The following is a 56234-nucleotide window of genomic DNA, read 5'->3' on the forward strand; positions in this document are numbered from 1 at the left end:
AATAATATTTTATACAATATTTAAAAGTTTTAACATTCTGAATAAAAAAAAAAAAAACAACACTTTATTAACTATTAAAGGTCAAACATCAATATTACATTTTATGCTAATTACTAATATTTTTATAAACACAAACCACAATGGGTGACATCTAGACCAGTTCAAACCAGTGTTTGAAATTACTCTTGTGGAGACATGAAACATTCATTCAAGTCTCAACATGAAAGAAACTTACTCTTGTGGAGACATGAAACACACAAGTCTCAACATGACTCAGTAAGTCACACTGCAAGCTATTGTCAGTATGTGAGGATCTGTGGTTCAGTTAACATTGGTGCTGTGTACTACATATTTTTGTGAATTGTCTATTTTAAATGAATGAATTAATTTATTTATTATAAATATGTAATTAATTGTGAAGTGTTTATTTTTATCATGGAAGAAATTGCTGGACCAAGTCAAGTGAGACCAAATTTAATTTGTACAGTAGGTAAACTTTCAGACTCTTCTTGTGAAAACTTTACTCTGACAAAAGATAAAAGTGTACATTTAATTTTTCAAAAGCTTTCAAGTGAAGAAGTAGAAACATTGAGTTGGCGGACAAATAATCAGTATCGTGAAAATGACACAATTTGTTCTCATCATTTTTGTTATTTTTTGAAATATTTTGAAAAAAGCCAAAAATCATGTTGTGACCCTTTTCAAAAACATGCTGTACCTTTGACAAAGAAAAAAGATTTAAGAGTAATTACCTTAGAAAAGGCGAAAGATGTTAGAGAACATAAAGACATAAATTTTAGTCCCAGGAAAGCTTTTGTGCAGTAATTGTAGAAAGTTATTGAATGTAGAAAACAAAGGTTTAAATAATGATGAAACTGCATTTCATGAGAGTGATGAAGATATTGGCAAAGATCTTACGACTGCCAAAAGAGTAGTGGAAAAAGAAGTTCTAAATGAGTCTCTGTTAGGTTTAGATGTGACACCTCTGAAACTCCAGTCCTTATCTACTCATTCAAAAAAAAAATATGCCAGGAAAAAGTTAAAGCAGGCAAAATTACAAGTCAAGAAGAAACTATCTTTTGTCCTACAAGTAAATGATGATTCTTTAAATGAGTCTTCGAGTGATGGCGAAGAAAAATTTCATGATGAGGAAAAGAAAAAATCTGAAGATCTTGATTATTTAATGGATGCTATTAAGCAAAAGCTGAGGACCAATATAACCAGAAGGGAAAAAATACAATTACTAACAATTGCTCCTAAGTCATGGTCCCGCAGAAAAGTAGCTGAAAAACTGAATGTTTCAGAATACTTAGTACGAAAAGCTAGGGCTGTTTGTAATGAAAAGGGCATTTTGGCGATGCCAGAACCAAAAGAAGGTAGAAAACTACCTGAAGAGACAATTGAAGCAGTAAAACAGTTCTATGAAGATGATGAATTTTCTTATATATTTCCAGGAGCGAAAGACAGAGTTAATGTACAAAAAAATACCTACATGCAAAAAAGACTACTTTTATGTAATTTAGAAGAACTGTTTATTGCATTCAAAGAAAAACATCCAAATTTAAAAAATAGGATTTTCAAAATTTTTGCTCTCTGAGGCCAAAATGGTGTGTACTGGCTGGTTCTCCAGGCACGCATTGCGTTTGTGTATGCCTATACCATCAAAATGTCGAGCTTTTGGCTAATGCCATAAAATCAGCATGATAAAGAAGCCATACATATTATGATGGAAAAATTAGTCTGCAACAGACAGTCCAGAAATTGTATGCTGAAAACGTTGTGATGAATGTCCAAAAACAAACGAGCCATTAAGACAATACTTGGAGGATATTTTAGAAGATTTTGATGATGAGGAAGAAATCAAATTCTCACAGTGGATAAGTGATGGTCACATGAAGCTGCAGACAATGCTTCTTCCACGCCAAGAGTTTATTGGCTTTGTAATTGATAAAATTGAATCACTCATTCCACATTCTTTCATAACTTAATCACAAAACACCTATATGAGGGAAAGGAAGGAGAATTTACAATATGATGTAGCCTTAGTCCTAATGGACTTCGCTGAAAATTACAATTTTGTCCTACAAAATGAAGTGCAATCCTATCATTGGAGTCATTTAAGTTGTTCAATTCATCCTGTTGTTGTTTACTCAAGAAGCGAGGGTGAAACAACAAAAGAATCCTCTTTGTGTTTTATTTCCGATGATTTGAAACATGATGTACCATTCGTCTATTCCGTTCAAGAAAAAAACCGTTGAGTACATTAAGTCCAACTTTCCTAACGTAACCAAAATTGAATACCTAACAGATGGTTGCAGTGCCCAATATAAAAATTACAAGTCAATGGTAAATTTGTGTTACCATAAAGAAGATTTTGGGCTAGAAGCAAGTTGGTCATTCCATGCAACAAGTCACGGAAAAACTGTTTGTGATGGGATCGGAGGAACAGTTAAGAGGACTGTAACAAAGAAAAACTTACAAAGTGCCAGAGATTCAGACCAAATCATAAATGCTGAAGAAATGTACTCATTTTGTGCAAATCAGTTCTCGAAAATTAGTTTTTTCTTTTTGAAAGAGAACGATATTGAAAACAAAAGAAAGTCTCTTGAAACCCGTTTTGAATATTGTGAAACTATTAAGGGAACAAGAAGTTTTCACTTCTTTCAGCCAGCAACTAGTGAAGTAATTACAGAGAAGCGACTAAGCTCAGACACTGATGTCTGTTTAAAACAAAACATATTCAAGAACACTTTGCCAACTCTAGAGCCTAATATTCATTCTTTTGTAGCATGTGTCTATGAAAATAATTGGTGGATAGAAGTCCACTGTTTCAATGAAGTTGAAGAGTTGATGTAAAATTTACTCATTATAAGTGAAACTTTTTTTGTTTTAAAACTTAACTGTGACTTATTCTGCAACAACATTTGATTTAACATATTTAATTTAATGTAAACAACCTCTCTTCAAAACAATTTTTCATAGGTATTTTTAATTATTTGGCTATATTAGAATAGAGTGAAAATTTTTATTTGTTTACTTTGAGTGTAATAAAAATGGTAATACACAAAACCCCACTCATATTATAATACCATTTGAAAGATAATTTTATCCTCTTTCCAGTGATATATACTTTTATAGGGGTAGGTGGAGAGAGATTTTTGCTACAAAACTTTTTGTAACTTGATGTTCCGATTTTCAGAAAAATCAAATTATTTGTGTTTCGGAATTATTTTTATGGTGATAGTAGATAACAAATCTCATTTTAATAGTATATTATGATTCTGCATTAAGTTTTGAACATATGAGTAAAATTTGAAGCCTGTAGCTTAAAAATTGTCCATTCCACATAGAAATACGAGAATACGTGTACGCTCACTTGGCAGCAAAATGGGTCTCGGGAACTGAATTAGCTAATAAATTTAAAAATTCATATGTCTGGAAACCATTTGTCAGAACCAACTGAAATTTTTGGATTTTATCCTATCTAAATGCCTACATTATGTGTACAAAATTTCATTAAAATCTGTGACGGGTGGGTGTCGACCCCTGGATGACTTGGTGTGGAATGGCCCCTACATTGTGCAATTGGGAACGTTTGGAACAGAAATTCTTCATGCACAAAACGTTTGACATAATATTGTTTTTATAGTATGCAAACAGGTGTATTTTGACTTAAAATAAAATTTAGATAAAAATAATATACATATGATCATATAAAATCAATTAATATAATGAATCACCAAGTAATGTACATACACTAGACTATTAAAATTGTAAATTATACTTTAAAAACTCAGGAAAGACTCCCTTATCAAAAGAAGTATTTAATAAACATGTTAGGGGAGCAGTTATGGTTCTTGAAATAGCCTTAAGAAGGTTAGGTGAGATTTCGCCCCATCCAGCAGGTTTTAAACATTTTAAAGTCAGAAATTGTCAATTGTTATCAGATCGCTGATGACTCCAGACCTCTTATCTACGGACATCCTGTCTTATCTGATTGCAAGATTCAACTTGTCTAGCTGAGGTTATTACCCGCTGTTCTGGTTTTCTTTTATTTGTGCCGTATATTATTTCAAAATGTCAGAAAAGTGAAAAAAGTTGTGATATCAACTTCGTTGCTTCTGATGTTGCAAATAGTGTTTTGTGATTGTCTACCCATAGGGAACTCATAATAAAAAAATTAGGCAAATTAAAAATGTTGAGCAACAAATTTTATTTTTATTGGGTGATTTGAAATGGATTGACCCTGGATTGATCTGAGTTTGTAGCTTCATAGTTTATTTCTGATATTACATTAGGCTTAGTTTGTCCTCCTATCTCTTGCTTGACAATATCCAAAGCTTTTTTACTTTTCTATTTGAGTTTTTTATAACTTTGCTGTTGTACACAATTTTTGCAACTGCTACATATTTCTTAATACTTTTTTATTTATAGACATAGTCATGAAGAAGGGGATCAATAGAAATTTTACTCAATTTGTACAGCTTTTTTTCATCTCTCTCTATCAAAAGTTTTAGACCATTAGTGAAAACCGTAGCTTCTTGTTTTGATTTGCTTTTCTTTTTTAGTGCGCTTTTGGGAAAGCTGTTTCAAAATTAATTTCTATTATGTCTATACATTTTTTGTACTTACTAACTATATTATTCTTTTGTTCATTTGAGAGACAGAGATCCCAATTTACTGACATTATTAGAGGTGCAAAGCAATGTATATTATGTTTAAAGTCATTTTGAACCCAAGAGTTAGTCAATTTTTAAGATTTAGCTTATGATCTGGTTTTAATTGTAGCAATTGTGCAGTGTGATCAGAGAGCCCCAGTCTCAATCACCAGAGAAATACACAGACTAGAATCATAGTTCACTAAAGCGGCCTACACACGTTCAAAATCGGGCTTGTCAATTCGATGTGAACAAGCCGAACTGACAAGCCGAATTGACTGTGTGTATGCAAAAGTTTGTTCAAACGATGTGAGCTCAAGCCAGAAATTTGAACCGATGGCATGATGGAAATTCATCATATTCGGCTTGACACATCGGCTTGACGGCAAGCCGAACTGATCGTGTGTATGGGAGCGTCAGTTCAGTTCCTCAAATCAACTGTCTGCGCATGCGCACCAGTGACAGGCGTCTGTTTAGCAACTGTCCCGCGTGTGTTTGCTGCTGTGTCCGTAGTCAGTGGAAATTTATAGCCCTTTTCCAAGTGACAGCAGACTTTGAAAAAAGTAGTTTTTTTTATTTACATTACACTGTGTTGTCAATGCAATGAGATCTTGGAGTAAGGATTTCCTTCTTCAGTTCATAGAGTTGTTTAGGGGAAAAGAATGTTTCTTCGTTCATCCGCAAAATAATTATGCCAATCTTTGGGGTGAAAACCGAAGTTCTTTTAAAAGGTTAACATGGGAGAGTTACTGGGCTTGTTTTCAAAGCCAGTCTTTAGTCCACTGATCCCGCTTGAGTTGACGCTTTCTTCTTTTCACAATTACACACAAGCCACTGCACCATATATTAGGAATAACTCATCGACCGAAAACATTATTTAACTTGCAATTTCCGAAAACACAAGCACAACAAAATTTTGGAGTTAATTAACCAGATCGAACTGACAAGCCAAACTGAACGTGTGTATGTGATTGCTGCGTCAGTTAGAATTGACAAGCCGAACTGACAAACCGAACTGACAAGCCGAATTGAACGTGTGTAGCGGCCTTAATGTTATCTAAGCAAGTAGCTGAATGATGCGTAACTTTAGTAGGTGAATGTATTAAAAGTTTCCAAATTATGTGAGTTAAACATGTTAACGAATTCGTATTGTAGTAAGTTAGTTTTCAACATTTTATGTGTGTTTAATGTCACCAACAACAAGCTTAGATCAAGAAGTTTTGAGTTTTAAATTATTCAAAAGTACTTGAAACCATTCGAAAAAAGTACCTATAAGTTGTTACAGGTACTTATAACGTATTATAAGTTGTTCTATAAACACATATTATGACAATGGGAGGCATTCCAGATATACTAAACTGTACTCCATAGCACTGAAAAGAGAGATTTGAAACAATTTTTATCATCTGGTCGATAGTTTACAGCATAATAACTATCAGCTAATATGCACACTCCTCTTCTACCTAGATTTGTCCGAACATAACTTGAAATATGACTGTAACCTAAAAGTGTTTCTAAAAAAAATGGGTTATTTGGATTCAGCCAGTGTTCTGAAAAACAAAATATATGGGGTTTGGTTATAATACAATCTAAGACAATATTAAGTTCACCCATTTTCAGTTTTCTAGGCATATGTTGTATATTAAGAGTTCATGAACCATTCATTATACAAGGTACCATTATTATGTTTTGTGTTTAACCATAACAGTCAAGATTTCTAAAATTAATCTGTATAGAACTGTTAACAGGTTCTAGGTTACTTTTTTTAAAGCAGCGTTTGGCCTAAGAAATTTGACTTATATACTTAACTTGGACTAAGAAACTAAATGACTTTTTTACTTCTCAGAAATAGTGTTCTGACTGTCAGTTGGATCAAAATTGAATAAGTTGTTTACATATAATTGGCTTTTTTATGTGTCTTTGTCATGATTGTGACTATGTACAACTAACTGAATCCCAAGAAATAGTTGAATTCCAATTATCAGGCATCTTAAAAAAAACAATAAAGTAATCTGCAGTCCTAAATTATTTGACAAAAATGTATTTGTTCTTAAATGTTTGTTTATATATTGTAAGATTTTGAGATAGCGGCTGTATAACTTAAATCATGAGAAGTTTATGAAAACTGCAGAAATACAAGAATACAAGGTAGCCTATATAAAAACGTTAAATGATTACAAAATTAACTTATAAATATAATTCCAATATAATTGAAACCAAGCAAACTCCATAATTTTAGAAACTTTTTTATATCTTAACCTTTTTACTGCCGACGTCCGACATATCGGACATCGGCATTTTTGCCGAAAACGCCAACGTCCGATATTTCGGACGTCTGTTTTTTTTTATTGTTACTGGCTACTGTTATGTTCAAATGCCGAAATATTCGGTATTTTGGTTGTTTAGGAGGAAAGGATAATGAAAGAAGCCATTTGAAGAACTTTGGATTTCTATTTTCGTCGTCTTTGACTAGAATTGACGAACTACCTAGACAGCTGTCAAAACCAGATGATCGGGTTAGATTACTGAAATCTTCGTTCATTGTTGTTGTTTACAATGTTAGGGTCGGTCGGGGTAAAATGGGTATACTGGGGTGAAACGGGTATAAACATTATTTTATATTATAAAACTTGAGTTATTGATGTTTTGGATCAGAAAAAAATACCATAAATGTATAACATCATCTTATATGATATTATACTGAAAGTGAGTTGGCTAAACTGCTGGTAGCTTCTTAAAATGAAAAAAACATATGTTCACTCAGGAGTCAGTGTAACCAAGACAACCTAACTGATGACATTGTTAAAAGTTAACCTAATCAAATAGAAGTTTCAAATTCAGGTATGTATACATTACACATATATACTTTAAACTTTTAACTTGTTTAATGTTTTTAAAGTTTAATAGGTTTTATGCTATTCATAATTTGTTAACATGGGGTAAAATAGGTATAATATTTTAAAAACTGAAAACTAACCTCACTTTTTTTGTTTTAGATCATGCCACGCACATACATAAAGAAAAAAACCCAAAAATATGATGAAGATTCTTTGAAGGAAGCAGTAAAGGAAGTTGACAATGGAAGCTCAGTATATGCTGCAGCAAGAAAATATAACCATTCCTTATGAAACCCTTCGGCGGTGGAGTGAAAATCCTCCTAAAACTCCTGGTTCTGGAAAGGCAACAGTGCTATCAAAAGAAGAGGAGAACTATATTGTGGAGGCTTTATTGTATGCAGCAAAATGTGGTTATCCACTAGATAGAAAAGACTTGCAATATATGGTGTGTAGCTATGTAAAATCAGTGGGTAGAAAGACGCCATTCAAGGACGATATGCCAGGGTAATGACTTTTTAAGAGGGTTTGAAAAAGGTGGGCACATGAACTATCAAAACGGAAACCCGAAATATTAACAAAAGCAAGGGCTGAAGGACTGTCTCAGTTTGTGGTAGATGAGTTTTTTTAAAATTTATGAGCAAGTTCTTGTGGAAAATGGGTTAGAAAATCACCCAGAACGTATTTCAACTTGGACGAAACTGGCCTAGGCACAGATCCCACTAAGGGTAAGGTCTTTGTCCCTAAAAGTGCAAAAGTGTCCTATTCAAGATCAGGAGGAGCTGGCAGACTTGCAATACAGTGTTCTTTTTTGTAGCCAGTGCATCCGGTGAACGCTACCCACCTTGTGTTGTTTTTAAAGGACAGGGAGATTTGCAAAGTACTTGGGTTCAAGGAGGACCGCCAGGTGCACTCTATGGAGTCACACAGTCTGGCTGGATGCAAGATATTCATTTTTGAGAAAATGGCTCATTAATTTTTGCAAATCAGACAAAAAATCTTGAAAAAACCAGTTCTTGTCTTGTTTGACGGACATGGAAGTCACTTGACCTATAACGTAACCCGAGTGGCAAGAGACAATGACATTATTCTTCTGTGTTTGCCCCCAAATACATCCCATGCACTTCAGCCATTGGATGTTGGGGTATTTGCTCCTATGAAAAGTGCGTTGGAGAGAAAATTTGAAGAACTGGTATCGTGAATCGCGGCTTAAAAATGTTGACAAGGCTGTTTTTTCCAAGTCTTCTAAGTAAAACTGGTATCGACTTCATTCAAATCTGAGCACATTATTGGTGGTTTTTAAGGGCTCTGGGATCTATCCTGTGAATAAGTCTGTTTTAGAAAAAAGGATTGTTTCAGTACAACCAACTAGGCCAATGGACTTACAAAGTGGAGCACAACCTAAGCAAAACTCCATCGAAACACCCAAAGACATCGCAGAGGCACCCATTGGCCGACCAGAACCCACTGGATTAAAGTTAGCTAATCCTGTACAAGATTTACCCCGGCCCATCAAGTTCTGTAGCAGGGCCTACCTGAAATTTCTCCTTCACCAATGAAGAAACTGAGAGAAGCAATTTTAAGTACATTGTCACCTGAACAGTCATCAAGTGTAAAAGATGCATTGAAAAATTCTAAGACAAAAAGGCGACGAGTTCAAGGAAGTTGTGGTGAAGTAATGACAACAAATGAAGTAATGGACAGACTGAAAGAAGAAGAAGATGCCAGAAAAGAGAAAATAAAAAGTAAAAACTAATAGGCCTAAACCCATTACAGCCTTAGGAAAAACAATAAAACAAGAGCCTGGATTGGTCCAAGCAAAGCCGCAAAAAAAAACCTAGAGCTACTAAACGCTTATTTGATACGGCAGAAAGTGACGAATGAAAGCAGCCTACCTAAAAACGTAAAACCTACTGAACCCACTGTAGGATCATGGGTAGGTATAAAAACTACCAAAGTGAATGTGGCACGGTTGTGAAGGAGTACAGGGGACAAATTACTGCAACAAGATCTTCCGCAACAAGGAGCGATATTCCGTAAAGTTTTTGACAAAATGCAAAGGTGAAGGAGAGCGTTACATTTTTCCTGATAAAAGAAGAGACATTGAGTGGGTTGATTTAGGACAAATTTCTAATGTTTTTTCTGTACCAGATTATAATGGAAGATTTTTCAAGTTTGTGTGAAGTGCCCCTCTCAACGAACTGTTTCTATGTTTTAATTTTTTAAATAAATTACTTTGTCTAACTGATATTTTTAGTAATAATAAATTTTTTGTGACCAAAATATTTCATTAGTTATTTTTACTGTGCCTACTTTACACAAAATACTGGGGTAAAATAAGTACAGCACTTGTAATTATTGTGTTTTACTATGAAAACATTACTATACCCGTTTTTCCCCCAAACCATGGGGTAAAATAGGTATACTATAAAAAAAATAATTACTTTTTATACTAAATAGTTTTATTAACTTTTATTACATATTAAACTATTCTAAGAGGTCACAATGATAAGCTGGAACCTGTAATTATTTTGTAATTATTTCAAGAAACTTTTTAAAAGGCCTTAAAGTTAAAAAGAGCATGTTTTTTGTACCCATTTTACCCCGACCCCGACCCTATCGAAAGTTTTTTGAAGTGTTACTTTTGTTGATCAAGGATAAAATGAGTAAAAGAGTTACATCTAACTCTCCTGTGAGTGAGGGAACAATAATTAACAGTCTAATCGATGGTGGTGTACAAGTGCAAGACGAACTGAGTGACAATTTCCTTCAGAATTTGTCAGATTCAGATGCCGAGAACGATTCTGATATTAGTGTTAGGGCTATTGATGACAATCAAAGTGATGTGGATGACACTGATGACGATCCTGACTTTATCTTACCATCAGATAATGAGGAGTTATTAGATAGTGAGGGGGATGTGGCACAGATAAGTTTACCTTCAACTTCCACTTATATATATATATATATATATATATATATATATATATAATTATATAACAAATAATTTGGGTTATAATGATTTGATAACTGTAAATATTAAATTCATATTTTAATTTAAAACATATAATTGTTATTGAGGACTATAGGTACTTTGATATCGATTGATAGTCTAGAATTTGAGATGCGAATATTAGGTATCAATGATTACATTCTTCGATATAAAAAACCGGGTCCGCTTATTGTACCCTACCCGATAATGATGTTCCAAAGTTGTTGTGCTATAAGTGACAATTTCAATATAAAAAACCAAGTCTGCTTAACGAACTCTACCCCATGGAAGTTAAAACTCCTGCACACAAACACAATTGACCATAGTTACTCCAGAACTGGAGCTTTTCATTGGTCTAACTTTGAAGTTTCCACAAAAATTAATAAAAGCACACGTAATTTTACAAAGTTACTGAATTTCGCAGATGCAACTGGTTAGCTGCCAAAAATTGTGACTTACTAATTATTGTAGTTTTTTTTATACTATTCGTAGACAAATAAAAAAGGACAGGTATGTTTTAAGTATGAAAATTAAAGTTCAGAATCTCTTCTTTACATTGATATATGCTATGTTTGGATTAAATGTAGTTTTAAAAGGAGAACGGTACTTGACTGTTGGAAAACCAAGGGCTGTCACCTAACAAACATAAAAAAATAGTCGAGAATCTGATGAATGCCACTTTTAGGGATAAGATTTGGTCTAACCTGATTTGGATATTTAAATCTTAAATAGACCACTGAAATTGTAAAAGGTTTAGATTGTTGGATTCTTTTATAATGGTTACTTTATGTACGCCTAGTTACAAAATATTCTTATGGTTGGCTTTAACTTTTTTACCCATTTTGAAGGAAATATTCTCGGGAACGTTGAGGACGAATCTATAGGCTACCTAGTCCTAGTAATACAGACGATATGCATGATTCCATGTATATTATAATTTAGAAGATTTACTTACCCTTAGCTAAACTTGAACTAGAAGTATATAATTTTCTAAACGAATTTTGCACAACTGAACGCGCACAGATTAAAGCCATTATTGTAAGAATTAATGAAAACTTATAAAATGTCCGACAGAGGTCACCAAGCCCAAGAATATCACCAACCAATAGACACAGAAAGAGAAGTTAACTCGGTGAAGCTATCACAGATTATAATAAACAGCTGTTATTTATCCTTTAATATCTAATTACTCCTCTATGTGATTATTTTGCATGTGTATACGAAGGACTCCTCCATTATGTGTAATGTAAAATCATCCCACGGATCCAGAAGGTTAAAATATGATAATACATGATTACCTCTAAATAATATACCGAATATTAACATATAATGGATGTCTGTGGTGGAGCAGGGGTGAATCTAGAGGCCAGTGGGCTGCTTGTCCCGGCGTCGGTTGGTAGGAGGCGTCAACCTAACCTATCGGAGTTTAAAAAATAAAGGTTGGGAAATATGTAATAAAGAAATATTGTAATACATTGACGAAACTCATTTAATTACAATTTACTGTAAACAACTATTAACAGTTTTTGGTGAAACGAACAATCTTTATATTTCTAAAAAAATTATGGTTGCCTGTAAAGTCGGTTTTACGGGCGAAGATTTTACGTGACAACGTCTTTTTCTCGGTAGAATATTTATTGATATGAATATTATTAAATTGCACAATAGGAACAAGGAATTGAATGAAAATAAGAATTGCACAAATTTTAACTATAGAAATACATTTTGTTTACTAAAATAGTACATAATTTGAAATTAATTAAAATTTGTTATTGTAAATGGTAAAGTTGAATAAAACATTTACTAAAATTGGAATTTTGAAATTCTTGCTAAACACAGTTAAATTCTAACTCCGCGCGTGGTGATTGGTCGGTTTAGTTCGTTTGTTTGGTCGCACTGTTATGACAGGTTAGAGGTTATAATTTGTTATTTTAAATGTTTGACTAGCAATACGCGCTGTTTCTTCTCAATCGACTGAATTACGATTGATTGCAGAGTGATTTAAACTAATAATTTACTTAACACTATCAACATTTGTCAATAGTATGACATAACCTATAAACTCAGTTTCTCAACTTTTGTGTCAATCTAACAATTAATCAATCAATCATAGTTTACGATAATGAAATATCAGTGTACAATTATTTACCTTATTTGTTGTAGTTGTTGTAAATGACGAATCTAAGCACTCCACATTTTCACGAATAAACATAGTTATCTGCTTTATCCCGTGCGGCGGACCCACAGTTATCTGCTTTATCCCGTGCGGATCCCGTGCGGCGGACCCACTGGACGGGCATCGTAACGTTACCGGGCGTTACACTTTTTCATGAGGGACTCCGAGCCGCAACCTAATTTAAGACGTTGTCACGTCAATAATTACATGTTCTTTGGGCATCGCCAAAGGTCAAAGCTTTACGCCATGCTGCCACTACTTAAAAATAAGGGGGGAAGGACGAGAAAGACGTTCTAAGGCATGCATAAAATTGTATCGTATGGAACGGGTCTGGTTCGATTACTCCAGCGATCGTTGAGCCAACGACCCAATTAACTTCTGTTGTAACATTAAAAGAGCATTTGGAGATACATAACTCTATTCGGAATTTTCTGAAATGAATTCTGACATAGTCTGGCGCATTAACTCTAGAATAAGAGAGGGAAAAAACGGGCATAAATGTTTTGTCATTGTTGGGGTTATTATTCACTTGGCTAGACGATGTTGATAAGATTAGATTTTTAAACAAACCTGCTCACAATGTCAAATTTACTACAGTTAACATTTAAAACTATGTGGTGTCTAGATTACCTCTACCCTTAGCTAAGCCACGCCTCATACTCAATGTATACGGTCTGTGATTTGGGCAAGTCATCATGTTGGACATTGCTGTTCACTTCATAATGTTCAGAGACGCTTTCTTCGTATGATGGGTGTTAGGAGTGGTCTTAATTACTCTGATGACGACGTCCATGAAAATTTTAATCAGTATAGTATCACCTCCCCCCTTCCAGAATAATTGCCTTAGATCTGATTTTCCTATTCAAGGTTGTCAATGGCTTACTTGACTGCTCCAAGCTCTTTCAGCTGATCGGCATCCACATTCCACAGAGAACTCGCCTGATACAGACTTTTACCAGACATCACCATCATGCTGCGAATGCCTACCACAGCACATTCTCTCGTCTTATGCGCTTGGGAAATGCCTCTGAGCTAGAGTTCTTTGGACTTTCCTACTAGACCTTTAGGGCGCAAGCCTTCTCGTTTGCATTTGTGTCTGATCAATTTACTTTCTAGGTCGTTTTATTATTGCTTATTGTGTTGTAAACCTTATCTTCTATATTTTGTTATTGTTATTTGATTAGATTACCTTTAATAATAGTCTATCCATGTCTATTAATCATGAGCTTACTTGTTGCTTTATGTTTATGTACGTTGACGTTGTTTTATTTTTACTGTTATGTTTGCTATTGCTATTATTGTTAATACTGTTATTGTTATTATTTATATGATTTTCCTCGTATAACCACTATTTATTAAATAATTGTTTTAATTTATTGTTTGTATATTGATTTGGCTTATTGTTGCATATGTTGGTTGGCGTGCTTGTAACACGTTATTGTTTTGTTCCTTTTTGACAATCTTGTATTGTTTTTCTACAATTTATATTACCATCTTATTATCCAGATCTGTAAAATGATATATTACCATTAATAAATACATAAATATACGAGAATTCAATTCACCTCGTACGGATATCGTGAGGATCAGCTATTACATTTAGTTGATTACGTTGAGAGTACGCCATTAAAATCAAACAAGCGTCTTTAACAATATCAGAAAAATTGTTGTACTTATATCATATTCAGGATACGCTGAATAACTGTTCTTGCATCCTGAGACCATACAAACCCCAAAGAAACTGATTTAACAATCTCTCATCAAGAGTGTCTTTAAACTTACATTCTGCCGTACTTAATATCAGAGTGTTCACAAAATGAGGAACAGTCTGTTCATGACCCTTAGTAATGTAGCAAAATTTTAGTTTTTCTGACTTATATGGTGGGCCAAGGCTTGTAGAACACATCTAAAAACAAAACAATTTTTTCAAATCCACTTTGCTATACATGAGTAGTAAGACTAAAGATATCAACAGTAACCTTGTAATGTTCAGAACTAATCCATGTATACAGTAAAATCTTTTGTGTTTTAATATTATCTTGCAATTATTTACATGTAATTTTCCGTTGAAACTGTTGATAGTAGTTTTTCTATGACTTCTATAGGAGACAAATGTCTTCAAACTGAACTTTGTTAAGTCTATTTTATATTATTAACTAATATTTGTTGTAAACCTTCATCCCGCAATGCCTTATGTAATGTTTTAAAAAATTAACAAATGTAGTGAAAAAGTAGGATTTGCATTTTGTGAACTCAAACAGACAATATCTACAATAAACACCAACACACAAAACGTAAAATTGATATTGTTAGTTTATATTACAGAAATATTTAAATTAAAAATTAAATGCAGAATGTTACCATTCGATATTTTTGCGTCCTTTATACCGATAGTTGGAGGCTTTATTTCCGAAAGTCTTTTCCATCTTCCTACTAGGTATAATTTTCTTCTTCTTACATCTTATGGAACACGCTGGTGCTCCTTCCTTCTGTTAACTGCTGGACAAGGTAAAGCATTTTAATTACGCATGTATTAAATTATTAAATTTAATGCTATATATTGGTTCATTGGCAAAGTAGACTATCTTTGCGTTACTTTTATTTCAAAGAAATGTTTATATCAATGTTTACAACTTGGATGCAAACGGATAACTATGTGTTCCTTGCTTGTGTTACAATAAATAACCTGATAAATATGCCAAGTTTTCTAGAATTAGGGTAACAAAATAGAGAGTAACAAATTATTGCACTTTTATTGCTAATTTCCTAATTTTAAGATATATAGAATAATATGGAATTAGTCTCATATTTAGATTTAATTTACAACGACTTTTGAGGCCTAGGTTATGTAGTCTAAGATGGTGTATACTTCTGAATAGGCTAGTTAACAATCTTATTTAGGGCTAAGTTTGACAGAACATTCTGGACTCTAGTCCAGTGGGTTGTAAATGTTTACAAAACATCAATTAAATTTCATATTCCTGAAAAACATGAAATTTAAAAATCTATATTTTATTTATTGATTCAGATAATGCCGTACTTTAATATGATATGTAACTTTGCTCATTTATATAAAGTAAAAACAGGTTTTTTAAGAAAGTTATTTTAAGTATAACCAAAGTTTAAAACGAGATAAAAATTTGTGTTGCAAAAATGCTACAAGCTCTTGCGACTTCTTAACTACAATGTTTGTCTTATAGCACTTAACCCTAGAACTGGCGGTCATTTCATCCTGTAGTGTCGGGGTGTTTTGGAGCTTCGCACAAGGTTTAAAAAAAAATTAGGCCTATTAAAAATATAAAATAAAAGCAATATAAATAAAACTATTTATTTTTGTGTTCAGGATTAAACGTACAATTACACTATATTGTAAAATTAACCATACAAAATTTTTGGTACTTTGGGATTATACCGACCACACCAGTATGAAGAACACAAAAATAGAAATTTATAGAAACAAACATGATAGAACGAAAAAACAACTCTTCAATTACAAAATTACAAACTTACAAGCATTTTCCAGGTATTGTGATCGGTATTGTTGTCGCTGTTATCTTATCTTTCTCGAGAATCCTGATTACGGCAGGCCGCGCGGCATCACGTGATTTGCACGGTACATCATTGCCTTTCCATTACAATTCAATTTATATTTCTGATTAGCCCCTCTAGAATTTGATATTTTACTGATAGGTACTATCTCGAGGGATGTTTTTCTTTCGTCGACATCAGCGCGGGTGCTGCCGAAGCCCGCGCTGATGGCCGGAGGCACTCGCAATTTGGGTGGCGGAATGTGATCAAGAATAAAAAACAAGTTTTGAGTGTTTTTTTTAATAAAAAGTTTAGTTTGGTAAATGTTTGTTTTTGTTGAATTTTTGTGTTTGGAGAAATGTAGAGGTAAAACACGGAAGTACAACAAAGCGATGCACCAGCTGAACGGGCGGCGAGACTCTGCAATCACGTTATCTACTAGACGCTCGACTTTGACCTCTGTCTGAGGATGGGGAGGTGTTTGCGATAAGACAATTCCTGTTTTTATATTGACGAAATATTGTTCTACGCTAATCTAGTAATCAGTAGAAACGAAATGTGAAATAACGATTCATGTCTGGGTGTGGTCGGTATAATCCCAAAGTACCAAATTTTTTAATAAACACTTTTTTTAATCAAATATAAAATTTACGAAAAAATATTTCTTAAATTTGGGGGGGACAATACCTAGCAAATGAAATTATAGTGAGATACATTTAAAAGTGAGATAGCCATTCTGTGTCAAATTTTATCTAGTTTCAGAAAAACATAAACATTATAAAACAAGTTTTGCTAATACATTTATCTGTGAATACATGTTATATTGCATATTTTCTTACTTAGAATAAAATAGAATGTACAGTACTAATGAAATAATTTCCATAAATTATTTTTTGAAAAGTAAAAAAAAGTTACATTTTGCCATTATTCAAAACTTTTGCGAACAATTTTCATTCAGCAAAAGGTAAATATTAAGATCAGCGACTACCGCTCCGATCGCCGTAATTTGTTGCATACTAACTTAGGTTAACGTAATTTCACCGAAAAAAATAGTCTCGATTGTCGCTAACATATTAAAACCTGTTTTTCGGCAGTACAATGTTGGCAATACAAAACACATCAATAACAAGATTTTCGATTATTAAACTAAAAACAATGGCCGACCATGGTCGTTTTGATGAGTTGACAGTAGTCACGTAACAAACAGGAAAGTTTCCGATTGGTTGGGCGGATCATGTGACCTATAGGACGGCTTTGATTGACTGCCAGACGTCAACAAACAAACCCACATGGACAAGAAATAATTAGTGAAGTTGAATTAGTTGTTATCGAGTTGAGACGAGTGCCTCCGGCCATCAGCACGGGCTTCATTTGGTGCTGCCCTGCGCTGATGTCAAGGAAAGAAAACCATCCCTCGAGATAGTACCTATCAGTAAAATATCAAATTCTAGAGGGGCTGATCAGAAATATAAATTGAATTGTAATTGAAAGGCACTGCTGAAAAACGGATTTTTATATTTTAGCGACAATCGGGACTAGTTTTTTTCGGTGAAATTACGTTAACCTGTGTTAGTATGCAAAAAATTATGGCGATCAGAGCTGTAGTTGCTGATCTTAAGATTTACCTAGCAAAATATAAAATGGTTTCTAAAGCTTGTACTATATCAAAATTTATAAATTTATTGTTTATAAGTAATAGAAAAATTATGTAGTTTTAGAAAACTATAAATATAACTAAATATATAGAAAAAATATAGAATAACCCAAACAGTTATTATATATAACCAAAGAAATTACAGGAAATATATATTTTATTGTGAAAACTATCTATTTACCAAAACTAAATAGTTACTTTAGAGCTAAAAGAGTGGTATAAATAACGTTTAGTAAGTGAAAACAATAACAAACTATGTGAAATGAATTTTAGCCAAGTTATTTTTCCATAGCCTACACAGAGCCAATAATTTCTCAAACATATTTCAGTAAATAGAAATTGATTTATTCTAAAATATATATTTTTACACTACTACGACATCCAACAACACACTACACATTAAATACAACACTCAAACACACATAAAACTATTAAAATTTACAAATATCCACAGCTCAGCACGAAAGTGATACTGAACGGCAGCGGCAACATGGCGGTCACAATAAACTGCGTCGCGTTTTCTTTTACGTTCAAAATAACAAGCTTGCTACGTCATTACCATAATACAAAGAGGAATAAAACTTATCTGTCCCCTAGCATTTTTCTTCCTGAATCCAATGGTGCATGAATTAAAAGGATACGTTGCCGGAGTATATTGTAAAAAGTAATTATACAAGGGAATGTTTGACTGACAAAATTACAGAAGCGGCAATGACCGACAACATTTTGTCGATTAACAGTTGGAGGGTTAATAGTATTGGTATTCAGTGAAGATTACAATAATACTTATAGGAAAACAGTATGCAGTTCTATTATATTTTAGCATCCAGAACCAATGTTTACATATATATATATATATATATATATATATATATATATATATATATTTAGAACCTCAATAATAAACGATTTTTGTGGAGAGGTTTTATTAAAAGCAGTATATTTAGAAAATAAAATTTTTAATTTATTTTTAAAATGTACAAAAAGTAAAGTCTTCTCAGTTTAGAATACAAAATGAAAATAAAATGGCATGGTTATATTTTTATAAACCAAGTTACTTTTAACATCATTTTATCTTTACAAAAAAACCTAATTAGGCTCTACCAACATCATTGAATCTGTAACCTTCCATGTGTTGTAAATGCTTATGCTTAATCTTCATTTAAATGGATCTTTCTATTAGGAACTTCAATAGATATCATTAACATTTTGCTTAAATTGGTTATGCTTAGCATTTCACGAATGTCTGATATTTCAAAATAAAATCTGACTTATAACATAACCTCAAATCGCCATTATTAGTTAGTCGTCAACACAAGATGTTTAGAAGTGTACAATGTGCGTTTTTGTTCGTAAATGTCAGCCATGGCATATTGTAGTATCAGTATTGGAACCGCTGTTATATAGCAACAAGCATATGCGTTCATTGCTCTTCTGATAGCCTAGTACTCTCGCCAAAAAAAGTACAGATAACCTTGTTTAAACGTTGACCACAAGGTAACTAATCGAGCAAAAGTCACAGGAATTAAATAAAAATGTTGCTTGTTTATTTTTGTATCTAACTGTTTACAAACATTAAATTTAAGTTTTATGTCGGTAAGAACGAAAAATGGTACCTGTTTTGGCGCTTTTCAACCAGTGTACAATTTTGAACATTCATAAGTAGTAGGAAAACTTGTAATCGTATTAAGACCAAAGTTTTATACAAGATATGTACAATAGTACCAACTTAGATGTTATAATTTTTGAATGATATGGATATAAAGTTATTGTTGAACTGGTTGTTTACAAACGATTTCAACTTTTACTCTCAGCCGGGTTCAGTTATTTTTGTTTCAAAAGCAATATATTTATGCAAACTCAAATTAAAACTGTTGTTTTTAACCACTTTAACTTAATTAAACAGATTTTGTTCATTTGCCACGGCTGACGTCTGCTCGGAAGATGCGAACCATTAAACCGTCAAGGGCTATGTTGCAATAATTGTGTACGGACCACTCATGCCCTAAGTGCAAGACGTAGCTGAAGTAAATTATATATTGTTGTGGACTATTTACCATCAGCTTTTTCAAATGAGCTTTTTAGTAGTAAAACACCGAAACCAGTACTTTCTTTCATTGCTACAAACAGAAAACTTTGTTATTGTTTGTCAATAATTTGCTTTATACGTCTGGACGCAGAAATAAACAAGCTTAAGTATTTTTTTTACTTTCATACTCGGGTATTTATTCTTTTTGATCAGAGAGTAGGCAGGCATTTCCGAACCAAATAGTTTGTCGACCAGCTGTGCGGCACAGTAATAATCTAATATTTTACATCTATTTGAAATTAAATGTGACGACAAAATATATGATCTTAGTATCATTGAAACACAATATATGTATCCCTGTAAACTGATTTTAAAAATTATATATACTGTTTGTGGTTAATTGTTCTTTTTTTTGCTTTCGTCACAATTTTTCTCAACAACATCGAGTTTCTCGGCTCGTTTCACAAAATGCGATCACAGCTTAAAACCCTGAGTATAAAATATATTGTAATAGTAATGTTTCCTATAGTTTATATAATGTTTACATTAGCTACACAATCCATAAAATCTCTTTTATCAATTTTTAAAATAGTTTTTAAAATGTTTTCATTTTTAGGTGGACACAATGCATATATTTTACAATAATTTTTGTTTCAAATACTCGCATCAGTCTAGGAAACTGAAGGGAATTGGGGTTTTTGGTTGGGAGGGGTAGGCACTGGTGAAGGGGATAATCAGAATATCAATATTCACGCTTAGTATTTAAAAAAAGTAAAGGAATAAGTATAAGGAATTTAAATTAGGGCTTCTTTAATGGGGCGGCCTATTACCATGCATTTAAGACTCCAGGGTCTTTTGCAGACCCCGGAAGCACACCATGAGGCACACCCATCCACAGTTTTAGCAGTTCTACATACCTCAGAAAACAACCGATCAGGTCCTCCTGGGGAAATTCGCAATCCAAATTATCAAATTTGGCATACCGCTCCATTGCTATTGCAATGCAGTCAAAGAGCAGGTGTTCAGCAGTTTCCTCCTGCTTGTCACACATTCCACAGAGTGGATCCTCCTGAAGAATATCGGCTCACTGCATATGAGATTAGTTTAAAGAGTTTTTTGTATTATTTGGAGACGCACTACGTTTAACAGTTTCTTACATTATTAGAAAAACATACGATTTGAGTTAATGTGAAAATTACATGTAATTATGAGGAGCGGTTCTTGTTTTCTGCTTCTCGAAAGAAAGTGATGTCAGCAAGAAGGAGGCTTCTCTGTCCCTGTCTACTATTTTTTATTAGTCTATATGTACATGTGTATTATACATATCAAAGTTAGTTGACATTTACAAGTGCACACCTGATGGTCGGGGGCATTTCTGATCAGTACTTTCCTGACTTCAAGTCATGTGTATCAGATTGTATTCAAATGTAGTTGGTAAACTTTACAATTTTGCTTGAATTCTTGTGTGAATGTTGCCATCACTGTTACCTCCTCGCTTAAACCTTCTTAGTTTGTTACCCTCCCCTTCTAAGAAACCCTGATTCCTCCGGGCCCCAAAGATTGATGGACTAATTGAGACATTATCTAAAAATAAACTCCTTAACCCTTTAAGGAGTATGGACGCCATATGACGTCTTCTTTTGATAGGCTAAAATGAGTAAAGGATGGAATCCAAAAAATTACTTGAAGGAGTAAAAAATAAAAAAAACTTAAAAATCTCTTAAAAAATATTTATTTACATTTGAATGCTTAATAAAAAGGACTACATGTTCCACAAGTCAATATTTCAGTACTTTTTCAAAACCAAATGTCTTATTTCCTCTCTACGACAGACTTGATCAATATTGTCTGCCATTTGGACAATAGTAACAAACAACATGGTTGATCAATAAATATAAGTTACTCTCACAAGATAAATATGGTCACAGTATGCAGTATACATGGAATGGCTAGTATAATGTGGCGACATATTCTGACAGCAAAGCAATGCGCGCAACACAACCTTCAGTCAGTGGCTTCTACCAGGTGGCGACTGCGATCTGGTGGTAAAATCAGATTACAAGTGAATGCGAGCACAAACATTGAAGTTAAGATTAGTATGTTGCCGATAGATGGAACCACTTTACAGACAAATTTACTTAAGGGCAATCAGTAATAGCATTGCATTTACGATAATACAAAAATACAGAGGCTAAACGTCATATGACGTCAGTACTTTTTTGGGCCACTATTATTTATTGTTGTTATACAATTTATTTTTGGTTTCAGTTTGATAGTTTTGTCTTTATTGGTACTTTGGTAATATCCGGAGGCAACTATGTTCCTAAATACTACTTGTTATTAGGCTATATATGTAGTTAAATACTTACATACGATTCATAAATTTAAAAAGTTAAAGTTAACATTACAAGCACTTGTGCTATCTGAACTTTGATTTAGGTATCTCCAAGGATGTTTTCCTTTTTTGCCAGAATTACGGAGTGATGCCCTGGCATCATCAAAGCCCGCACTGATGGTCAGGGGCATTTTCGATCAGTACTTTCCTAGAATATGTCCCAGATCATCCAACTTACTGATGTCAGATCATGATCAGTACCTGATCTAAGGTTGGGAAAGTTCTGATTGGAAATGACCCTGGTCATCAGTATGGGCTTCTGCGCCACCCAGCATGTCTGGGGAAAAAAGAAAAACTCCTCAAGATAGTAGCTAAATTAAATTCGCTTTTAAAGGTTAACTTAAACTGTGGTAGGTTACTACTAGTTACATATTTATGATAACTTAATCTAAACCTACTTGTATCACATAATAACAAGTAGTAGATAGGGTCAGAGTGGCCTCCGAATAAAATAACTAATGATTATAACTCTTGTCTCTCACTCTGCAATTAACATGTTAATTAGTCAGTTCATATGGATATTTAGTGTTTGGGCTATGGCACTAAATGCTAGACATTAATTAAGTTGTTTATCACATGTCTGATGAAATACCGTTTTCCAGATGTTTCCTGCTAGTTCAAAAATAATAAAGAGTGGGGGGGCAGATCCCGACCCATTTGAGGTGTCAATCTCACAAGCCCTTCTAGAGTTGGAGATGAACAGCGATCTTAAGGCACAGCTAAGAGAGCTCTACATCACCAAGGCCAAGGAGGTGGAATATAACAATGGCAAGAAGGTAAGAGTTTTATATCACTAATTTGCCATTGCCTTTTTAATGGCAAAACTTATTAATAGGCTAATTTAAGAATGGATTAGTTCGTGCAAAATTGTCTGGAACTACATTTTAATCTTTTTGCTTCAAATTTGCAGCGTGTACCAGAACTTTAGATGACCTATAGATATACAAATGCAGTCATTTATACTGTGGTTCTTGAAGTAACCCTAAAACAATGAGGTTTTGAAGAGACCCAAAACGACAGGCTTCATGCCTTTGCCAATCATATTATTACTGTGATAAGGAAAGTTCAAACCTTCATTTACATTTATAGTTTATTACTTAATAAGATTTTATATTCTATGTAAATAATTGCACAATATAATGAGATAAGTCCTGTTACCAGTCACTTTAAAATATTAGTTCTGGATGGTACACTATATAAAGGCTCTCAATACCATAGTGTCACTTAAGTTTTGTTAACCTTGTATTATCTTTTTCCGTTGTAATACCATTTGGTGTTTTATTACTTCTTTGTCATACCTTAAATCATTATGGCCTAGGGAGATTGTTGAGATTAAATTAGAGTACTACTGTACACAGCTTAGTGGTAGGTGACATTTGAATTAACCCCTTAACAGCATACTAAAAATGTTTAAAAAGTGCTTTTCATGAAATTTTTTGATTATTTATAAATTTTATTCCAAATATTGCAAAAGAGAAGCAGTGTACAAACCTACATTGCAATTACAGTAGCCTACTGTTAATATGACAAAAGAGTGTCAGTTATTTATAATATTGCATAACAGTCTCAACATAAGCCATTCAGCATGGCAACACCATCTGGTGGCAAAATGATAAATTATGTATTTTCTTCTATGGGGCAGATTATTGCCATGCACTTAAACTTAATTTATAAACAAACACTCCAGTAATTATAAACTTTTATTTTTAACTGACAATGTAGGTCTGATGATGTGTTCATTGAACATGAAAGGCCTCAAAAAAATAAAATTTCATAATTATTACAGTGTATGTTTATAAATTAAGTATTTGATTCCAATAAGAAGAAGCTGGTAGAATGTATTATGTATGTTATTTATTTGCAATTTTCCTGAGAATCGAATCGCAAACTGTCACAGATCAAAATAAAACAGGTCATTGTTGCAAGACGAAATAACTCTTATTGAATTTTTACTGGTCATAAATCAGCAACGAATTATCTCAGCTAAAACCATTAAGGGGTTAAATATTTCAATTAAAATTATTGTTATTGATATTCTTGTGTTGTGTATTTAACGCTGTCTGTAATTTTCAGTCAATAATCATCTACGTCCCAATTCCTCAACTCAAGTCTTTCCAAAAAGTCCAAATACGTTTGGTCAGAGAGCTAGAAAAGAAATTTAGTGCTAAACATGTTGTATTTGTTGGGGAGAGGAAGATATTGCCGAAGCCAACAAGAAAGACCCGAACCAAGAACAAGCAGAAAAGGCCAAGAAGGTGGGTTTGACACAAAGTTTATAATAATTTTCTTAACTCAGTGAACAAGCATACAACAGCTGTAGTATATTGTTTATTCCAATAGTTTCAAAGAAAGAAATTGGAAATGTAAATCGTTTCAATTAAGTGATTTTAGGTATTTACAGGATAGACACCCGACCGAGGAAACAGGGAATAGTCAGGAATTTTCCTGTAGAACTGGACAAATCTCACACAATTTTTCTGTCTCTAAGAAATTATAAAATTAAGAAATAACTTGGCAACACATTGAAAGGACTTAATTAATCTCAAAACATTGTATTTTACTCAACGTGATCCTTGAAACTGAATGAAGTTCAAGTTCCATGTAACACCAATTGATCTGAGGTTGCCTTCACTAGTGTAGTTAACCTACACACAAGTGTAGGTTATTGTCAAGAGGGTTTTGGATAAAAACCCAAGGTTTTTGAAAAAAGTTACCTAAAATTTATTTTTGATCATAAAAAGCTCCTTTTTAAAGTTAAATAAATTATGTATCACAAACCATTAAACATTTAGATTTTTTTAAATTAAAAAAATCGCTTAAAACAGGAAAATTTCCATGAAAGCAAAATAAAAATCAAGTTTTAGGTGAAATAACTATTGTAAAAAAGACTTATTTTGAAATGTCAATACTTCCATGATAAAGAGCGTTTAAAAACAACCCAAAATCATTTGTAATAATCTAATATTGTATAATAAATAGAATTGTAAAAAATACTTAATTGCTAGAGATTACTTTTACTGAAATAAAAGGTTAAAAAAAATACTTAAAATTAAATTTTGATCATTAAAAAGCTCCCTTTTAATTCGATTGAAAGATAAATTAACTATCCAACAGAATGTATATAACAATGAGATGTTAATACAATAAAAAGAATTAAAAATCACTTTAGACAGTGACTTTTCTACGGAAACAAAATAAAAATCCAGTTAACTACTATAAGAAAAATTTATTTTGAAATTTCAATACTTTTATGATGAAGAGCATTTAAAAACACCCTAAAAACATGTGTAATAACCTAATATTGTACAATACACAATTATACACATTTTTTAAGCTCTTGAGGTTTGTTTTGCTAAAAAAGCACAGGGTTTTTGGATAACATTTAGTTAAGTTTATTTTTTTTTTTTACAAAAGTTTAATACTTTAATGACAAAAAACCATTTAAAAACAGTGCAAAAGCATATGTAATGTAACATTACATATTAAAAAACTCAAACATAAACATAGCCTTACTCATTTAACAAACTCTAAACACTGTCTTCATGGACACTCGGACATATAACAGGCACAAAGATTTTCGAAAAGTTTTCTAATGTGACTGTCATCACTTTTTTATCAATTTTAAAATCCAGTATAACTTAGAAAAATTTTAAATGAATAAAAACGCACAATTATATAATATAAAAAATGCTCCACTACTTGTCACAACATTGTGATAGCCATCCAGCTCAGAAAGTATTGTCATTTTGTTAGTTGTTTATGTCACCTAATAAAAGTTCAAAGTATAACTGTTGAAAAGGTTAGTTTAGTTTATGTATTAGCCTTTGGTATGATATTAGCGAGTATGGTATAAGTTATAGAGGTACTAAATATGTAATAGAAATCATCTCGTTCCGAGGCTCCGGCACTTTTCACGTAAGAATGTCTCTTCTCGGAGCGAGACTCTGCACTCAAGCGTGTTTTTTACATTGTCTCGTAGCGAGATCCCTGGCACTAAAAGGGTTAATAACTGTTCAACATGCAACAGTAAGTAATTTTAATTATTATTTTCTTATTCTGATGTTCTGCTGAAATAAATATATAATATATTAAACTTTGTTAATTTTCATGTAATTATATACTTTCAACATGTGCTTGCAAAACTCCTAAAACCATTAGCATTACAAGTGAATATAGTCAACACATATAGGGTTAAAGGAAAAAGTATAATGCAAAGGTTTCTTTAATATTTATAAAATAATTGAAATTATGATACAACATATAAATTTAATGGAAATGGAAGAAGAATAATGTATTAGTTACGTGATTAACCTTAAAATAATTATTCAGACATCCTCCTAAAATAAAAATATAAACCAATGTTTTTAGTATAAAAATAATGAATGATTGCTTCTAGCAGCTGGAATAAATAATCTAATTTATTTGATATACAATTTATAAAATAGTTTAAATTAAAGTTTATCTTACCATAGAAGCTTTTTTGTTCCCTTTGATCTTGTCCAATGATTAATGGAAGTTATTGTACTTTCAGTATCACAGGACATACAGAAAACTGCTCTTGTACAGAGATGTGTTTTGTGGCACAACTCCTCTAGGGTAGCAGGACAGTGGTCAAATTTTGAATTAAAGATGACAAGCTCTCTGATTTTCAAGCGGAGTATAAATATAATTTACGGAAAACTCTCTGAATTGCTTTGGGTGTGACTGAGATAGACAATTTAAAATAGCAGTAACGTTTTTTAATTTTTATAAAAAGCCTATACTTTGACTGATGAATAATATACAATTGTGTATTTAAGAACCATTGATATTTTTTGAAATAAGACAATAGAAATAAAACATTCAATAACTTACGTGAAACTTGAAAATCTAGAGAAAACGTAAATACAATATTAAATAATACTGCCATTTCTAAAAAGTGGCTCCTTATTTATAAGATAACAATAAATAAGAAAATGATACATTTATTTTAAATAATAAATTCATTGTACATTGACTGAAAGGTTACCTGCTACTACCACCCAGAGCAAAACAGATATTAAAAAATGTTTTTAAAAGATTTGTAAATCTATATTACGTTTCTATATAGTATTACTTGATTAAGGTTGACTTTTTCTCTTAAGAATATCATGTTCCAGTGAATATCTGTCTCTTTTTGACTAGCATTGTAGTATTTTAGGGGTTTGCTAAATTATTGCACAGTGTGTTCTTCCATTTAAAAAATCTATATTTAGTTGATATCGTATAACACAAAGGGGGTTTTTCTGTTACTTACAAAAACATTTTGATATACTTATTTTTGAATACGTGTGAAACTGACAAAATATTGTCAACTGTCCCAGTGTTACTGCTCAGTTTGGTGATTGTGTAGTGTCAAAGTGGACAAACAGTAAACTGTCATTTCTCCACAGTGGCACGTTTTGTATAAGGTGACCATTACTAAGGAAGTGACACATTTATTTTAAAATACAATTCATTGTACATTAACTGAAAAGTTAACTACTACCACCCAGAGCAAAACAGATATTAAAACATTTTTTTAAAAGATTTGTAAATTCTATATTACGTTTCTATATAGTATTACTTGATTAAGGTAGACTATTTATCTTAAGTATAAAATGTAATGTTCCAGTGAGTATCCGTCTCTTTTTGACTAGCATTGTAGTATTTTAGGGGTTTGCTTAATTATTGCACAGTGTGTTCTTCCATTTAAAAAATCCATATTTAGTTGATATCATGTAACTCAAAGGGGGTTTTTCTGTTACTTACAAAAACATTTTGATATACTTATTTTTGAATACGTGTGAAACTGACAAAATATTGTCAACTGTCCCAGTGTTACTGCTCAGTTTGGTGATTGTGTAGTGTCAAAGTGGACAAACAGTAAACTGTCATTTCTCCACAGTGGCACCTTTTGTATAAGGTGACCATTACTAAGGAAGTGACACATTTATTTTAAAATACAATTCATTGTACATTAACTGAAAAGTTAACTACTACCACCCAGAACAAAACAGATATTAAAACAGGTTTTTAAAAGATTTGTAAATTCTATATTACGTTTCTATATAGTATTACTTGATTAAGGTAGACTTTTTTTCTTAAGTATAAAATGTAATGTTCCAGTGAATATCTATCTCTTTTTGACTAGCATTGTAGTATTTTAGGGGTTTGCTAAATTATTGCACAGTGTGTTCTTCCATTTAAAAAATCTATATTTAGTTGATATCATGTATCTCAAAGGGGGTTTTTCTGTTACTTACAAAAACATTTTGATATACTTATTTTTGAATACGTGTGAAACTGACAAAATATTGTCAACTGTCCCAGTGTTACTGCTCAGTTTGGTGATTGTGTAGTGTCAAAGTGGACAAACAGTAAACTGTCATTTCTCCACAGTGGCACTTTTGTATAAGGTGACCATTACTAAGGAAGTGACACATTTATTTTAAAATACAATTCATTGTACATTAACTGAAAAGTTAACTACTACCACCCAGAGCAAAACAGATATTAAAACAAGTTTTTAAAAGATTTGTAAATTCTATATTACGTTTCTATATAGTATTACTTGATTAAGGTTGACTTTTTTTCTTAAGTATAAAATGTCATGTTCCAGTGAATATCTGTCTCTTTTTGACTAGCATTGTAGTATTTTAGGGGTTTGCTAAATTATTGCACAGTGTGTTCTTCCATTTAAAAAATCTATATTTAGTTGATATCGTATAACACAAAGGGGGTTTTTCTGTTACTTACAAAAACATTTTGATATACTTATTTTTGAATACGTGTGAAACTGACAAAATATTGTCAACTGTCCCAGTGTTACTGCTCAGATTGGTGATTGTGTAGTGTCAAAGTGGACAAACAGTAAACTGTCATTTCTCCACAGTGGCACCTTTTGTATAAGGTGACCATTACTAAGGAAGTGACACATTTATTTTAAAATACAATTCATTGTACATTAACTGAAAAGTTAACTACTACCACCCAGAGCAAAACAGATATTAAAACATGTTTTTAAAAGATTTGTAAATTCTATATTACGTTTCTATATAGTATTACTTGATTAAGGTAGACTATTTATCTTAAGTATAAAATGTAATGTTCCAGTGAGTATCCGTCTCTTTTTGACTAGCATTGTAGTATTTTAGGGGTTTGCTAAATTATTGCACAGTGTGTTCTTCCATTTAAAAAATCTATATTTAGTTGATATCATGTATCTCAAAGGGGGTTTTCCTGTTACTTACAAAAACATTTTGATATACTTATTTTTGAATACGTGTGAAACTGACAAAATATTGTCAACTGTCCCAGTGTTACTGCTCAGTTTGGTGATTGTGTAGTGTCAAAGTGGACAAACATTAAACTGTCATTTCTCCACAGTGGCACGTTTTGTATAAGGTGACCATTACTAAGGAAGTGACACATTTATTTTAAAATACAATTCATTGTACATTAACTGAAAAGTTAACTACTACCACCCAGAGCAAAACAGATATTAAAACAAGTTTTTAAAAGATTTGTAAATTCTATATTACGTTTCTATATAGTATTACTTGATTAAGGTTGACTTTTTTTCTTAAGAATATCATGTTCCAGTGAGTATCCGTCTCTTTTTGACTAGCATTGTAGTATTTTAGGGGTTTGCTTAATTATTGCACAGTGTGTTCTTCCATTTAAAAAATCCATATTTAGTTGATATCATGTATCTCAAAGGGGGTTTTCCTGTTACTTACAAAAACATTTTGATATACTTATTTTTGAATACGTGTGAAACTGACAAAATATTGTCAACTGTCCCAGTGTTACTGCTCAGTTTGGTGATTGTGTAGTGTCAAAGTGGACAAACAGTAAACTGTCATTTCTCCACAGTGGCACCTTTTGTATAAGGTGACCATTACTAAGGAAGTGACACATTTATTTTAAAATACAATTCATTGTACATTAACTGAAAAGTTAACTACTACCACCCAGAGCAAAACAGATATTAAAACAATGTTTTTAAAAGATTTGTAAATTCTATATTACGTTTCTATATAGTATTACTTGATTAAGGTTGACTTTTTTTCTTAAGAATGTCATGTTCCAGTGAATATCTGTCTCTTTTTGACTAGCATTGTAGTATTTTAGGGGTTTGCTAAATTATTGCACAGTGTGTTCTTCCATTTAAAAAATCTATATTTAGTTGATATCATGTATCTCAAAGGGGGTTTTCCTGTTACTTACAAAAACATTTTGATATACTTATTTTTTAATATGTGTGAAACTGACAAAATATTGTCAACTGTCCCAGTGTTACTGCTCAGTTTGGTGATTGTGTAGTGTCAAAGTGGACAAATATTAAATTGTCATTTCTCCACAGTGGCTCCTTTTGTATAAGGTGACCATTACTAAGGAAGTGACACATTTATTTTAAAATACAATTCATTGTACATTAACTGAAAAGTTAACTACTACCACCCAGAGCAAAACAGATATTAAAACAAGTTTTTAAAAGATTTGTAAATTCTATATTACGTTTCTATATAGTATTACTTGATTAAGGTTGACTTTTTTTCTTAAGAATGTCATGTTCCAGTGAATATCTGTCTCTTTTTGACTAGCATTGTAGTATTTTAGGGGTTTGCTAAATTATTGCACAGTGTGTTCTTCCATTTAAAAAATCCATATTTAGTTGATATCATGTATCTCAAAGGGGTTTTTCTGTTACTTACAAAAACATTTTGATATACTTATTTTTGAATACGTGTGAAACTGACAAAATATTGTCAACTGTCCCAGTGTTACTGCTCAGTTTGGTGATTGTGTAGTGTCAAAGTGGACAAACAGTAAACTGTCATTTCTCCACAGTGGCACCTTTTGTATAAGGTGACCATTACTAAGGAAGTGACACATTTATTTTAAAATAAAATTCATTGTACATTAACTGAAAAGTTTACTACTACTACCCGGACCAAACAGATATTCAAACACGTTTGTCAAACGATTAGTAATTCTACTATACATTTTTATATAGTATTACTTGATTAAGGTAGACTTTTTTATCTTTAGAGTATTATGTTCCAGTGAGAATCTATCCCTATTTGGCTAACATTGTAGTGTTCTTACACAAATAAGGGGATTTCTAAATTATTGCACAGTGTGTTCTTCCTTTAAAAAAATCTATATTTAGTTGATATCGTTGTATAATACAAAGGGGGTCTTTCTGTTACTTACAAAAACATTCTTATATACAGTTGAACCTCGATAAGTCGGATTAATCGGGACCGCAGCCGATCCGGGTTAACGAAAATCTGGGTTAGCCGGAGAATTAGGTAAAAATTAATAAAATACAGTATACTTACAGATAAACTCCATTATAATTGTAAAAACATCAAACATATGCACATTTAATTATTATTAATCCTTACAGTACATTTATAACTGTTCATTTCCTGGTAAAAAAACTCAGTCAGCTTTGGTTGTGACAATGTTGTCTGCCACTTACGTGCTGTGCGATCCCGCAGTCTCTTCAACATTAGCAATTCAGCCGGCGATGTTTCTGCCTGCCGCTCGAAATAAACCATTAGTTCGTTTAGTTTGGTCACTGCATCTCCATGACTCATCACTGGATCTTCAATGTCCCCCGTCTGCCTCCTCAGCGTCTGATTCATTAGCATCAGGTAAAAACGACGCGATCACTTCCTCGTCAGTAAGTGGCTCATAGCCTCCGTTATTGTCTGCCCCTAACCATAGAGTAATGTCATTTTCATCGACTTCAGAGCAGCCATCAATATTTTGGAACATATACTAAAGTTCTTGGGGCTGGACATCGTCTGGAGAGTCATTTTCCATATTACAGTTCCCTACTGGTTGAATTATATTTTCAGGCAAGTCGCCACAGTTTTTTTTATACACCCTTCCACAGTTTTTTTATTCAAAGATTTAATTATGCTAATTCTAGTCACTTGTTCCCAAGATTCTGCAATCATGTACATTACAGTTTTCACATTAAATGTTTTGAGAATCTCAACTACACCGTGTTCTCCTTCATTGTCAATGATTGTGCTTAGCATCTGTCTTCTGTAAACCTTCTTGATTTTCTCGAGAACCCCCTGTCTATGGGCTGTAATAGCGCTGTTACATTAGGCGGCAAAAACTTGACGGTAATGTCCCTACTGACTAGCACATCTGCAGACGGATGTGAAGGAGCATTATCAATTAGTAGGACAGCTTTAATTGGCAACCCACAATCTTTTAAATATTTCGTCACACCTGGCACAAAACAATAAAAAACCCAGTTTTTAAAAGTGTTGCTGTCCATCCATCCATTTCTTTGAGAATTGTAGACAACTGGTAGAAAATCCCAATTTACGTTTTTCAGTGCTTGCGGATTTTTCGCTTTTCCTATTAAGAGTAGAGGAAATTTATGCTTCCCCGAAGCATTGCTGCAGGCCATTATTGTCAATCGGTCTTTGCTTTTTTTGTATCCCTTTGCGTCTTTTTCAGTTTTTGAGGCCAAAGTTTTGCTCGGCAACATTCTGTAAAACAGACCCGTCTCATCGGCGTTATATATTTGATCTGCCGTAAAATTTTCTTCTTTATCAAAATCCAAAAACTTGTTTTTATAGTCTTTAGCAGTGCTGTTGTCCCCAGATAGACTTTCTCCTGTGATAGATAGTTGGCGAATACCATGCTGTTTTTTCCACCTATCCAATGATCCTTGACTCGCAGTAAAATTTTCTAGTCTCTTTTCCATTGTCACTACAACATTTTTACGTTTTGTTGCCATCGCGTAGATAAAACCAAACGCACAACACAAATGAAGCACACTATCTGAAGCACGATTGCAGAACCGAAGCAAACAATACAGTACACTACACACACAACACGGGCACAAGCGAGCGGAGCAAGGTACGAACGGTACCTGAGGGGCCAGGCGTGGCGGTAGCGTGGGAGAGGATTTAAGGAAATACGCGTCTGTTATTGTTTTCCGAGAATCCATGAGTTACACACTCACTGTCGTACAGTCCCATCAAATACTGATGCAACATCGATTCACGGATACTATACCACTCAAAAATATTACGTTTTTATTATTGAAATGGTTGTCTGATTTTTATTTTTTAATTGAAAATTGGTCCGGGTTAGCCGGACTTCCGGGTTAATGGGGGCCGACTTATCGGGGTTGTACTGTATTTATTTTTTAATACGTGTGAAACTGACAACATATTGACAACTGTCACTGTGTTACTGTGCAGTTTGGTGATTGTGTAGTGTCAAAGTGGACAAACAGTAATCTGCCATTTCTCCACAGTGGCTTCTTGTTTATTAGATGACCATTACTAAGTGAAGTGACACATTTACTTTAAATAATTGATCATTCATAATTGTATATTCTGTATTTTAACATTTTGGGTACTCCCAAATAATTTAAGTCTAGTATATTAATAAAATTCTCTTTAAGTACATTTCTTAATATTTTACCTCACTTAATGTCATTGGAATATGCTAACAAAAAACTAAAGAGTTAAACTAACTCATCATTACTCATAATGTCTCTAATATATACATAATTTTTATCCCTAGGTAATCATTATCTGATTGTACCGGTTTTATCAATGGGTTTATTACATTGTTAGCCAGAAAGTATTATTAGAAAAATGCTTTTCTGATTCAAGAAGAACTATGACCATAATGTTTTGTGTTAAATGTGTTTTTGCTTGAATTTTTGTTTTTTTTTTAGAAATTTTAACGATGCCACTTAATGTCCTGATGTCTAGCCTCTGAAATTACAGTAAGCCATCTACTTGTTACCATCGTTTGTTAGTACCAATTTGATAAAATACTAATTGAAAAACAGGAATTTTTCTGATATTCAGGAATGCAGGAATTTATTTCAAAGTTTGTCATTAGTGAAGTGCTTTTCATTTATGAGAGTAGGCTACTTAGATTTTTCTTCATCATTAACAGATATCCTTTCTTCGTCTAAATGCTTACACTATTTATGTACATTTCCATTACACTTTTGCCATAAACTTCAAAATTAGAATAAGCTGCCAATGAATTTCAGCAGCAAAAACTTTTTGCTGAGTTGAAGTAATGAACATTGTAGTGCACGTAACAATTGGCAGGATTATTGATCAATATTATGACAAACAAAACAGTATATCTACACAACCAACTTCACCTAAGAGGTAGAACATAGTGAAGGATTTGCGATGAGTAGCTAATCTTCAATGGATGTCACATGACAGCCTACGTTGCTTAGTGTGCAGTCAGTTCTTACTTTTATCCTCTCCTGGGTAATCATGGCAGTGAGCTTGGTGCTATAAATTGAATGATAATACTCAGCGATGCTATCTAGGTGTAATATATGAAATGTTTAATCCTATTTTGTCATTTTTCATCACAATTCCTACTGTTTACTGACATATTGTTATGTACAAGAAATAACTGTTATTATGTAAAAAATTATTCTCAATAGTTATAGTAAGTAACAGTTTTTCTATTTAAATAGAGCTGTTTGAATGGCAATTTTAAAGCATATCACATTATCGTGACCAGGAGAGGGTTAAAAATAAAATTATGATAGTTATATTACAGACTAAAATTTAGTGTAAAAGGCGGATATAAAGTAAATTTTAAGAACCATTTTGAATTTTGTTTTTTCAGCATTGTTGATCCATACATTGTATGTGCATCTTCTTGTAGTTAAACCTAATAAAAACTGTAAATTTTTTAACACTCCTAATCTTATAAAAATGTAAATTTAACATTTATTTTTTAGTACTTTATGACAATGTATATCTTACAGTGTCTCATATTTATAAAACTCTTCTTTGACTCATTACAAAATATGTTCATCCAATTATTTAGTTCTATTAGAAAAATACATACACAATTTTAGTACCTAATTTTCAAGTCTCAAAACATTTTTTTATGGCATCCTTGAATGTTTATGTATTAAAATTTCCAGTGTTTTTCGTGCCAACCACTTTTTTTACACTGGTTATTTATGTCATGTAACTTTTACTAAGGAAATATAATTTTTATAAATCATACAGTGGGTTTTTTGTATTCACATTAAAACATTTTTATTGCAATAAAATTATCTTACAAATTTAGTACATTTTACAATATACTATTACTATCCCTATACGTTCGCCATTGTGACCTTATTTTGATTGATGCAATAAGATATTTAATTTGATATGTTAATTAGAACTTCGTTAAAAATATATGTTGAAACTTAGCCGTTATATCTTACATACTGTGTTTTTTAATCAAACCTTGTGTTACTCTTTTACTTACCAGATGTGTTGTTGCAGCCGAACACTAACTGCTGTGTATGATGCTATATTAGAGGATTTAGTGTATCCTGCTGAAATAGTGGGGAAGAGGATACAGGTCAAGATGGACGGTAAACAACTGATAAAGGTCCATTTGGACAAGAACCAGCAGACGAACATTGATCACAAGGTGAGATTGTTATTGGTGTCACAGATCACAAGCACTGACAAGTCCGTTGTTGGCGACAAGTTCTCAATGGTCCACAACAGTGCCACAATATCAGCTCTCTGTGCCCTGGCCAGGCTCTTGTCGTGCTGGGTTAATGTAGAGCTAACATTAAAAAAAGTGTTTAAATAAATGAACTAGAGTAATTTATAAAAAATTAAAATACAAGCAAATTCTATCACATAAAAGAAAAAGCCTTTAGGTACAGAAAAAAAAATCTAAAGTACATACAGCATTACTATAAACAATTGTAATTGTTATCATGACATTAGATATCCAGTATTCAAATTTTATCTTATAATAGAAGTAATTAAAAATTATAACTAGTGCAAGGATATCCAGTAAGCTTTTTATATTATCATGTAGTAGTGGAGGTTCGGTTTTTACAGCAACTAAATGTGTCACTATTTTATATTATAGTAGGAAGGTAGTGCTGTTTCAAGTTTTTCAGTACTGTTTGTTTTATCAGGAAATTTTTGTTAAGTGTGAAGTTTATATGGCAGTTATCCATTTTTTTTTTGACAAGACCGTTGAATGTTAAATTTTAGTAAGTAGTCAGTATTTATCTTGTTTTTGTATTGTTGATAGCTAGGTGTTGATCAGTGAAGATTTCTTACAATATGCATTTATCTTTAACAAAAATTAGCATTTTCATATGATTCTTTTGTTTATTTTAATATAGTGCTTTGTACTACATATTGGTGGCCAATTCGTCCATCATTATACAGAATGTTTGTCCATAACCACCATGAAGTTTATATAGGATAAACAAATAACCTGAAAATCAGCTAGATTCTAGTTGAAGTTTTGAGTTTATTTTTATCACATATTAAACCATCAGTAAGTTAATTCTAGTACAGTACATATGCTAGTAGTGAGTGACTAGTACAGTACATATGCAAGCCTGAGTTGTGAAAAATAAACTGTTGTTTAATGCTTGGGCTGAAATATTTTGTGTAAACTTCACATGAGTTTAGAAGACTACTTCCTTGTGATAACACAAAAGTATGAAAATTAATTGAGATCCCTACATTAGAAATACATAATAAAACTAAACGTCCAGGCTTGCAATGATATGAATCGTACTATAGTTGGTGCCAACCACCTTTTTCTCATACAACAAATTTTGTATATGAATCAAAAGTTGAGATTTTCAGTTATAAAATACTATTTATCTGTATATTTTTCTTGATGAATAATTTTACGTTTTATGATGTTTTTATAAGTAAATTTACAGTTAACGGGCATTTGCCATTGTTATGTGTTACAAAAGGTATAATATAACATTGTTTTAATCATCGAAAAGTTGTTATACATTTTGTAACATATAATAATGGCAAATGTCCAAAATCGTTTTATATCCTTTTAATAATTAATACATACACTAACTTTAAGTAAAGATTAAATTAACAGATTTTCTAAATTTGTTTAGTATAAGGTACGATAAAAAATATTAATTATATGTTGTTACAAAATTTTTATAATTCTCTTACTTATAAGGTTCCTAACTATTTCTCATTATTTTATGCTGTGACTAATATTTGTTCAGAATTAGAAAAAGTAACCATACTGAAAACTAATTTAAAATATTTGAATGTGAATATTTGGGTTGTTGTGAATTTATACCTTTATTTTTGTATGTTTCAGCTCGACACATTTGCTTCAGTGTATAAGAAGTTAACAGGGAGGGAAGTCAAATTTGAGTTCCCAGAAACGTACCTGTAAATGTTTTATTACAATAAAATGTTTAAATAAAATCCACTTTGGGTGAATGTGTTTGTTTGCATCACTTGCCTTCCTTTTCCCTTATATAAGTAAATACAATGGAGAGGAATTTTGCCATCAATGGTGTATACCTTTTAACAAAATGTCAATTATAAGCAGTTTTATTTTACCTACAAGAAAAGAAGGTAAGATTTTGTTGTGATAAATATTAAATTGACAAGTACTGATAATGATATATGTTGTATTGATAGCTTGTGCTGAGGGTTATTTGTTACTTGGGAAATTATGTTCTTGAAATAAAGGTTTTATTGTGGTATAAATAAGGTTATACAGTATAGATAATTATTTTTTGACTACGAGTTACAAAAGATACAAAATACTATACATTTATTTAGATAAATGAAAGATTCATCTAAATAATATAAAAAATATATAAACTTATAACCTTTAATTTTATTTTATTTAAAATAAATATAAAAACCAAATTGTTGAAATTTATTAACACTGGTGAAATAACAATCCAGCTAAATGTTTCTTTAATAAAGGTTAATATAACTTAAAAACTAATAAATGTAAAATAAAATAAAATGAGCTATAACTTCAATATCAGAACCGTGGGTTTTGAGCTTTTGCGAAGAATAACCAATATTTAATTTTAAAAGAAATCAAAGAATTGTTAATTTGGAATGATCATTAAAGGACTAATATTAATTAGTAAAGGAACAAGCTCTAATACTGATGATGTGGAAGAGCTGCTTGTAGTTGAGCTAGGCATCCTTTGGATGCTTTGTAGATACAGTGGGAATGATTGAAGCGTCAATTGGGATCCGTTACAGTGATGTGAAGGTCTGTCCAATCATAAATTGCGATTTAATGTCAGTTTTTGAAAAGAGGGGGCACAAATAGGTAGTGGATTAAATGATAGAAAAAAATTTGAAGCTTTAAAATATGCAAAAGCAGGGAGGGAAAGTAAGTTCTTCTAAGATATAAATTAATAAGGATTGAAAGTTATGGAATAATTTTGATCAGCTAAGTCATTGTTAATCAGTCAATTAAAATAATTAATAAACAGAAGGAAGTATGATTTTAATACTGTATGGAAAGCTGGTCCCTCTAAGTCCAACCCCTCGTCCTCGTCGTGAGGGACGGGCAACGGCTCAAAGAGACGGCTAACGGGGCTCTGGTGAAGCTACGTCAGGTCTAGCAAGCCGGTAGTGGATAAAACTTGCTTTCAAAAATAAGAACAGCCTCGGAAAGGATGGAAATTTACGGCAACGACCCGGCAATTGTTTAAGGTTAAGATTTGGTACAATAAATGTTGTGACGCTTAGGAACAAGTTAGAAGAGGTAGTAGAGATGATGAAGAGAAGAAGAATAAACATAATGGGAATCAGTGAAACAAAGTGGAAAGGTAGTGGAAGTAGAGAAGTGGGACAGGGATACAGGATTTTGGTGGTCTGGAGGAGAAATTGGAAGAAGAAATGGAGTAGCTATAGTCATGGACAAAAAGATGACAAGCAGAGTGATGAAAGTGGATGTGGTAAGTGAAAGAATTATTAAGGTTACGGTCAGAATGGAGGGGAGATAATGGACATTAATACAGGTATACGCACCACAAACAGGATGCACGGACGATGAGAAGAGAGAGTTTGAAGAGGATCTGGAAAGACAAGTAAAAGAAGAGAGAACAATAATAATTGGGGATTTTAACGCACAAGTGGGTAAGTTTAGACAAGGATATGAAGAGGTAATGGGATGTTATGGAGTAGGAAACAAGGAATTTAGAAGGAGAAAAATTTACTGGATTTTTGTTTAAGGAATGATATAGTGATAGGGAACACCTGGAACAAGAAAAAGGGATAGCCACAAATACACAAGATACAATTTGGAATGGTGAACAGCCAAGTTTAATAGATTATATATTAGTGAGGAAATGCCTGCAGCCATACATGGCAGATGTAAAAGTTATACCCAGTGAAAGTATGGAGGAGGATCACAGGCTGGTGGTAGCTGATTTTCAAAGAATGAGGTTTGGAAAGGATACATGCAAAAGACTAACAAGAATCAAGACATGGAAGTTAAAAGATACGAAAGTTAGAGAGGAGTTTTGTAAATAACCTTAGAGGAACGATACCCAAGGGGGAGGTCAAAACAGGAGAGGAGGAAATGGACAAATTTCAAGAATGCTATAGTCAAAGCTGCAGAAGAAACATGTGGACGAACTTCAGGTAAAAGAAGGGATAAAGAGGACCCCTTGGTGGAATGAAAGAATTGCTGAAGCAGTTAAAAACAAAAATAGAGCTTGGTGAGAATGGTTTAAGGATAGGTCAAAATGAAAAAGAGGGATAAATGGAAGAGACTTGCAAGGGCATCAGCAAAGATGATGAAGGAGGCAAAGGAGAGGACATGGAAGGATTTTGAAGAAAAACTGAAATCAAACTTCAAAGGAAATAAGAAGATTTTTTATGGGGTGATAAGGAACAAGACGAAACCTAAAGAAATGTTGACTAAGGTGGAGGATGTTTCAGGGGAAATCAAATGGGAGGAGAAAGAGGTTTTGAAGACGTGGAAAGAGTATTTTAAGGAACTACTGGAAGGAACAGAAAATGAAGAGGAAAGAAGAGATATGACAGAGGAGACAGAAGAAGAAGAGGATTTTAGTATGTGCGAATTGGAAAAAAGCAGTTAAAGAGATGAAAGAGGGGAAATCTGCGGGAATAGACGAGCTGACGGCTGAGATGATAAAGGCGGCGGGCCCATTGGGAATTCAATGGTTGTACAGAGTGATGAGAGTGATTTGGAAGGAAAAGAAGATACCAGAAGACTGGAAAAATGGGAATAATAGTGCCGATTTTTAAGAAAGGCAATAAGCAAAAAATGCGAGAATTACAGGGGAATAACTTTGTTGTGCCATACACAAAAAATTTATGAAAAAATACTGTTGCAGAAAAAATTAGGACCAGTACTGGAAAGAAACAGGAAGAGAGGAGCAATGTGGTTTTAGGAAAGGTAGGTCAACGGTGGATGCTATTTTTGTGATGAGACAAGTGTTAGAAAAGAGGTGGGAATACGGAAAAGATACAATGGTAGCGTTTATAGACCTACAGAAGGCATATGATAAGGTACTGAGAGAAAGGATATGGGAGAGTATGAGAAAGAGAGGATTGCGTGAGGGAATAGTAGAAAGAATAAAGAAACCTGTACGGCATAATGTAAAAACAGGGTAAGAATTGAAGAAAAATATACAGATACTTTTAAAACAGAGAGAGGAGTAAGGCAGGGAAGCATATTGTCACCTTTCCTTTTCAATATTATAATGGATGAAATTATTCTAGAAGTACAAGGAAACAGAGGAGCAGAAGAACTTAAGACAATAGCATATGCGGATGACATAATGATATGGGAAAATAGGGAAGAAGAGTTAGAACGAGAGTTAAACAAATGGGCAAAAGTGGCGAAGAAATATGGTTTAGAGATGAACATACAAAAATGTAAAGTAATGAAAGTAGAGAGAAGGGATGGAAATAACAAAGACGTGTTAGTTGAAGGAAAAAGACTTGAAAAGGTGAAGGAATTCTGTTATTTAGGAAGTATCATAACAGATAGGGGCACAATAAGAGAAGAGATAGGAAACAGAATATGGAAGAGTGGAAAGTTTTTCAATATGGTAAAGAAGATTGTGTGGAGTTGGAACATTGGGAAAGAATCAAAAGTATTGATGTATAAAATCTTATTTCCAAACCAATTTTATTATATGGAGCAGAGACGTGGACGTGGACTAAAAATGATTTAAGCAGATTGCAAGCTGCAGAAATGAGATTTTTAAGAGGGATAGAGAAGACTACAAGAAGAGATAGAATAAGGAACGAAAATAACTAGAGAAAGATTGAAGGTAGTTTCACTGCAAGAGACAATGGAAGGAAGAAGAATACAGTGGATGGGGCATGTGAAGAGGATGGGAGATAATAGAATGCCTAGAATAGCACTGGAGAAGGAGGAAGAAGACCAAGAGGAAGACCGAGAGGAAGATGGGAGGACCAAGTGTGGAAAGACATAGAGAGAAGGGGACTACAGAAAAATACAGGTGGATGAAGAGGAGACCTGGAACGATAGACTAAAGTGGAGGAGGCTGTGTACGACGACCCGTGAGAACGGAAACGTCTGACGATGATGATGATGATGGAAAGCTGGTGAAGGTACAAATAATTATTGAAGGTGATTTCATGTAGGCCTACATTACAAAATGAAAATTTTTAAATCTGGGGTACTTGTTCAGTTATTAATATTTTATGAATTATAAATCGATAGTTTAAAAATTAATAAAATAGTTTGACAATAATTTGAAATATATCTTGTGTTGTTAAACGACCATATATTGAAAAAAAGGAAATTCTAATTACAGTTATCGTCGTCGCAGATTTAGTGAAGGGAGGGTAATGGATAAAATGTTCCTGTGAATATAGAGAAATTTTGTGTGAAGATGTGAGCCAGTTCTTGTTTATGGAATATCAATTTTAGTTCAATTACAAAATATATGTAGTAATGCAATGTCAAACATATTTAATGTGTCTTATGAAAGTTTTTTTTTTGTATAACAAACCACTCAATAGCAAGTACGATTCTTCTAAAACACTAAATTTTAAGAGGAAACAAAACCTTTTTCATGATAAACAAACGTAGCCTATTATATATTTCAAGTCTTCAATTACAATAACAACCCAAGATGTCAGTAAAATTATGAATTTAGCTCATGTGCGCTATTTTGTGAAGCCTTTCAAAGCAAAGTGATTATATAAAAGGTTTAGATTTATATGCTAGGTTGAAAGGCAAGACAAGATTAATACGTGTAAATTTTTTTATTTTTGCTCGTTTAATATTTTAAAAGTATTTGATAAGACAATTGGTAAGTCTTTGAGCAACATTTCATATAGCAAAAAAAGTTAAGATTTAGCCGACTCTTCATATTTTATTATTTAGGGGAAAGAAGTTTATACAATTTTATGTATTGCAACATATTAAACTAAGAGAATCTCTTGATAGATTTGATACCACACACAAATTTTAAAAAATGTAGCAAATAATATTTATTTGTTTTATTAATGAATTTTTATGTTAAATGTGTACTAAGTGATCGAGGAGAAAAAAATTTTAAACTGCATATGAGTTGTCTTATGATCTGCAAGACTGAAACATTACCAACCACTTTATGTAAAAATATGCACATATACATCACATGTCTTATATATCCTTATCTGATGGATTTTTTATTAGGAATGGTAGTTAATAAATAGAATCTTTCCTTGTTCAATACTCACAATTGGTAGAAGTTTCAAGAAATATTTTTATGCAAAAACAGATTCAAACATTCCCTTAAAAATACTAATAAGGGCCATTGACTCATTTAAGTCATCTCTTTAGGAAGCAGCTGGGAAATCAACAGCCGATGTTCTAAATAAACAGTATACAGGTTGTAACAAAAAGGTTGGGCTGGCAATGCATTTTCAGATTTTATATGTGATTTTAAGCTAAAAATGAAGAATAACTTTTTACCACTTCGTTTAGCGCTATTTCTTATTAACAAATTACCTCTAAAACTAGTAAAGCTAAAGAAACCAAATTTGGCACATTAGTTTGAATAGGTAAGAGAAAAATAATAAACAAATAATTGTATTATTTTCTGTAATATAAAAAAACTGTGTCTGTTGAAAGTTTTTAAAGTCAAATATAAAATAACCAGTAGAGTTAAAAAAATGTACTAGACATCAGATATTTGGAGAATTTTATTGAAATTCCAACGGTACTAGTTTCAACGAAATCTGCCATGCCATAAGTGAGCACAACCACTTTAAAGGTATACTTGCACAAGCCAGAAGAAGTAAAACATTTTGCCTTCTGATAGGCATCAGTTATAAAAAATTTACAAGGTACCACTATTTAGTTAGTGTTAATATGTCCACTGAAGGAGTTACACAAGAAAATATTGAGAAATAACGACAAAATCAATATCGAGTACATGAACACTTTTCTAAAGAACAGTGGATCCTGTAAGAAGGATAACATCAATACAGCGACTGAATAGGAAGTCCTGGGTCGAATTCTTTCAACATGATAGTATATAGGGATATTTATCATTTCAGCATTCTCACAAAGTATACAAGCTTAAACTTTTAAGTAATAAATAGGATTAACATAAAACTCATAATTTCGGTTTTTATTAAAATTGCTGTTAGCATAACCTTTGGTTATTTTGATTTTGAGAACCACATATTGTATGGCTCATGTGAACTTTTTCTTCTTAGACATGGTTAAGGAATCGAGCATGATTTAGAAATAAACAACGCCATGTGAATGTGTGTATGATACAGTCAAAATATGTGAGCTATTTTAGAGCTATTTCATTGTTAGATAATTAGGTTAGTGATATTAGGCCTATATACTAAATAGACCAATACCAATTAATGAAATTCATATTCTCTTGTTATTTGAATTTCTAGACATCTTCAAACATCATTTGTATTGAAAACTCTTGGAGCAATTGGAAAAACTCATAAATACTACTAAATGTAAAAAATACAGTACATTTCCAATTTATTTACTTTTTGGACGAGGCCTCTCGTGGAGTCGCCTGATGATGAAACCTTTGGTTTCAAAAGGCCTCGTCCAAAAAGTAAATAAATTGGAAATGTACTGTATTCTTTACATTTAGTAGTATCTATTTGTATGTCGAACAGGACGTAAGATTCTTAAATCTGCTTAAAGTGTTTTGAATGACAGTTGTACAGTATGTATATCTACAATAGGTGAAGAGTTTGCCACACTACATGTCACGTAATAAGCTTCAGCTCAGATCTATAGCTCAATTTGTTCTATATAGAGGTGTCCTGCTTGGACCCGTAAGGCCCCTTCTTGCTGGTGGTGAATTTTCATCATAATATTAAAAAAGTAAAAGAAATTCCATGTAAAAAGTTCTGTACTATGTATTAATAAGAGCTGACAGTTTAAAATTTTTTACCAAAACTTACTTTTAAGCGTAGCGAGTGAACCAATAATGAACCTAATCACATTGATTTGTTGGTTTTGTTAGTACCCACAACTTGATCCATTTAATCTTTGCTGTATCTCTAATAGTTTAGTTTCAGTGTGCATACAATTTGGGAACATACAGTACTATATAACGGGGAAAATTTAATTCATGGTTTTAAAAATAAAAAATATATCAATTCCACCAGTCGTATTTCACATACCTACTGTACAAATTTCACATTTTTATCTTCAGCAGTTTTCTATTGGGCCTGGTTTTAAAATGGCCCAAGTCCAAAATTACAAATGTCCACAATTTTTCGTGAAGTGACAACACTTTTTATTGTTCTCTTCTGCCATAAGGATTGAAGGATTGTGACTATCATAAAATTGTTTTGCTCAACCAAAAACCGATTATACCACCTTAACATTGTGGATATATGTTGTGGACATGTTATACCTTAACGTAGCTATAACAATTTAAACCCCTATAAGGGCAAAATACAAAAGATTATGTGATGGTCTTTTAAGTTTGAGGAGATATAATGTGTATTACAACAAATTTGGTATTAATCTATAGGATATGTAGTACAATAAATTTGGTATTAAGCTTAACAGTCATTAGGTGATACAAAAATTTGAACCTATGCATGAAAAGTTTTAATTAAATTTATTCTAAACATAAGCCTAAAACTGTAATAGAGTTTGGGTTAGGTGTTACTATAGTAAAAAGTTTTACATAAACAAGATATTAAGGTAACTAAAATTTTTTTATCAAAAAAGAATAAAATAGCCTAATTAGATTTCTTTATAACAGCCTATACACTCTAAATTCATTTTAATTACTAGAAGTAATTTTTTTTTAATCATCTTTTTGTTAATACCCAACGAGATTCCCTCAACAAAGCAGGGATGAATTGAGTTAGCTATAAATTTGAATGTTAAGTTAATTAAAATATATACATAATTAAATTAGCATAAAGTAAAATACCCAGGCAAGTAGTTATGTTTAAAATTAAATATTTAATCAGCCTTTGTACAATATAAACCTTTTGGAAATTAAACAAACTAGACTGCCGTAGCCTAGCAGCAAAATCAAGTTTATTTAAACCACTAAATATAATAATTACTTGTTAATTAAACAAATGTTTTGGCCTTTGTGTTTCCTGAAGATGAAAGAAGCACTTTTTTCTGTTTCATGATATGAGAAACAAAAACACTCTTTACACCTCCTTTTGAATAGCATTTTAAATGTTTTAGTAAGATAAAATATTGCATTTATTGTAGTTTTTTAGTCACAATGCAGTTAAATTTTATACTACTTAGGGGGACATTTGTCTTACTTTTTGTAGCAAAAATTATTATCAATGGATATTTTAAAATTAAAGTAATAAATAAAGATGAAAATTTGAACAATTGAAATATAAACTTTAAAGTTCATTAGTCAACAACAACTCTAAAATCTACTCATTTATGTGGAGCTTTCGTAATAGTTTATTAACAGCTAACGTCAGTCAATCAGAAACGAGGTACTGTGACTATAACTCCTTAGGTAACGGTTACTATGGATGCGAATTCTGACGAAAATCTGTTCTGACGAGTACGTCCGAAACCCTTGTCAGAACAAGGCGGTTACAGTGTGCGCGTTTTCAGATTTTCTGATAGTCAGTACGTATCAAAGTTGCCCAGCTAAATGGATAAACTCGATGAACAATATTTTCTTGAAAGGCCGTTATTAAAAATAATGTTGTTGAATAGGGTAAAAACAGAATATGTTAACCCGATATTTGGTAGTATGTATGTAACAATGTATTTAATTGGTAAAATAAAAATTATTTATTTATTATAACAAAACAATCTCATAAAAAAAAAAACCAAATTAGATTCATTCATAAAATTATTGAAAATCTGATTGACATAACAATTAACCCTAGAAATAAAACAACCTTTGCTTAATAAAAAAATTAATTTTCCTTAAAAAAAAAAATAGTTTTACTGAAAACCCACATTCTCCCTAAATTGTGCTGAAATAACAATTAACCCTAGAAATAAAACAACCTTTGCTTGATAAAAAGAATAATTTTCCTTAAAAAAAAAAAAAAAAAAAAAAAAAAATAGTTTTACTGAAAACCCACATTCTCCCTAAATTGTGCTGAGTTCTGCTGCAACCATATTCTGATTCTTCTGAGCAAGATCTCTGTTGTGGTAATTTTTATCTCTCATGTCCCACAAACACCTGTTCTCGTACACAAGACCGATTAATTCATCAATATCCATGGTTAATTTAATTTAATAACTCTAAAATTCGACGCACAGGATGAAATAAGTTGCTGGCCGCACAAAAAAATCAAACATGTTTGATCGATCAAATCGTTCTGATGACTTCGTGTCTTTTCTGACGCAAAAATCGCTGCCACTGTAAACAGTATCATTAGAAAACAGGCTTTTGTTTGTTCGGACGACTTCGTACGAACTCGTCAGAACAGATTTTCGTCAGAATTCGCATCCATAGTAACCGTTACCTTACCCAAAATTGGTACAGATAAATCAATACATACAACCTATTTTATATGCTAGCCTACTATACTTATCAAAACAATAAATTGAATAACAACACAATAAAAGCTATAGTTATTATAAATACATTGTAGCAAGTTATTGGTTTTGGTTAAAGGGAGATGTGTAAAAGACTTCCTGAGAAGAGACATTTTCACTGTTTAAATTCTCAACTAGGGATTTCATAATACCATCTTATTTCTCTATCATCAGTACTACTTTCTTGTATACAATATAAAATGACAATCAGTGATCTACAGAGCAGCACTGACTGGTTGTCTCATTCTGCAGTCAGTATTACAATTAGTTTACCACAATATCTACTACACTTTGCCTTCGTCACAGATCGATAAAAACCATCATATTTAGTTTGAAGCGCTAAGAACAATGTTGGTGAAAACATCTCACAAGCATTTTAAGGGTTAAAATTGATGAATGAATTATTTTGTAAATGTCAGCTATTTAGTTATTATGAATGTAATAAGCAGAGTCCCAGTACCTAAAGTAAAGTTTGAAATTCCTCGAAAAATTATCCAGCAACAAATATACATTACATCACCAAAGCTTTAAGACCAACAATTCAATACATAAGAATAATGAAATATGTCTTATTTAACAAAGAAATAATTAGATACTACAGAAACAAACCACCATCACTGACTTACCTTGGTCCATGAGAAGCCATATAAGAGGTCAAATAAAACCAAAATTGAGGTGTGTAAAGAGCATCTTTTGTTTTACATTGTTATTGTTTGTACAATGTTAATAACGATTAAGTGACAATATAAGATAATAATAAGATATGTTATTGTTTAAGTGATTCAAAAGTTATGACTAACAACTAGAATACTATACAAGCAAAATTTCATTTGTAACATTGTACTAACTGTATATTTTAAATATGATATGACAAAAACTAATGATAAACAATAATCTTTCAAAAGGATGATCAACCGAGTTGATAATAAATTAACAATTATATAATTATTTATAACTGATATTTTGTCTATACATGGCACTTGCAATTATATATTAGGTTAGACGTATACTAGTCATATAAGTAAAATGTATATTTATAAAAACAAGATTGAACTATTCTCAAAATGATGCTAACAAAAATGTTTGTGGTCTTCGAATACTATAGTGATAAAAGAAACACAAGCAAATATGAATAAATCTTTTAAAAGTCCAATTAGAATGTAGAACACCAGAAGTTAACTGCAAATCAGTAGTATAACTAAGGGGGATGAGGGGTATAGAACACCTCTTAAAAGCCCTAAAAATAATAATTGCATAACAGCTATTAAACTGGTTTTAAATACAGTGATAAAAAGTTTAAATTTTAACTAAGCTATTATAATTTATTCAAATTTAGATTGATTTAGAATCACTCCATGGCCCCTGGAGTGTGTTGTGTTTTTCAATCAGATTCATACCCCCTCCCCCTCAAGCTAACTCCTAGTTACGCCACTGCTGTAAATAGTTTTATTATTTATTATTATTAATATTGCTTTATTTTAATTTCTAGTAAATTGATACCAAAATATTTATATGTGTATTGAAAATATTTAATGCTTTCAAATCATACATTGTTTTATGAAATTAGCTCAACAAAATTTAGATGATTATATTAAAATTTTGGGGAAAATGTTCACATTTATGTACACATAATTAAAACATACTCCAAGTGTAGCTTTGGAAAAAAACCTTGTTGAGCATATGATGAGGATGAAGCCATCCTTTATGTTGACAAGAAAGACACATGAGAGAAGAAGGATGGCTGATTGAGAATTCTGGAAGGGATAGGATGGGAAGCAAAGCATATTAATAGGGATTTGTAATAAGTAGGCTTAGTGATGCTGGAAATTACTATGGACGATTGTGTAAATAATTTATACAATTTAAATTATGTTCTTTATAAAAATATCTCTTTTGTTATAGTTAACAAAAGATATATTTCATGTGTAGTTGTCACTTCAAAATTTTACATTGAAAGATACATTATGTTTTGAAGGTTAATTTGAACAATATGACTGTATGAATTGGTTAATATAGATGTTATGATACTAAAAAACAATTATCTTGAAATATTAAAGTTATAAATATTTATTGTATAAGCATATGAGTGGTTTCAAAAATATGGACTTAGTTTGATGGCAATCAGTCGAGAAGTTGAGTTTGTTGTTATATTTGGTTGTAATTATTCAATATTAACATATATTTTTCAACACCACACAGCATCCAACTAAAATATGAACTGCAAGAACTACAGTTCTAAATAAACTGAGAATTTTAAAGGCTTTTAAAAATGCTGTAAGATGACAATTTTGAAACCTTCACACGAGATGTCATAAAATGTTTAAAACATTTGTCTGAAATTGTTTATGATTTCTAAAACCCTGTAAGTTTTTATTTATATTGTTTAATAGTCGGATTTATTTTACATAAATGGAAAAGGCATCCATGTAACTTTTCATTCGTTGACACCGGTTATTCCATTGACCCTTTCCGGGGGTCGACTAATACCTAATACCACCATTTCATTTGAATTGTACACCTAATTTTACAGATAGGCCAAGCGTTCTGAGTGCGGCCAGACTGTACTAGCCATCCTATCCGCTGTCATAGTGTGATTGATTTAAAAGAACTAAACTACTGGAACACCCTTTATTTCAATACAACTTTACTTGTAATGAAAAGAACCTATTATTATTAATATTTTTTCATCTTTGTTCTAAGCAAAAGCCCGATGTTCTTAAAAAAGACACTTCCCCGCCCACCCATCAGGCAGCACTGGGCCACACGCATAGATCGCTTAGCCTATCTGTAATAATAGTAAAGCGTAAAGTAAATAGTAAAGCTGTTTTATTACTTTAAACAATTTATGACAGTATTTAAATAAATCTAAATCAGTTACATCCAATCATTCTTCAATAAAAATAGAAAAAAATGAAATGTGGATTTTTAATTTAAATTTTTAAATTAAAATTTGGAAAAATTAAAAAAGTTCACAGTTAAAATTTGATAAAACAAATGAAAGTTTGAAGTTTTATGTTATCTTTTTAACAACTGCCATTCCTTTGTTTTTTGAGGAATTGGACAACAAAAATAAATCCTTTTTTAACTAAATATTTTAATGGTAATGAGATGAAAAGTGGTTGTTTTTCTCATACTAGAGGATAAAAATATCCATAAGCTTCACCCAGGCTCTCATAACCGCTCTGCTTAAAACTTATTTTTGCTTCGCAGTAATACAGTATTAGCAAAAATAAACAGTACAAAATGGTAATATTTTATTATGGTGAAAACAGTAACATTACATATAGATTTTACCAATAAATACAAGTCAAAGGAAGCAAAATCGGTTAAAGTTGGGTATTAACATGTTCAATATGACCCCTGTTCAGTTTGAAGCAACACTTGTACTGTTCTTGTAGGTTTTGCATAATTTTTATGAATAGGGGTTGTTCCATTCTCCGAATACACATGGTTATTTTTTCTTTGAGTTGAACGATGGTAAATGATGGGTCATTGAGAGAAAATGTTTTCTTTCAACATTCCCCAGACGTAGGCGTCCGGTGTTTTAAGATCGGGGGAGTGTGCTGGGTAAGGAAAGTTTGTTCTAAGGGAGATAAGACGGTTGCCAAAGGTTTGTTGGAGGAAAGCAATGTTGTTAACGGCAGTGTGACTGACTGAATTTAACGGCAGGTTTCGTGCACGACAAAATCTCCTAAGATCTCTCACAAAACTAGCAAGAATGGCCCTAAATCGATACTGATTTACAGTAAGAGTCTCTCCACTTCAAAAAAGTATGGTCCCACTATACCCCCCCCCCCCCCCCAGACACAGCGCACCAAATGGTTACACACTTACTATGCTGTGGCCTCTCTACAACAATATCAGGACGTTCAAATTCAAGGAAACGTGTTGCCTGTTTGTTTATGAACCATTAAGGTGCACATGACATTCATCTGTAAACCAAACATCACTCAAAAACTCAGGTTCTTCATAGCATATTGCTAACATTGAAGCATAGCACTGAACTCTGGCTAGTTTGTTTCTACAGTTTAAAGGTTGTCCAGTTTGTATCCTGTAGGGAAAACCACCAATGTTTTTGAACATTCTTCGCATTGACGTATTGCTAATATTCAGTTTAAGAGAAGCTTGGATTAGGCTTCTTTTCAGTGACTGTAACACTTGCTGCAACACTCTTCCGTGGTTTTCATTTGTACAAACAGTAGTTGGGTGACCTGAAAAGCCCTTTCCCTATGTCAAAACACTACCTGTTCTTCGAAATTTTTCAACAACAGTAAGAATCATAGCATTACTACGCTGGTTTTTGCAGAATTTTTCCTGAAAATGACTCATGTTGTTGTTGTGCAGTCTATGACAAGCTTGGCCCATCCCTATGAGCGAAAATGATGCTCCACGATAAAAATTTTCTGTAACGTTGTTAGCACCATGATAGCAAAAACTAACCTAAAATAAGAAAGAAGTAATGAACATGAAACCGTGGCAACAATCGACAATTGAATCAGCTGATCGAGAAGGCAACTAGAGCTGATTCAGTTTCAGTACCGTTTATTATGGCTAATACTATATTTCAGAGAACTCTGTCTGCAGAGTTACCAATGTTTATCCACAGCTTTGAATGAAAATTGATCTGGATATTGAAATGCGACGCACACACACGGCAGTACTGTACGGAACAGAGCGCTGTGACTCACTGAGTGACCTGATCGTATTCAATGCCTAATATGGGAAGGAGTAGGCTCGCCCCTCCCCTCCAATAACCGGTTCGAGCCGGTTGGTTACGCCGCAGCCGCCTACTAGTCGGCGGTTGGATACTTTTTTGACAGACCTCGTATCTATTGCATGGATTACTGCTTTCTCGATTATCACGAGCTCGCATGCGCATCTATTATGTATCTCGTTATTAAGACTCTGTGAAGAGGAGGAATTGGCACAGCATATTTCGCTAAACTGTCCTGCCATATCTAAAATTCGGAAAAGATTCCTAGGGACATATCTCCTCAGCCCCAAAGACATCAGAGAACAGGAGCATTCAAATCGGATCAGCTTCTGTAAGTCACAGATTCTGAGGATATAAATTTAAGTTATGGAGGCGCAAAGGTCCTTTTAGGACTAAGTGTGGGAACAATCATCTCTTGTCTTGGGAAAAAAATGTTACTGTGTCTTTGTTAAAACTTCCTTCAGCTATCTTGAAACCTCACATGATGTCAAAAATCATGTCAGAACAACCATTGTTGTGAATGGCTTTAGAAAATGACCCTAGACCCTCGATTAGCAGACTTACTAGAGACTAGAATGGTACAATCAGAATGAATGGGAGAGTGACTGCAAACAATATGTGTATGAAAGAATCTTTTATGGTGGAATGAATGGAAAATGTTAGCTTTCTACGTTTGACGAATCCTATACATTTCTTGTAAAAATGTTTTATAGATAAACGATTTATTATTATTATAAATGATTTATTATTTAAATTGAATCTATTATTCGTTTTGCTATAAAATTTCTTACTAACTTATATACAAACTTTTTTTAATTTTAAAAGATCACCATTTTTAATTTCTCAAGTATGTGAATGTTAATTTTAAATCCAGCTCACCTTCCGCTTAGTGCAGCATCTGAACTTTGACGCTGTTACAGGTTTGAGTTATGGAATCTGGAGTCATGTACATCTGAAGAGATAAAAACAATCAAGTCCGTGATGAAGCAGCTCAAAATACTCTTATTTCCGTTTTAGACATCAGAGACACTTAGACTACAAAATCTAGTGTAATCTAGGTTTTTTCTCATTGTCTCAGAGGTGCACAATTGTTCAAGGACATACAAAAAGTTTAGGTATAGTAGATTTTTTAACGCCAAAAAAAGTTTTAGAACGTTCAATAGTACTTTAGATAATTCTATACATAGCGAATTCCGGGTGCTATTATAGTGATGGTAATTATTGAGGGTAATGATAGCCAGAAGGAATGTAAGCCAGGGAAGTGCACAAGCCCCTATGAAAGTACCACATAAATCTTCAATGTAGGTATTTCACCTTAACGATAAAAAACCTTGTTTCATTTCAACTGGAACAAGGAAGTTAAAATGAAAAAAAAAAATCAACTTCACCTATACACCAATCGTACTGAAGAGGTTGACCCAGAAATAAAGTAAAAATATGAAAAACAAGTTTTGTCACCAAAAATAACCAAACTAATATTGAAGGAAAAACCTTCAACTTCACAAACTGGTTTTGAATCAACAGTCCCCCTACCAACTCTAGAGGTTGAATTGAAGGGAGTTGGATATTTAATTGTTCATTGTGGGGAAAGCAAGTCCTAAAACTGCCAGGGGCAACAAGTAAAGAATATTTGGAAGAAGGGAATATCACAGAAATATCTACAAAAAAACTAAACAACTCCTCAAAAAAGAGTGATTATTATCTCCCTATCTGTATGAAAGTAGTCAATGACTGGAGTAAACACCTCAAAATTTGATTAAAACAAAGGATCTAAATACAACACCAAAGACTGGCCTCTTGCAAAGAACACTATCATAAACATAAAGGTTGTCTTGCAGGCCAATTCCATATAACAAGATTGTGTGTTCTGTTCAACACTCTCATTTGGAAAGTCCTCAATTCAAGTTCAATCACCACATCAAGAAAGTTAATATTTTCCCAAGATGTTTGCAAAATAAATCAAGAAATGAGAAGTATGCAAGGTTTCAAAATTTAATTTAATGCTAGTTCAAATTATGATAATGCCCATGAAGTGTAGCCGTCAAAGAGGTTGAATGAAATGTTTCTGGAGAAAATCTTTCAGTAATCTACCCATAAAGAAGCTTTGGGAGTGCCAAACGATGACCTAACAGCCTAAGATACAACACTTTGTATCAGTACCATCGACCTTGTACTGTATTGACTTTCCCCCTATCCTCTTTGATAAGACCCTCACCCATGTGAATAGACGGAATAAGGCTTTAAAGGGGATCGGCCTTTCCTTTTTGTAAGAAAAAGAAAAAAGGAGTAGTATATGAAGGGACCATTTAGGGAAGCATGTCTTGATTTGAGTATAATTTTGTTGCCGGCACTTTGGAAGTGACTTTTTAAAATAATAATGAGTTGGAAAAGTGAAATATGAAGGATTATGTGGGTTTGTTATCAGAAAGATCTTGATCAAGAAAGTTTTACAAAAGCAGCCAGACAAAGAACATAAGAGGTGTTGATGAAAAGGAAGGTGACATTGGTAGTAACCAAAAAGATATTAGGGAGAGTAGATTGAAACAATTTTGAGAAACTCTGAAGACATAGTTTGTGTGTTGGAGTGAGAACAATGTTACCATACAAAGAATGAAACTAAACACAAAATATGTTTGGTTAACTACAAGCTATTACAATTAATTGCAACGATAGGTGTGCAGCAAGTGTTCCTTTTCAATTTCATGTTATTTATTAACTGACTTATTTAGAAACACCCTTCCACCACCAATCCTCCTCTCTCTTATTTCAATTTTAAATTTCTTAACTTAATTACCTCTAGTAATTTAGTTATAGTTGTGAAAAAGTACATTGCTGTCCCAAATTATTAAGTAACTAATATTCTTTTTTTAACAATATTAAATACAATCTTTATTAAACATCATATGCCATAATTTTATTGAATCTTTGTGTACAACTAATTGCAAAGGTAGGAGTATGCACACTATGTGTTGTGTAACATACTGCTAACATTCAATGCAAAATTTCGAGTCTATAACTTATTTCATTAATGACAGGCAATCATATGGAACATCTCCAGCAAATAATAGAGAAATTGTGTCAGTCTACTAAGTTATACACTTAAACAGCACTCAGCCAAATTCCATGGTTGGACATCCACCATGATAGAACTCATTCTTTATTTCTATGTAGAAATGAGGTTATATGCAAACTTAATTTGAGGTTATATGAAAGTCTACAGTATTGGTATCTTTCTCGAAATATCTTGCCACATGTTTCATTCATATTTTTTTCATTAAATTGGGTTACATATAGATGTTTACATAATAAATCTACACACCAAGTCACCATAAATTGGTGTATGTGTTTAGCTACATGTATCAATATATCACAAGTTAATATATTTTATGAATGTACTAAGTTTGTTTACAAATTTATTCATTCTGCTAAATTTTAGTTGCCATCATCATTACCCATTAAGACCAATGTAAATATATTGCTACTGCTCAGACAGAACTTGGTTTTCCTTATGTAGTAATGAAGCTTCATGCACAATTTCAAGTCTATAGATCAGTTCATTTATAAGATATTGTGAGGGCAGACAGACAAAAATTTAATTTTTCCAGGCCCTTGAGTGATATTATGGCTTTGCTAACGCTCAGTCTATTAATTAAATATATCTGAATTTATTTAAATTTAAAAATATAAATTTCAACTTTATAGCACAATTAATTTTTAAGTTATCACCCTGAGTTATAGGCTTTGCAAAGGTTTGATCAATTCCCACGGAGGAACATGGACTATAATAGAATTCTACCTTGTGTACACACAAATAGACCAATAAAACTGAGTATTCAAGGACCTGACAAAACATAACGAAAGTCTTGCTGACCAATCAAATAAAGTGCTTTCATTGCATGTGTTACTATATCTACGTTAAAATGTCAAATGACTGTGTTCAATTGGTTTAAAGATTTGTTTTTTTTTTTATTGTTGCAATTTTCTTGTTGCCATCATGGTTATATATAAGACCAATGTAAAAATGTTCACTAATGCTCACCAAATACCATGGAGTGACATGCACTATCATCGAATTTGATGTTACCTATATAGAAATGAAGCTTCCTGAAAAAATTCACAATAGACCAGTTTGTTTTTTTAAATATTGTGCGGACAGTCAGATCAGACACATAGAAATAAACTTTTTCCAGCCCCTCAAGTAACAGATTTCCTTAACCCTCAGCTGACTCTTGTTTATCCATTAAAGGGCAAGATGTACGGTCATAATGTAAAGAAGTGATTAGTAAAAGACTAGGATTATGAATGGAAACCGTTAAAATAAACAGTGAACGGTTATAGATTGAAAAAGAGTTTCCATCTATAAACATTCCATCATAGCCAAATTAGACATGGAATCGGATTAAGAGGGGTCAGA

General features: G+C 32.5%; 2 protein-coding genes across 2 annotated transcripts in view; one reads left to right on the forward strand and one right to left on the reverse strand.

Annotated features, from left to right (window-relative positions):
• The first annotated feature begins 15061 nt into the window (after positions 1 to 15061).
• LOC124367030 (40S ribosomal protein S7-like) lies at positions 15062 to 37538 on the forward strand. The gene is made up of 5 exons (XM_046823715.1): positions 15062 to 15168; positions 22869 to 23042; positions 24340 to 24521; positions 35580 to 35730; positions 37414 to 37538. The coding sequence occupies exons 2-5, from the start codon at positions 22869 to 22871 to the stop codon at positions 37489 to 37491; spliced, it is 585 nt and encodes a 194-aa protein (XP_046679671.1). The 5' UTR covers positions 15062 to 15168; the 3' UTR covers positions 37492 to 37538.
• A 15995-nt stretch (positions 37539 to 53533) lies between these two features.
• The window catches only part of LOC124367045 (zinc finger protein 708-like), a 15128-nt gene continuing 12427 nt past the window's right edge, over positions 53534 to 56234 (reverse strand). Inside the window, exon 3 of the mRNA XM_046823716.1 lies at positions 53534 to 56234. This exon is cut by the window's right edge and continues 2325 nt beyond it. The gene's annotated coding sequence lies outside the window, so the exon portion shown is untranslated.

Source organism: Homalodisca vitripennis, chromosome 1 (assembly GCF_021130785.1).
Source record: "Homalodisca vitripennis isolate AUS2020 chromosome 1, UT_GWSS_2.1, whole genome shotgun sequence".
NCBI lineage: Eukaryota > Metazoa > Arthropoda > Insecta > Hemiptera > Cicadellidae > Homalodisca > Homalodisca vitripennis.

Coding starts and splice junctions, on each gene's coding strand:
- LOC124367030 (XM_046823715.1), top strand. CDS start 22,869: ATGTTTCCTGCTAGTTCAAAAATAATAAAGAGTGGGGGGGCAGATCCC. Junction 23,043..24,339: donor AATATAACAATGGCAAGAAG/GTAAGAGTTTTA, acceptor TGTAATTTTCAG/TCAATAATCATCTACGTCCC. Junction 24,522..35,579: donor AAGCAGAAAAGGCCAAGAAG/GTGGGTTTGACA, acceptor GTGTTGTTGCAG/CCGAACACTAACTGCTGTGT.